Source organism: Thermobia domestica, chromosome 18, assembly GCF_964235325.1.
Source record: "Thermobia domestica chromosome 18, izTheDome1.hap1.1, whole genome shotgun sequence".
Taxonomy (NCBI): Eukaryota; Metazoa; Arthropoda; class Insecta; order Zygentoma; family Lepismatidae; genus Thermobia; species Thermobia domestica.
In genome coordinates, this window is record NC_137471.1 from 171,484,495 (window position 1) to 171,556,583 (window position 72,089).

At 35.3% G+C, this 72,089-nt stretch overlaps 3 protein-coding genes across 4 annotated transcripts; 1 reads left to right on the forward strand and 2 right to left on the reverse strand.

Annotated features, from left to right (window-relative positions):
- Positions 1-11,111: 11,111 nt before the first annotated feature.
- Positions 11,112-17,168, reverse strand: LOC145674989 (uncharacterized). 2 transcript variants are annotated; one of them, XM_081745329.1, is made up of 2 exons: positions 16,088-17,168; positions 11,112-14,585 (listed from the first exon to the last, which is right to left on the reverse strand). In XM_081745329.1, exon 2 carries the CDS (start codon positions 13,551-13,553, stop codon positions 13,017-13,019), a length of 537 nt encoding a protein of 178 aa, XP_081601455.1. In that variant the 5' UTR covers positions 13,554-14,585; positions 16,088-17,168; the 3' UTR covers positions 11,112-13,016. Both variants share the same exon structure in this region, with proteins under 2 accessions (XP_081601455.1, XP_081601456.1).
- A 92-nt stretch (positions 17,169-17,260) lies between these two features.
- On the reverse strand, positions 17,261-38,237 carry LOC145676045 (uncharacterized). The gene is made up of 2 exons (XM_081746897.1): positions 37,501-38,237; positions 17,261-28,705 (listed from the first exon to the last, which is right to left on the reverse strand). Exons 1-2 carry the CDS (start codon positions 37,863-37,865, stop codon positions 27,241-27,243), a joined length of 1,830 nt encoding a protein of 609 aa, XP_081603023.1. The 5' UTR covers positions 37,866-38,237; the 3' UTR covers positions 17,261-27,240.
- Positions 38,238-41,626: 3,389 nt separating this feature from the next.
- LOC145675386 (uncharacterized) lies at positions 41,627-42,043 on the forward strand. The gene has a single exon (XM_081745787.1). It carries the CDS (start codon positions 41,627-41,629, stop codon positions 42,041-42,043), a length of 417 nt encoding a protein of 138 aa, XP_081601913.1.
- The last annotated feature ends 30,046 nt before the right edge of the window (positions 42,044-72,089 follow it).

Here is a 72,089-nt window from a genome sequence, read left to right on the forward strand (position 1 = left end):
AACTTAAAATAGTTTTTGAAAGATAAAAATATCTAGCAATATGAAAAGTACTCAAATGAGTACAGGGGAATAATATGTATACATAAGACCCGAAGTACTCATCTGAGTACATGATAATTTTTACTAAGTTCTGAAATGTACAGAACGTCCAAATCACGAGTAATGTTTTTATATCAAGAAGTTTCTATTAAACTACAAGAAAATATTTTTTTGTACTATACCGAAGGTAAATCAAATACTATACTCACGTTTTTTCCTCAGGACTTTCAATCCCTTCCTCTCCTCCTGCAGCCATACTTTTGAATCTAACACTGTATGCTCAATGCTGCTATCTGATGGACCCAGAGTGCACTAAATTTGTTCTCGAATGAGTACTTGAGAAGCAAAACGTGTAAGGGTGCAATTGAAATGAAGTGACATATATTTACGTAATATTAAAATGAATGTACTCAAATTAGTACTGGGGGACCGTAGAGGTTAAAGGCCCATAGCTCCTAAACTATAGCCCGTCCTGTAGTCGGGTCAAGACTTCACTTAGGAACTAATATGTGGCCTATCCAAATATCCATGTTTCAGAATCCTGGGGCATTTCCGCAACAATTTTTATAGAGGTAATTGGTGAGTACTTGAACTTATATGCCTGTAGCCAAACTCTCTCTATAAAAATTATTGGTTGAGTACCTTAGGATTTTGAAACATGCATTTTTGCATAGGGCACATATTAGTGCCTAAGTAAAGTCTTGACCCGACAACCGTACGTCCCATAGTTTAGGAACTATGGACCTTTAAAGTTCATTTTTTCATGTTTTCGGTAGCCTATAACTCCGAAAGGAAGCATCTGTGCACCCAGGTTGATCTATACTTTTCGTCTCATCTTTGTGTCAGGAATCACCTCCCAAATGTTATCGATGTTGTTTTGAAACACCAAAAAAGTATTTCACCAAAGATGACATTTTCTAGTAGCTAGTAGGCAGGAAACTTAATTATATTCGCTTTGCAGATGCTATGGCAAATAAAGTAGTGATGCTACCGAGACCAAGACTTTTATATACCGAGACGAGACAGAGACCGAGATAAACCTCTATAAATCGAGACGAGACTTAGGTCAGTCTCGGAAAATCGGTATCGTCTCGAATATTGATAGCTATTAAAATTGCTTTTACTCAAAATTTGTTTCGTTGCTGCTAGATAATATGGGAACAGTTGACTCATGTACAGTAGCGTATTTAGGAGTGGTTATCGGATTCAACCCCCTCCCGAAAAAAAGTTTGTGATAATTTTTTCGCATTAAACTTACAACACAAATATTTTTACCCGTTCCTCAAGCCTCTCTCGAAACAAAATTCACTGCTGATGTAAATAGACTTCTCTCTCTCTCTCTCTCTCTCTCTCTCTCTCTATATATATATATATATATATATATATATATATATATATATATATATATATATATATATATATACCTCCATACCATGACCACCCACTTTACTTGTTTCCGCACATTCTTTGCATTGGTTGCATTGTTTGTCATCAACATTTCTACTGGAATGAGATGTTTCATTTTGGCAAGTACATCGATTTTCCTGGGAAATTTGTTGCCGAAGACTGACGCATGGTTGAGTGCTGGGAGAGGGATGAATTCTTGCCTTCCGCTGTTGTTCTATCAACACTACGAGGAGATTTCACTCACAGGGCTTATGAATAAATGGAGGGAGAGGAGGGAAAGTCACCTATGAGATGATCACTAATACTAGAGTTTTGGGACTGTGTTTGTTGTTCGTCTGGCAAGTCGGAAGCTGTACATACAGAAAAGTTCGCTTTCTCCTAAGGAGACCCCTATTTCTTGAATTCTGCCCCAGGCGACACATTTGCGCTTGTTCGTTGCACACCACTATCTGGAAGGCTGATTTGAGGGGGGAGGGGTTGTTTCGTTATTTCCCAGTTCTTCCAAAGTGATCTTTTATAATTAACATATGGATATTTGAAATTAAGTTAGCAAGTTTTCCATCCTTATGTTCTTCTTGCATGTAGTGGCGGGTCGCGGACATAACCTCACCGAGCATAAGTTCACCTATATTAATGCAAAAGCGGACAAAAGTTAACCGGATATAAGCTCACTGTAAATATTCCGGTACATCATTTCTATATTGATTTTAGAAAGACTTACGACCCGGTTAGAAGAGAAGCATTGTAGGACATTCTTACATAATTTGAAATACCGAAGAAGCTAATTAGATTAATTAAGATATGTTTAAATGAATAACAAAGTAAAGTCCGGGTAGGAAAATTTATAGCCACGAGCTTTCACGTCGAGAATGGCCTGAAACAAGGAGATGCGTTGTCGCCATTATTATTCAACTTTGCAAGATAGCAACCAGGGCCTAGAGTTAAATGGGATTCACCAGGTTATGGCGTATGATGATGTAAATTTAATTGGGGATGATAAAAACAGTAGAAGGAAATGGAGAGGTCTTATTAAACGCTTACAGGGTCATAGGTTTAGAAGTAAATGCAGAGAAAACTAAATACATGGAAGTTCGTCAGGATCGTAATACTGCAACTTATGGATGCGTAAAAATATGGAATAATACTTTTGATAAAGTGAATACTTTCAAATATCTGGGATCAATATTAACAGACGAAAACCATATTCACGAATAAATTAAATGTCGATTAAAAGCAGGGAATACGTGTTATTATTCAGATCAAAATCTCTTGTCGTCGCGAATTCTGTATATATTACTATGGGTAATGGGCAAATAGAGGCGCGAAAACTGAATTTGGAATAAACATTATCTTCTACGGGAAAAGTACGAAAATATGCAAAAATTTACTTTTTTTTTTTAAAAAAACACGATGTTTGAGTTTTTATTATATTTTTCCATAGTATTTACTAAGACCTTAAGAAGGATCCTGTACTCGCCTTGTGGAAATATACCATTAGCGAACTACGGATAATCAAATTTGGACCAAGTTGATATTTTAAATATAAAAGCCTAATAAGAGGCTGCTTATCACACAAGAGAGATGATCGAGTGGTAAACGCAGTTGTACTGCATGCCAAAGGTCTTGGGATCGAACTCTATTCCCCCCTTTCGAATTGCTTGTAAAGATAAATAAACCCAATCGTTTAGATGTTCTAGTAAAAGCCGAAAACTTGACTAGACAATCACGACAAACTGAACGAAACGCAGTCTTGAGAATTTGTAGTGTTAAGTCCAAACGATGTGAAGCGCTTAGATGGGAATTACAAGCTAGTACTAGCAAAATCCTACTACGTAGAACATCGGTTCAATGGAAAATACAAATTCTTCATTGCTCAAGAAACCAGCGATGCAAATTATGGTGATTATAACCAGAAAATAAAACAGATGTAGGTTTATTTGCAAACAAAAACATAAAATATTGTATTGTGCAAGCTCCGTCAACAATCCACTTAAACCTCACCAAAAAATAAATAAATAAAATTATAAAAAATACGGTGAGTATCGCTAAATGTGAGGTAAACTTTTGAGGTTACACACATGTAAATTGAACCTCTCATTTAAAACAAACAAATACGTTATAACCGCTACCAGGTTATAGAAGGATTTTTTGTGGACGCCCTGTATATTTCGTGAAGACAGTGATTATCATTTTCGATTTATGCTTTATTCTGCAACGCATATAAGTTCTTTCTTGGTGGGAATTGCTTCTTTCCCACACAATTGGACAAATAAGTCTTTCATCGTTTTTTCATATATATATTTAAAACATTGCTTTTGCTGAGAACATTTCAGTTAGTGACTAACCATTTCAGTGTTTCTCCTTGACTTATTATATGCACAGTATTTATTCTATAGTTATTGGGAACTGAATTAAGTGCTTTCTTTAATCGCTTATGGAAACATTATAATAGATTGGAGAAATACGGGCTGACCAGATGTTTCAGTAACCAAAGTGGCGCCAACTGCGTTGTTCTGCAGTCCGTTATCTGTACTTTCTCACGCCAGTGTTATCGCCGTGTCTAGTGCATTATAGGCAGTTGACTAAAATTAACATAAATTGTTTTCTATATTCTGTTTGTATGTGCATACAGGTGAGTAACTTGAGTGATTTTTGAAATGAACTGCCAACACTTTTCTGTTGATTATTGCAACCCGTAGCTTGAGCTTGGAGGCTCAAGGAGTTCCACTACAGGTCTGGAAGATGCAACCACGCATCTCGCGTTGAACTTCAAACATAAGTTGTGTTAAGGGGCACAAGCTATTTAGCCGGTGAAGGACGATTTCTTACGGCTAGCCCCAACTAGTGAAATCCCAGGTCCGCAGACCTTGTGCGTTTAAAAAGTTATATACGCGCCCTCCAATATCTGTATTCCATTGTGGAGATCTTCTTTTGTGTGTTTGCTGAAGATTCACCTTTACGCTGCAGGACTGTTCAGAGTAACAACTGGATTCATCGTGGGACGATCCAGACAACTTTTCCCCAGTGCGAATCCCCCAAGTGTGTTAATGGTGTGAGCAAAGTATTTATAGTGATACCTGAATTATAATCATATATATAGAAAGGGCTCTATTTCCCGAAAAGGGCAAAACGTAATTTCAGCGGCAAAATTTATTAGTGTCCAGTGTTGTGTTCATTTCTCTTCGTTATTTTTTTTTTCAAAATAGTGTTCTAATAAATAAGTATAGTGTCATTTAATTCAGTGTGTTTTCGTTGTTTGCATGAGTGATGTTTGTGTGCGTTATGGTCTGGATGACCGTCTGATCGTCCGTGAGGTTTTCGAGACGAGACACCCGAACCTCTCGGCGCCTAATGCTCATCTCATTATTGAGACCGACGAGCTTTTTGGGAAACAGTTTGTAACCTTTCTTAGAGAGGTCTTCGTCGTCCTGTCCAGGTAAGTTAAAGTATCAGGAGTATACTTATTGGTAGTACCACGAGCTAAGAACAGCGACTTGACACCCAGCCGGTTACAAATAAATAGCTGCCCGAACATGGACCACGACCTCTAGATGGTTACAAATAAATGACGCCCGAACTACCGACCCGAATCGAGACTATTGGTGCTCGAATATACATATAAGATTAATATTTTAATATATCACTTCTTTCCAGCTTAGAACCAGTAATCTGAAAAAAAAACTTTCCTTTCAGGTGATTCTAATCATATCGTTTTGTGATAGTATATTTTATCATAATCATATGTTTTAAGTTTTATTTTGTTCAAGATGGCACACCAGAGTCTTAATGCGATAACTAGAATGAGTTAACTTCTCGAAGAATCGATGAGAGACAATAAAAAGAATTTTGCTCAATTTAAAGAGAATTTTGCTAGGTTAGAACGAAAACTAGATAAAAATAATGAAAAAATTGAGAGATACATAAAGGAAAGTAAAGTTGATTTTAAAGACACTTTTGCTGAGGTAAAGAGCAATTTAGGGCAAAAGATAGACGCTTTACGGGATGTGTTTCGTGAAAATAGCCAAGAAACAGAAAGCACCGAAAGCAAAACACCGGAATGTGAACCCCAGTTACAGTCAGATGCTCCTACTGGATACGAAACACCGGAATTTGAACCTCAGTTAGTGACTGATATTCCTAGTGTAAACAAAACATTAGAATTGGAACCTGAGCTAAACACTAACACTCCTAATGAAAAGGAAACGCAGAAATCTGAATTCCAACCAGAGACAGGTATTCTCAACCAACCTCGCAACAAATCCGATAATGATTTTATTCGTTCAGAATCTAGTAACACCACTTGTAGTAACAGTAGTAGTGAAAATCACGAACATATGATTGTAGACGACAGAGGTCGTAAGCGCTCAAGAGTAACTACCACTAACCACAGAGTGAAAAGGCGTAAACGAGATTACCGTTATAGCAATAGGCAAAGATACGCAGACCGGAGCGTAAACAATACGAAATTTAAAGGGAATCAGAATCTAGACCGCACTGGAAAAGGTAGTAACAGAAACAGGAGTCGTAAATTACGGCCACGTAATCTGAGTTATCACAAACGAGATAGGAAACGCAACTTGTGTGAGAACATTAAGAGTATTTTTGTACGTAGTAGTAATCACTGTAGGAATAGACGAACAAACCCTAACTATCAAAGTAGAAACAGTAATCATAGGAAAAGAAAAAAAAAGTAACCAAACCTTTCTGCACTGATACGAATTTTCTTTCAGGAAAGCAACGCATTTCTTTTAATCTTTCAACTTTTAAGCGATAGATATTCATTCATTTTTCTTCCTTTTTGCTTTTAGTTTTTGATAGAACACCTGGATCCGAAAAGAAGAACTACGCATTTCTCTCAAACTTATTTTTGCTTCTAGCTTTTAACTGTTCGGCAATGAGCAGATAACACGTTTTTCTTTCTTTATTTTGATAAGATAGTCGCTGCATTCTCGACCACCTGTGCTTATGGTTACGAATGACGAACGACACACAGCTGATTCTTTTCCGCTTTTGGTCTTTACTCCGTGTTGCGCCTCACAATTGAATACTAATGTTGCAAACCTTATCACTGACTTACTATTAGTTTAATGCCATTAATTTTTTCTTGTTTTCATTTCAGATGTTTGAATTTAGATCTTTTAGTAAATAATTAACGTATCACATACGTAGGGGAATTGCATTTTAAAAGCAATTTGAAATCTTGGCGCGATTTCCGTACCCCCAGCTAGTGGGAAGATATTTTGGCGTTATAATATATATATTTTTTATTGTGTTTTATTTTTAAAAAAAATCTTTTTAGAATCCCTTCCCACTTTCCAAATTCTTAAACATGTTATCATACATATGACTCACAATTAATGTTTGATTTTCCTTTTCAGAATTAAAAAAAAAAATATCGAGATGCTTAGAATGAGAAAATTTTTAGTTGTTAGTTATGTATATATTTCTGTATTTGTAACTGAAACTTAGTATGTAATCTCATGCGTAGAATATGAAACTTTATACTTACAATCAATATTAAATTTCTTTTTAAGTGTTAATCTTAGATTTTCGTTTTCATTTTTGTAGCAACCCGTAATTAAGCATGCGTATTCTTAGGTTAGATTTTTTTTAGTATATTTTGATGTCTAGTAACATTTCAGCGAATATTTTAACGTTTATGAATCGTAACTATATTATGTACTTGTATGCTAATGAGTTGTAATGTTTATTTTTCATGTTAATTTTGAGAAAGTTATATTTTAGTCACAGTATGTCCCAAAACTATTTGGAATTTTTTTAGTAAAATTGTTTTTGTTATGGAGGATTTCCTTCAGAAATCAACATGGCCAAAGGTTTTGAAATATAAATCTTTAGGTTTCAGCCATAACAAACAGTATGGAGGATTTTAGAAATCAACATGGCCAAAGGTTTTGGAATATAAATCTTTAACTTAGGTTTCAGCCATACTGCCAATGACGGATGATTTTCTTCAAAAATCGACATGGCCCATTATTTATGAGGTTTCAGCCGTCTTAGAGATATTGATATAGATCCCGAAAAATAAACTTATTTTCTTTCTTTCCAACAGCATGAAGCCATAACGATTTTTTGAAAATTACTTTGTTAATTATTTCATATGCTCGATGACTTTGAATTTTAATATGTCAATAAGACCATTTTAAATATTTTGTAGCGAAGATGCCTAAGGAAGTTTAACTGTCGTGGAGCGACATAACCGTTTTGTAGGGAATTTAATCTTGATGTTTTAGATTGACCAGAAAGTTGTAATGTCGTTGATTATATTTTTGTTTGTATCCCATATTTTTCCTTTTAATAGGTCTCATGTATTTTGTCTTGTAGAGACATTTTATTGTGTTACGAGAGCATTTGTATTTTGTGTGTTTACACATTTTTTCTAGGTGGAAGACGTATGTTATGTTCCAGGGAACATACGCGTAGTTTACTGAATATTAATGTTTATATTTCAGTTTTGTGCAGAAACATTTTGTAAGTGCCTATGGTTGCAGGCCTACGCTCGTTTCTAATCTTGCCTCGCAGGTGTCGATGGCATATTTTGTGTGTAAGTACGTGTAGTATTACACATTTTCCCACCTATGGTTTTGGTCAATTCATGGCGTAATGACCATTTATTTTCAGGAATGTTTGGACTAGTGAGTCAACTTCCTTGATTCAGACCTTCGAAAAACTTGGATCAATATTGAATAGTTTTCAACGCTTTATTAATATTATTTTTTGCAGATAATACCCACATGTTCTGGTAACCCTACAATGTTTACGTTTATGGAAGTGAACAACCATTATTCTAGGCCTACGCTAATAATAACTTTGTTTCAGAACGAAACCATTTGTTGTAATGAGCATTATTGAATTAAAGTCTCGATTTTCACGACGAGCAGATGGCATTTGATCTTATGGCGAGCCGAATTTTCTTCATACATGTCAACGAAATCACGATCTTTTCTTTGATATGCAGAATCATGCTTATTTCTTGGAATTACTATGAACGTCAATTTTGACACTTGTTTATTTTTTTTTATTTTGAAAAACGATTTTTCGTTCTTTTCTGCCAAACAACACGAGGCACAGTAAAGAAAAAGGACATACAGGTGATAATTTTATTTTGTTTATATATTATGAGTTTATCATGTGTTTATATTTCCATTCATTTTACTTTTTCAATGATTTTCATATTTTCCAAATATATTATAGTAATATCGAAACTTTAACAATAATTTTAATATTTTAGTACCTTTAACATGTTTTGCTATTTGCTTATTCATTCTCATTTTGATATTTTAAATACAGATATCAGTATATTTACTAATTTTTATTGAGATATTTGATAATTCTTCAAGTCGATGTTTTCATGAATAGTTATTGAGTGTGTATATTTATCTCATATTGCACAAAATAAAGTGATCGAAACGGAACACTTAAACATTTTACGAAAAGTATTTGCGTGTTAAAAAAAAAATTATTAGCCCTACAAACGCTTTCTGCGAAATTTAAAAAAAAAAAGTTATCATACAGATGTTTCAACCGTACCTCGTTTCTCACACCAGTGTTAAAAAAAAATCTCCCTTTCTCCCCTCATCAACTCATCGTTGGAGAATACTCACATGGAGGATACTCACACAGGAAGACAGTATGGTTTCAACATGGAAGAAACGGAAGATAAGGAAACCCAACTGCACCAATTGTTCAAGAGGATCTTATTACTTCATGGAACACTTGGATTGGACATTGCTCATGCAGGAACCTCATCATGTTGTAGTGAGTGGACAAGTTATTTAACTATTTTAAATAGCCCTTTTTTCAGGTGAAAAACCATTCATCGTTTATGCACGTAAGTCTCACACCATATGACAGTGTTGCCAACTAACTAATTTTAAATTTCAGGTGAAAAACCTAATTTTATTCATACTTCGTCATACGGCCAAGAGTTCTCAACCTGTCTACGTGTGCACTTAACAGGTCGTTCCACTTTCGGACACCATATATAACCGCTACCAGGTTATAGAAGGATTTTTTGTGGACGCCCTGTATATTTCGTGAAGACAGTGATTATCATTTTCGATTTATGCTTTATTCTGCAACGCATATAAGTTCTTTCTTGGTGGGAATTGCTTCTTTCCCACACAATTGGTCAAAGAAGTCTTTCATCGTTTTTTCATATATATATTTAAAACATTGCTTTTGCTGAGAACATTTCAGTTAGTGACTAACCATTTCAGTATTTCTCCTTGACTTATTATATGCACAGTATTTATTCTATAGTTATTGGGAACTGAATTAAGTGCTTTCTTTAATCGCTTATGGAAACATTATAATAGATTGGAGAAATACGGGCTGACCAGATGTTTCAGTAACCAAAGTGGCGCCAACTGCGTTGTTCTGCAGTCCGTTATCTGTACTTTCTCACGCCAGTGTTATCGCCGTGTCTAGTGCATTATAGGCAGTTGACTAAAATTAACATAAATTGTTTTCTATATTCTGTTTGTATGTGCATACAGGTGAGTAACTTGAGTGATTTTTGAAATGAACTGCCAACACTTTTCTGTTGATTATTGCAACCCGTAGCTTGAGCTTGGAGGCTCAAGGAGTTCCACTACAGGTCTGGAAGATGCAACCACGCATCTCGCGTTGAACTTCAAACATAAGTTGTGTTAAGGGGCACAAGCTATTTAGCCGGTGAAGGACGATTTCTTACGGCTAGCCCCAACTAGTGAAATCCCAGGTCCGCAGACCTTGTGCGTTTAAAAAGTTATATACGCGCCCTCCAATATCTGTATTCCATTGTGGAGATCTTCTTTTGTGTGTTTGCTGAAGATTCACCTTTACGCTGCAGGACTGTTCAGAGTAACAACTGGATTCATCGTGGGACGATCCAGACAACTTTTCCCCAGTGCGAATCCCCCAAGTGTGTTAATGGTGTGAGCAAAGTATTTATAGTGATACCTGAATTATAATCATATATATAGAAAGGGCTCTATTTCCCGAAAAGGGCAAAACGTAATTTCAGCGGCAAAATTTATTAGTGTCCAGTGTTGTGTTCATTTCTCTTCGTTATTTTTTTTTCAAAATAGTGTTCTAATAAATAAGTATAGTGTCATTTAATTCAGTGTGTTTTCGTTGTTTGCATGAGTGATGTTTGTGTGCGTTATGGTCTGGATGACCGTCTGATCGTCCGTGAGGTTTTCGAGACGAGACACCCGAACCTCTCGGCGCCTAATGCTCATCTCATTATTGAGACCGACGAGCTTTTTGGGAAACAGTTTGTAACCTTTCTTGGAGAGGTCTTCGTCGTCCTGTCCAGGTAAGTTAAAGTATCAGGAGTATACTTATTGGTAGTACCACGAGCTAAGAACAGCGACTTGACACCCAGCCGGTTACAAATAAATAGCTGCCCGAACATGGACCACGACCTCTAGATGGTTACAACGTATTTCAGTGTTCTTTGATTTTAGCTACGTAGAATGGATTAAAAAAAGTCAGAATGGTTCGCTAAGATATCCTCTATACGTGGTGTCGTGGAGCCATTTGCTAGTACCTTCATACTTCTTTATGCGTTTAAATTTGCTGCTCATATTATCTCTTAACCTACATGCTCTTAAACAAGTAGAAAGTAAGTACGAAATAAATTACAAAACTATTTAGAAGCTTCAAAACCGGTTTTATTTGTCTGCAAATTGTGGAGTTTTGTGTTGAAAGATACAGGAGTTGTATTATTTTGTTTTTAAATGTTTATATGTACTGTTGGTACACTTTAGAAGTTTATTAGGAAGATACATACGTAATAGATATATACTTCAATTCAAACTTTCTACATCTAGAATCAAAGCAAGATAAAAGAACACGCGTTGACATTGACAAAATTTGTGAACTCCAAATACATCAAGTTTCTAGAACTCGAAATACATCAAGTTTCTTCATTACAAAGAAATGAAGTTGTTATTTCATTTTATGAAAAAGTTTCTTACCAAATATTAATGCTGTGCTATGTAATTAGTTATTTTATTTTCAAAAATACTTCACACAGAAGAAAATACACTACAAGAAATTGATAATTATACACAACTAGTGTCCAGCAACCAGATTTCTTAATAAATTTTACAGTCACTCACGAAGATACAATATGAAGCTCTGAAAGTCATTTTTAGATCCATGATTTGCCATTTTGTCCTAAAAATGCACTGATAATGAAAACAAGAACTGCCTCTTTATATATACAAATGTTTTTGTTTGCATGCAAATTTATGATCACAAGCCTGGGAATGTCATTATTTGAAATAATGTATAAATTGCATAAACTTGCTAAAATTCCAAAAACCAAAAGAGAAAACTGAAATACATCTCACAGATTCATGGATATATCATACCTTTATTCTTCTTAACGACATTAGATCAAAAATAGCAAAAGCGCCTCTTCTCTGTTACAAGTTTCAATAACAATGTAACATTACTAATATTACTCTTATCTTACTTCATTATCCACTAACATACCGTATGTGCGGCGAAATAATAAAGCCCTATGCAAATATTTCACATGCATCACATACATCAATAGAACCAAGGACTACACTTCTGTTTACTTACGCAGCGAAAAAAAAAAGGTGCTGCAGTTCTCACCCTGAGCTTAAACCAAAGTTTGATATATAAGCTCCCTAAACTTATCTGCAGGTGAAGCATTTGCCATCCGCCAATACTAGTCAAACAAAAACAAATACAAACTGTATGTATATGCATTGATTCATTGAAATTGAAAGCGATAGAAACAGTTAATTGAAATAAGAAAACGTTATGAATGGATATTATTATTTATTATGGGTTTAATTTGTACTTTATGAAAATTACCGTATTCATTCTGTACTTTATACATACTTTTCCCATGTCAACTTAAAATTCAATGCAGAAATCGACGAAATTTCTCGATCTGCGACACTGCTTAAGTAGCATCAATCAAACTACATGCTTCAAATTTCCATATTTTGCGAAAGTTATAAGTTAACGGACAGTTGTAGTTTTCTTTTAATGAAGCAAGTTCAAAAATGTTCGGTAACATTCAATTGGAAAATAATAGAATGTTATCAAAAACTAAACAAAGATATCAAATAATTATATTCATTCACCTAAAATTGAATACTTTACTTACGCCAGTAACTAAACCTACATAAAATAAACCCTAAGTACAACGACTTTCATTAGATAAACACTAGTGAATTCTATCAATTCAAAACAAGAAAAGAAACATAAAAAAATATGCCGAAAGGAAACTTAAAATGGTATTGATTGATATAGCTTAAGAAAAACTATCACTTTCACTAAACATAAATTTTACGAGTTGAGTTTGATTGTGAAATCATGTTTGCATATTGCATTTTAAGCGTTTTTTATTTAAAATTTAATTCACCAGTGCAACTTGTGCCAACCTATTGCGGTTTGCAAGCGAGAGTTTTTAGATTTTTGTTCAAAAATATTAATATATCTGCATTTTCAGGGAGAAGTCTAGATCAACATGAATTTTTTTTAGCAAGACATGCTAATTTTTGAAGCCGATGTTCGTTAAGTTACCAACATTCAAGGCTGTTGCCACTTTGCGAAAGACACTGATCTGATTTATAAAGAGTAAGCTCATCTGTTACATTAGGACATTTTGAACACGATGGAAATATTCCAAGCAAATAGTCTAATGCTGATGACCCACCGGACGATTGCTGTGATAAATCATCTTCTGATCCTTCAGATTCTACGAGCACATCATGAACCAATCTATGAATCTTTGTTTGTATTTTAAAATTCAGAAATGGTAATTTGTACTTTGGGTCCAAGAATGTTGCTAAGAGGTAACATTTCAGAACACTATTTGACAAAAAATCTGATGATTCAGAATCGGATAATGCATCGAGCTGAAGACGCTTTCCTAAGTCAACTGATATTGAAGATTTCAAGTTCTTAACAATTTCAGAATCTGAAGGACATTCCTTCAGGTGGTTAGAAATAAGACCATAGCCTAATGGTAAAGCAAAAGAAATGGAACACTTTTGATCACACATAACTGTTGTAGCCATTTGCAGTGGCTTCAGTACTCGAACGATATCTTCCATGATTTGCCATTTGTCTTCAGTTCATTGTATATTCCTTGCATCCATAGGTTTAGTGACATTTCTATCAGAGAACACTGCATTTATTGCTTCTCTTTGTTCCAGCAACGGTTCGATCATCCAATATACACTGTTTCAGCGAGTCTTTGTATATTGAATAAGGCGATGCTTTGGTAACTTCAGAATTTCTTGTTTCTTTTCAAGCGCGACTGAAGCAGTGGTGCTATGTTTGAAGTGCCCTACCACTTTGCTACAGATTGAAATTATATTTGTTACCTCGCTTTTCTCTAAACTGGTCAGTATGGATCGGTGCAATGTATGTGCCAAACATGATACATTGTAAACCGGCAACAAACGTCCAGCATTAATCATATTCGATGCATTGTCGTGAACTAATGCAACTACTTTGTTTTTGATGCACCATTCCTCCATACACAGTTTAATAGCATTAGCTACATTTTCAGCTGTATGTCGTTCTTCTAGTTCAATTGTCGTGAGAACAAAATCTTCTGTACAGAAGTTCGTATACAGAGCATGACATGTCACTGTAATGTAAGAATCTGTTGCTCGAGACGTCCATATATCTGTCGTTAAAACAACTGCTTCTGCTTTTTGTAGCCTCTGTTGTACTTGCTCTTTCAGTTCAGAATAGAAAAGCTGCAAGCGTCTCCATAGTGTCCGCCTAGACGGTACGCTATAATTTGGTTCAAGAAAGGACATTAACTCCCTAAACCCTTTCCTGGGAGTAGATCTGTTACTATCGTGTTTGCAATCCTTTACGCAATCTGTTCTTCATGTTCTGGTGTGCACGGCCGGCTATTTTTAAGATAATTTACTATTGATCTTCGTTCATACGTTCGCTTTTAATTGTGTGTTTGAGGAACTCGAATTACATCATCACGCGTTTCGTCATTGGTGACAGTTTCACAGGAAACTTTCACAGTAGTATCTTCTGACATATTTGTGGCCTCAACACAGCCTGATGGTCCAGGAGAATCTTCAGAACTATCCAAATACGAAGCTTCCACAAAGATACTGTTGAAAAAGAAAATGACACAATATTATGTTTAAGCAAAATCACAATGTAATTCTATGAACAAATTAAATATAAACTTATTTTAAAGACAAAAGCAAAAAAAATTATGAATATAAGCATTGAAACTTGTTTTAGTGTATTACTATTTGACTCATCAAGCCACTAATTGGGTATGCATGCAACAGTTGTTTTGACAAATTTGCCTCAGGAGATTTGTTCGGACTTCCGCTGTCTTGAAATTAGGGTGGTTGGAAACTGGATGCCGTTCTGGTCACCAGCAACCTTGTAGTAAGTTATCAGAGAAGGAAAAATATCTTCCATAAAAAAGGAGATTCCATTCCATCTCGCCTAACGATTTATCAGTCACTGATATCTCCAAGAGAAGAATGTCAGCTATTTTAGGTGAGATGGGAATTCACATCTTGCCTAATCCCTTCTCGCCTAAAATGGCGGTAAGACACAAGGAGGGAATTTCTGCACTAAAGAGAGAATTCCTCTACTAGCATTTTAACCAGATATTTTAATCAATATTTTCAATTTCTGTCAACTTTAATATAAATATTTAATAAGTACTATACAACAAGAAAGCATAGGGGAGGGGGACGATGAAGTGGATGGAGTTCACTTTTGGTTTGTTTTGGAAAAACTGGAAGGTGCTTAGCAGACAGGAGCTAATCAGAAACAGGATAGAAATATACAGGATAGAAATATACAGTGTTTCAAAACAACATTGACAACGTTTGGGAGCAGATTGCTGACACCAAGATAAGACAAAAAGTATAGACCAACCTGGGTGTACAAATACTTCCTTTCGGTACTATGACCAGCCAAAAATCTGTCGGAAAATGAAAAAAAAAACATAACTTGATAACGAAATGTCGGATCGAAGTTGGGGGAAAGGGAATGTTTATTATTTTTAGCCGTAGTTTCCATTAATACACAACTCGATGTGGTACAGGGCGGGGGCAACGGTCACCCCAAAGAAATTGAAGAAATCCTGGGATAATTTATTAAACGTTGAGTATAATGACATACGATTAAACTAACTAAAACTAAAGACGATGTTTCTACTAACAAAAGTCTTAGAACGTGGTCCAAGTTACAAGAACCTCGTTAGAATTCGAAAAAGGAAATATTACGAATTTAAACATTGCCCTTACTGTACATAACATAATCCCTTAAAGCCCCTTTTAAGGTAAAATAAAATAACGAAAGTTTTGGTTTGTTTCAGTTTACCGCCCCACGGTTATGCCATGATGACTAAAGGAGACTTGGACTTACTGATTATAATGGAATCTGAACCACTTTTTCCGTTCAAGTGTATCCCACCGGGAACCGAATCCACGCGTGCCGTAGGCAAGCTTGTTAGCCACTAGACCAAGCGGATGTCCAAAATAACGAAAGTTAAATATTAAATGAAATATTACATGATAAAACATACGACGGTATCTATCCCTTGAATCAAATTACATAAGAAAGAAAAGTGTTTAAATCTTCCTACCTTAACGTGATGTGTTTTGTAGAACCAGAGATTCCAGGATCGTCATCATCTTCTGATTGAATGTTCCGTGCAATCACTTTGTTAATACAAGACATGTGTTTAGTCCTCAAGTGCGATAATAAAGCACTTGTCGATCCTCCTTTGCATCTAAGTACTTTTTTACACAAGAAGCATTAAGCTTCTTCTCTAGTCTTGGCACGTTCAGAGTATTTCAACACTTCACTTCGTGACATATTGTGATTTGCTTCACCTTAATTGCTGCTTTCACCCTTATCTTGCAGGTCACTGAAATGAATATTAAATGCTTGCTCAGTGCGTTTGCGCAGTTGACCTTGACAATCGTTGCACCATATGCACCTGCAAATGTTTACTATCAAAAGCTCGACACATTATAGGCTTAAGACTTTTAGGTTCCAAAACGTTCAAATTAGAATAAAGTACATTTGAGGACGTTATACGTTATCAAAAACGTTGTTTAGCATTTTGTTTTATATAGTACAGAAAATGACATTTTCGTACATTTGATTACCAGTATATTTTAACAATGTTAGCTATTGTGCACATCGAAACATCTTTTAATACAACAATATTTTAGTTTTAAGCTAACATCTTTTAAACAAAATAAAATATTAATAGAACTTTCCTTACCTGGAGTTGTTAATCAAATCTGGTACAAGTAACATTGCCAAAGGGGGCCAAGGAGGCGGGCGCTACCCGTAGGCTATACCTGCACCCCAGACTGGTAGTATATATTAATATTGCGCAAATAATGTGAAATTAACCTTTTCAGTATAACCCTCCTCAAGTAAAATGGATCCAGCCTTCGATTGTGTCCCCAAGAAATTAAATCTGATACTGTAACTGGTGGTATAGCATATCATAGCCAGTTTAGAACTACAATGAACCTAATATTTTTATTTTACTTATTTATTATTTTTAATTTTCCTATTTTTAAAATCAAATGCACTTCACTTTCCTAGAATCACACTAAGGGAGAAAATAATACCTATATGAGGAAGAACATACCGCGTAGAGAGAGCCTTGTTATTCCATTGTTCAAAACTGTTTGACTATGAGAGGCTAAATCAATATTTCGTGCGTTGATATATATATATATATATATATATATATATATATATATATATATATATATATATATATATATATACGGCAACTTAGGGTATAGATTCTAAACGCGGGGGGACTCCGTCCCGACTTCGAGAAAATATGTAGGCGTCGCCCAGTTCCTAAAAAAAATACAATGGAGAAATATAGGAAGGGGGAACAAGCGTGACGTCATGCTGCTACCTACCGTCCTCCTACCTTTTCAGATCCACTTTTACCCCTTTTTATGACTCCCAAATTAGAACATTTTAGATGGTTTAAAATTCTTGTATTTTTGATCATAGCAACTTGACCTGTAAAGAAGACAAAATTTCTCCATTAACTCTACAGGAACGAAATAGGATCATCCTTAAGAATCTGAAGCTTCGACATAACACTCCATTTGTGATGTGTGTCACTGCATGAGACCACTGCGTGGTAGCGATTTGTGTTCATGCAAAGCAAAATGTGCGTACATCAGCACAATACAAAACTGAAAAAAGCTATTTATTAATGCTTATTTTCATTACCGCAAACTAAACGCAAATATTACGTTGTGTCGAGCTCGAAAACCGCTAGTGAATGAGGGCTCAGAGCGCTTGAAAAGATTGATTTACACAATAATTTTGTACTCTGAGTCCAGGAAATGAACACCAATAGGGCTACATACATTTCAATTTCTTACTGGTAAATAGTTATCCGGACTTTTGGTATCCAGTTCTCAAACAAGCCAAAAAGTTCGCTATAGTAGATTAATTCAACGACGGTACTAAGAAAGAGCTGTTTCAAAGAAACAATACACAGTAATTTTTGAAAAGGCGGTTGATGAGCCTCCAAAGGAATGCCTCCGTCTGTCTTTATTCGTGAAGACATTAATCAAGCAATTTTTGTACTAGTATTACCATTTCTTCTATCTACTACATAATATTACGCAACTCTATCATACAGGGCATAGTGTTTCATTTCAGTATTCTCCCCATTAAATTGATCACTTGTGACTATAAATATCTATATATTAAAATGCTAGGTTTATATGTTTATGTGCAAAGAAAAGTTTATATGTTTGTCTCCAATCCTTTTGACAATGAGATCTCGAAAACCACAAGTGCTAGAATCGAGCCAGTTTTGCTGGTCGATTCCAAATTTTGTGTAGATTGGCCCAGTTCCAATTGAATATTTAAAAAGCATGGCCATTATTTCTTTAATACATTTTTTAGGGTACACTGGAAGTGTTGACATTTTAAAAAATAACACATTCTATAAGTTATACACTCCAACACAACATGTTTGTATACAGTGGTTGTATATTTCTCAGGCGTTTGTTTCATGACCAGGGGAGCGCGGTGGCTCAGTGGTAGAGCGTTCACCTCTGGTGCTTGGGGTGCCGGGTTCGATCCCAGCCCTCGCCAAGTGAACTTTGTGGTGGACAAACACCGTGCTCGTGGGTTTTCTCGGGGTTCTCCCGTTTCCTCCCACTTTCTTCATTCCACCATTTCACTCATCTCTCATTATCACCGTCTCCTTTAGCCTAACCAGCATAACCGTGGGACGTAAAACTTAAAGATTTCATTTCATTTCATTTCATGACCAATTGATAATGAAAATCGAAGAAAACTATTTCTCGAGTGATGGAGAATCTTTAATATTTAGAATGTTTTGCTAATGAACACCATATATCAGTGGCATTGTAATAAATTGTGTAGGTAATATATTTGCTTATTACATACTGCATGCAAGAAGAAAGAAAGCACTGATCATATATGAATTAGAAATTCCAACCAGAAGTAGGCTCAATCTTGCAAACGGTGCGAGATATTGAAAAAATCTCTCCTTTGTGGTACCCCTTGGCGATTTTTATCAAGACGTCTTTCATTTGTGTATATAAGGGGACATGTGCAGATGTTGTAAGGAATGACAAGGAGATTCATGCTCATATGTGAATGATGCGCTGTGTAGAGAGTGCAGGTTAAGCTAGTCTAATTAAAATAAATCCAGGTTCTGAAAATCTATTGATAATAAGGAAGGTAATTGTATTCGAAACAACTAGAGATTTACAGAAGAGTGAATATTGAATCGAAGGAAAAACATGTTTTTAAGCGTAACTAATAATAATAATAATAATAATAATAATAATAATAATAATAATAATAATAATAATAATAATAATAATAAATTACCCTTATAACAAAAATCCCAACTGGGTTTTGATGAAAGTTCAAACTGGATTAAGGTAGAAGCTCAAAGGTAGTTCTTGATGAAAACGGAAGCCAATTTTGATTGAAAACTAAGCCGATTTAAAGATCTAAGACATATGTAGATTCTCAAGGAACCAATACTGGATTCGGTAAACATCGCAATGGTTTTAGTAAAAACTAAAACTCAAAACTGTTCTGGAAAACACATAAAATTGTCTGTGGAAAGGAAATGGGCTCCGGAGAACAACGAAAAATATTCTGGTCAGAAATGGAACCAGTTTTGAAAAAACTGATACAGGTTTTGAAGAAAAACTGAACCGGCTTTGAAGAAAACCGAAATCGGTTTCAGTAGAAAAACCGTACCGGTTTTTGAAGAATACAAGAACCGGTTTTGGAGAAAACCAAGCCGGAAATGGAGAAAACCGATACCGTTTTTTTTGGAAACCGAAACCGGTTTTTTGAAAATTTTTAAAACCGGTTTAGGTTTTCTTTGGGAACCGGAAACCGAAAAAACAGGTTTCTGTGCCTACCACTAGTATATACTGTATGTGTGTGTCGCCTTTTTAAGCGTATGAGTAATTGTATGTTTATCTGTTTATTTATATATTTATTTATTTATGTGTATTTATATATATTTATAATATTATTTAATTATTTATGCCAATTAATTGTTAGTTTAGATTATTTGTGCTAAGATCGTCCTTTTGATGTGTGTGTGTAATTTACAACAGATAGGAAGCCTCGGTATAGGTAAATACGAATTAGAATACTTGAAGTGGATTGGCTGCTGCCAGGAGCCAATCAGAAGCAAGATATCTCAGCTCTTGTGTGTATATAAGACTGCACGTTTCTCATGTATCTCATAGTGTCTGATGAAGCCAAAATGTTAGTTGGCGAAACTGTAACACGTATGTAATATTTTTATGTGAATATACTGTTTTGCTCAGCAAATATTTTGTTTGTGCTTAAGTATATATAAAGCAAAGATTCTACTTATGGAAAATATTACATGTGTAAGAATAAAATAGTATTGTAACGCCGCTAGTGGCGCATCGAGCCGGAAGCTTCATATCGTGTGGAATGAGTTGATAGCCGGTAAATTTGCAATTAAGTTTGGGAGTGAGATGCGTTTTACTGATAAGTAATGTGTCAAATTGTTCCTCGTGTAATAGTTGTTAAAATATGAGTTTATGAGGTAAGTACAAGAGAATGTTGAGAAATAGAAATAAAAGTCATAGTCAAATAACTAGATACATGATCACTATGAAGTTAAATAATTGTTTCGGGTGGAGATACATGAAAGTGCACGCACGTCTCACCTTTTCGATTTTGAACATAATGAGTTAATAGTGGTACTACAAGTTTCGGCCTGAATTCTTCTGGAGCAAGCCGAGACTTGCAATTGTAGCTCTATCTCGGAGGCGGGAATTGATACCAAGTTTTGCAGATTGGAACTTGTTGCAGATTCGGACAGTTTTCATAGAAAAAGGAAAAGTGTGCACCTCTTTGTAGGATAACAGGTTCATAGGATGCTTCTGTTAGTAGGATGTACTTTGTTTTCTTGACAGCGTTTACCTGAGAGCAGTGTTGCCACACTTGGTACAATTGCATCAAATTCAACCCCTTTTCATTCATCGGCCTGTTGGTACCACGCTGGCATTTTCAGCCCTTTTTGTGAAAAAGTTGGTACAATTCTACTCAATTCAGCACCATTTAACAAGTACTTGTCACATTTTCAAAAGTGTCAGTAAGACTTTTCCTACAGCTCACGTTACTCATACCATTGTGACTTAAAATGATTAATAATGTGTTGTGATGTCTTTCAGGGAAGGTTCTAGGACCCTGAACCGGTTTTACATTATGTCAGTTTACTTACCTTATATTCTCCTTACAGTCTATTATCCTCCTTCGGTCTTAACATAAGCGAGAATACGGTGGATAAATATACTTTATTATTTTATATTAACGTACTGTTTACACACGAACTCGGAGATGATTAATTTGTTCCTCGTTTTATATATATATTTTTCATATATGACCAGAATGCCGCTTTGGTTTATTTCACTTTGAAATAAAGGCGGGTTTGATTTTCTTACAATACATACCGAAGATAACCGTTTTACCAGTGGCGGATCTAGCCTGATGCCGGGGGCCTAGCCTCCACTTTTTTAGGTGACAAAAATAATTTAATCTATTACATATATATTTTTGAAAGTTTATAGTAAACTCATCATATAACTACTTATCATAGCCTGAGTTCTGCCTGGCCCCCGTTTTTACCTTCTACCTAGGTAGATCCGACACTGCGTTTTCCCTTTTAATTTGCGGCCTCTGTTATATTTCCTACATGTGAGAAAAGTTTCATTTACTTCCACGGTTTTTCGGGGCCCTACTTTTTGGATGTCTTTGAGTTGACTTTGAGTTTAACGTCCCGTTCAGCAGCGAGGCTATATGAGACATGGACCTACTGATTAACGTGGAATTCGAACCATATGAGCTCCCGCCGGGAATCGAACCCAGGTCTCCCACGTAAAAGGCGCGTACGCTAACCGCTTAACCACGAAGGAGCTCCTTGGATGCCTTTGAAAAGTAATTTTTAAAAAGAGGTGTATTGATTTGTACTCTTGGAAGAGGGGGGTCTTCTAGAACTTTACCTCATTTAGTTTCGTGTTATAGAGCCATGTATCACACTGGTATAAAGTAATTAATTCAGCCCTTTTTGTTCCAATTTGGTACTACTTTTCAGCCCGTTCCAGAGCTAGGACTGTGTCAACACTGCCTGGGAGAGGAATTGGTCGTAATGAGCAGGATTGTTCAAATCGGCGTCTCTTCTTGAAAATTAAGATTTGTTTATGCAAAAGGTCGTTGATAGTATCCTGTGATGTTCTCAGAATTCGAATTATGTACGTTGGTCCCTGATTGTTCCGAATACGGATGCATTATTAAAGGTGTATCCCACTTCAGGAAGTTCAGCCTATATATCAAGTGTTATAGATAGAGGGACCCCTCGTAATACTATTGACATGGTATGTGGCTGAGGTTGCTGGTGTCGGATGTTGTTGAGAGAAGTTAAAGTTTCAGTTTTCCTGAACATTTCGAAACTGGATTGTCACGAATTATTTTGCGAAGTTAGCCGACTGTGATTTAATGATGAATCCATTGTTTTGTTTCTACCATTTGCGAAATATCTTTGCGTTGCCGATACTGGAGAAGTTAGAGAAGTAAAACCTTCGAACTAAAGTACATTGGATTGTAGTTTTGCTGTAGCAAGCTGTAAACAGGCTGTAGAGGAGGATAAGCTGGTTGAAGTCAGAGTCGGAGCTCAAGATGCTATGTGCATTTGTATGCTTCTTAAATGGTGGTGAACTCGTTGATGATGCTTGGTGGTTGCCACTGATCGGAGAACGGGAACTTGGTTCAGTGTATGCTGAGCATGAATGAAATTGTGTAATGAAGAAAGAGGGAGGAAACTGGAGAACTCCGAGGAAACCCAAGCACACGGTGTTTGTCCACCACAAAGTTAACTTGGCGGGAGCAGGGTTTGGACCCGAGACCCCATGCATCAGAGGTGAACGCTTTACAACTGAGCCACCCCGGCAATTTTATCTTCAAAGGATGTATGAAAGACTTTCCATCGTCAATTATCATATGCGGTCTAATAACCGAACTGAAACAGTATCCAAAACTATGAGATGAGAACAGGATAAGAGTGAAAATGATGATAATGATGATCAAAAATTATACTACTTGTGTACTCCAGCCAGTACGCTCGTGAAAACTCTCAATTTCTTGCAACCTGTCGCCTGTTAATGAATTAGCATCACTGTGCGCCCACATGAGTGCAATAAATAGAGTCTAGACTTGGCAGCTACGCCTCACTACATGCGCGCCAGCTGAGAAAGTATGTGAATGCACTACGGTTTACCGGCAAACCAAAGTGGCTAGCAACTTATGAGAAGGTTGCGCCCTCTGTAACGTGAGTGATGGAAAAGAATTAATTTACAAAGCATAAGTGGAGATCTGTGCTCTATCGAAATTTTACAATTATACGGTATAAAAACTAACAAAAAATCAAAAAGAAAAAGAAAAATGGGCGTATGGAACTTTGATCCTTAGCATTATAATGAAAGTAAAAATATATAACACAACTTAATATAGACAGATTGATTCAATATAAATACAATACAATTAGAGAAAATAAAAAATGAGTAAAGGGGTAACGAGGACGGAGAATGAGGGGAGGTGCGAAGCACAAGTTAAAACATGTGTATTGTTAATCAGAAAAATGAATGTGTCTTTTGCGTAGGGTCATCTCTATGTGATGATGGGAAACGGATAAGCCAAACTGAGCAGAAAGTGATTACTTTGCAGGATATGATGGATGAAAAAGTGGAAGATGCTAATGAATAACATAATCAGATATAACCTTCAGCCCCAGATTAGCCCCAATTCGTGACTTTTTTTGAATTATTTGTAAACAACTGCAACATCAGTTTACTTATTTGGTATGTTAGCAACTTTGGGTGAGACACTTGTCGGTTTCCGGGGAAGATGTGGATTTCGTATTTATATGCCTAAAAGACCTCCAAAATGTGGAATTAAAATTTTTATTCTTGTTGCTGAAACATTATACTACACAACAAATATAGAAGTGTATGTGAGAACACAACCAGAAGGCCCGTTCCAGATAGATAACAAACCTGAAGAAGTAGTGAAGAGATTGTGTCAACAGATTCATGGTTCATCTTGCAAAGAAACTTTTTACAATAATCGGTTTACAAGCTGCAATTTGGTTAAATAAATGGAATGGGACAGTAAGTTAACTATTATAGGTACAATTCGTAAAAGCAAGAGAGTTGCCCCCGCGTTTGTGAATGCCAAACGGAGGAAAGAATACAGTAGTGTATTTGGTTTTCATTAGTACTGCACCATTGGTTCGTATGCATCTAAGAAAAATCTGTGTTTAGTGCTGATCTCAAGTATGCACAATGACGTCAAATTAGATGAGAGTACCAGAGATAACAGAAAGCCAGATATCGTCACATTTTACAACGATACTAAAGGTGGGGTGTACATAGTAGACCAGATACCTACTGAATATGACGAAGAAAGAAATACTACACGATGGGAAATAACGTGATTTTATCACTTCTAAAATGTAGAACCGACTAATAGTAATGTTATACATTCAGCGAACACAGCAAGTTTTTCGGATTGACTCTAGAAGATGTTTCTGTAGCTCCTCATGTAGGAAAGCGAGGACGATGTTACATGTATAAACACAGTAAGGCCAGATATCTTGCCAAAAGTGCTGTAAGTGGTTTTGCCTAAGTCACGCAAAAATGATGTGTGGAGACTGCTGCAGAATTGAAACGTGAATATACCGCTATTACGAGAAATCCTGGTGTACTTCTTTCTAGTTAATAAATATTTTATTTTCAGTACCGGTATTTAAGCAATAAAATAGTCACATAATTATCGAACTTAATTTTAACAAGAAAGGTATTGCCTCAATAAAAATGTACAGTTTCGCTTAAAGCGCATCCACTGTCTGGTGTTTGTATATAATATTGTAAATATAATACATATTTAAATCCTAGTTCACATCTTATCAGACAAAAATGTTCCTGGGTTTATGAGGCAAAATGTTACCATTCATAAAAATTTTTTTCACCTTACCACTATACGGTTAGAAACAATGAATCTCACGAGGGTAAAGTGTACTGGCAGAGCGTAAATATTAGGGAAAAGGAGTATGCTGATAGCGATTTGGTGTGGGGTCTAAAGTGAGGTAGTATATATTGCATGAATAAAGGGTGCTGAGTTTGGAAGCGTTTGTTGACATACGTGAGATTTACTTTTTCGATATATTACTGTAATATGGACAAGTTATGCATTGGTATAGCTCCAGAGTGGGACTAGGTAATCGGACAATGAAAGGTATGTGGAAAACTTTTGGTTAGAAGGTCAACAGGTTTTTTATAGATTTTGAATAATGAAGCTATCCACACTGTAAATCTGTATGTTAAGTTTGGCAGTAAGAAATCTTTGTATATACTTAGGATCGTCTATGCATAAAATACAAAAAGACGGCATCAAACCGCAGAAAAGTTAAAGTTCGAGCTACTGCTTCGCGAAAAATATTTGAGCTATCTCTATGCTTTATCATTTCCATTGTGAACCCAGTAGTAAGGCAACGGCTAGAGTCTGCGTTTGACAGTTGGAGATGCAGTGAAATATCGTTATCATTTATTGGTAGAGAACACTCAATTAAAATAATTTACAATGTTCAACTCAGATGGCAAGAAAAGAGTGAGAGTGACTTGGACAACGTGATCCCACGCTAGAGAAGTGTGCCAAATCAGATATTTTATATTCTGCGTTTAATGTGGTGATGTACAGTAGAATGCTGCTCAAAAGTGCAGTGAACGGAAAACCATCTTTAAACTATACTACAGAAATGTACAAAGTGTTACAAAGAATTTTACAGATTCTGCCGTAAATATATCTGTTTAATATTGAGCGAAACATGTCTGAAAATATCGATAAAGAACAGTGGAGAAATAAGAACGCAAGACCATAAAGGCGGATTGTTTGTAGTATTAAAATTAATGGGACAGCAGACCACAGAATGATGTCGTATGTGAGTGTGAAACTATTTGAGCAGAGGTGTGTCCAAAAACAATCTTCGTCGGGTGTTTCTGCAGACCATATAGGAACAGTGCTCAAAGTTTATTTGAAAGATGCCACGAATCATTTCCAGATGTTGTCAGAAGGTGACAAAGTTGCTCATTTTGGTGACTACAACTTGAGCTTAGATAGGGATCTACAATAAACATGGGATAACGTCAGACACAAATGACATCCGTTTGTCGACCATTCTACTCAAGCACTCAATTTTGAATAGTACAATTTTCATAGCACGAGTAAAAATAACAGCTTAGATTATACCATCTCTATTCCTCCAACAGAATGCGACAACTCATAAACTCTCCGCACGTGTGAGATTTTTGTCTTTTGTGGATTATCATTTAATTTGCAATATGTGAACCTTGAGTAAATGCCTTGCTAAGCTCTTTGCATGTCTTTGGTGACTGACTTGTGTTCAACTGCATCTCAAGTTTTGAGCGTAGACTATATCGTCTTCCACACCTCCCACGTGTGACGTTTTGATCCTGTCTGGTTCAGCACGTATGAACGTAGAATAAATTATAATCCAGGATTTTTGCAAGGTGAGATTTTGCTACTGTCTATTCACATATGTGTAGCCAATTTTGAACGTAGATTAAATGCCTACCACACTCTTTTCATGTATGATGTTTTACTCCTGAGTGCATTAACAACGTTCTGGCCAAACTTCAACGTATATCAAATGACATACCACACTCAGGGCATATTAATGCATATTCTAATGGCTATTAACACGTGTAGCCAGAGTTGAACTTCGATTCAACTTCTAACCAAACTCTTAGCATACGTGACCTTTTTTCCTGTATGGATTAGCATGTGTGTAACGAAACTTAAACGATATTTAAATTCGCCATCACACTCGTAGATTGTGTGATATTCTGTTCCTCTGAGAATTAACATGTGTGTAGCCAAACTTGAAGGTTGAATTAATTTTTCACCACACTGTTGGCACGTGTTTGGATTAACATGTTTGCAGCCAAACTGGAACCTCGATTAAATGCCCAACAACACTCTTGGCATGTATAATTTTTTTCCTGTGTAAATTAAATAAATGTAGCCACACTTGAACGTAGTATAAATCCTTTACCACACGCTCGGCACGTGTAAGTATATTCTGTGTTAACTAACATGTGTGCACCTAAACTTGAACAAAGACAAAGTGCCTTACCTCACTCTTGGAAGGTGTGATGTTTTTCTCGCGTCAGGTTGTTCTCCTGTGTGGATTAACATGTGTTTAGACAAATGTGAACGTTGAGTAAATGCCTTACCACACTCCTGGCACATGTGACTTCTTTCTCCTGTGTGGATTAACATGTGTCTAGCCAAATGCGAACGACGAGTAAATGCCTTACCACACTCCTGGCACATGTGACTTCTTTCTCCTGTGTGCATTAACATGTGTGTAGCCAAATGTGAACGATACCTAAATGCTTTACCACACTCTTGGCACGTGTGAGATTTTTCTCCTGTGTGGATTAACATGTGTCTAGCCAAATTTGAACTTTGAGTAAATGCCTTACCACACTCTTGGCACGTGTGAGGTTTTTCTCCTGTGTGGATTAACATGTGTTCAGCCATTTGTGAACGTTGAATAAATGCCTTACCACACTCTTGGCAAGCGTGAGGTTTTTCTCCTGTGTGGATTAACATGTGTGTAGCCAAATGTGAACGACGTGTAAATGCCTTACCACACTCTTGGCAAGTGTGAGGTTTTTCTCCTGTGTGGATTAACATGTGTTCAGCCAATTGTGAACGTTGAATAAATGCCTTACCACACTCTTGGCAAGCGTGAGGTTTTTCTCCTGTGTGGATTAACATGTGTGTAGCTAAATGTGAACGACGAGTAAATGCCTTACCACACTCTTGGCACGTGTAAGGCTTTTCTCCTGTGTGCATTAACATGTGTGTAGCCAAATGTGAACGATACCTAAATGCTTTACCACACTCTTGGCACGTGTGAGATTTTTCTCCTGTGTGGATTAACATGTGTCTAGCCAAATTTGAACTTTGAGTAAATGCCTTACCACACTCTTGGCACGTGTGAGGTTTTTCTCCTGTGTGGATTAACATGTGTTCAGCCATTTGTGAACGTTGAATAAATGCCTTACCACACTCTTGGCAAGCGTGAGGTTTTTCTCCTGTGTGGATTAACATGTGTGTAGCCAAATCTGAACGTCGATTAAATGCATTACCACACTCTTGGCATGTGTAAACTTTTTTTCCTGTGTGGATTAACATGTGTGTAGCCGAAGTTGAACGTTGATTAAATGTAATGCCACACTCTTGGCACGTGTGTAGTTTTCCTCCTGTATGAATCACCATGTGCGTAGCCAAACTTGAACATACTCTAAATTCCCCGCCACATACTCCACATATGTGAGATTTTTCACCTGAATGCACAAACTCACCACTTGACATAGTTGAACGTTGATTAAAGCGTTTATCACTATTATGGTACGTACGACGCTTTTCACTTTCCTGCGTCACCATATTTGTTGTCAAACGTGATCGATGAAATCCTTTGCCAAACTGCGTCGAAGTATCAGATTCCTCATAAGAATGAGAGATGGGTTTATTCAATGTAGTAAACATATTCCCTTCTCCGTGGAAATCAAAGATGTTATCGCGCCTGTAACAAATTCAACAAACAATGAAATGTAAATGGAGATAATGATTAAGTAGCAAGTAAACATGTAATCATTCGCTATATTACATGATAAAGTTACGCTATATTACATGTTTTATTACATTAAATATTGTAGAAATATGAAATGGAGTACCATATCACTATTGTCTCAAAATAAGTTGCTGTAGTTTGTTTCACTATATCAAATTAAACTATAATTTATATCGTGGCGGACATAAGTCTATGACCAGGTATTGTCGGCTGCCTTGACACAAATGCACAGCATGAGAATTAAATCTGTCTTATCTCTAGTTTCGTGTGGAGAAAAAAAAACAACTTGCGATCCAAAGGTTTAAGAACAACTCAACGTATTAATAGAAACTGTACGGAAGATCATTCACTTATGTCATCATAAAAGGAACACGAAAGGCGTTTTGAAACCAATTAAATAATTACATACAACTTTCCAAGCTGAGGCAGAGAAATTTAAAGTAACAAGACTAAAGACGAATCATTTACAGCGTTGTAATCGTGGTTCAGTGGTCTAGTAGCTTGACCAGTTATCTCGACGATCTTCGATCGAATACAAGTCAAGCATTTTTTTTTTTTTTTACTTTAAGAATTTTGATGGAAATAGATCGGCGATAACACACGCTACATTACATTCAAATATTTGAATACTCGTTTGTTTCAGCACTTGAAATATCAAGTTTTCAGGAGTAATACTAATAATAATAACATTTATCTCGAAGAATATTTAAAAATTAAAAACTTATTATCGCTCAGGTCGTACCATTACAAGCAGAAACGTGATTTTAGGCAAAAAAAAAAAATTAGTTTTGTGTAATGTTGCCCATGAAAAGACGAATTTCTCATCTCGATTCTAAATCAAACCAAACAAGATCGGGATGAAACATTTTCATTCGAGACGGGACATGGTTAACTCACACTATAGTCATGCTTTGGAGATGAGAATCGAGACGAGTCCAAAACTATCGTAAACATTTCTGAAACTTATCTCGATTCTAGAAATAGTGTAAGCAACAATTGCTCTGTAGACAGAATCTTATTCATCATTTTGTTAGTTTGTATTTCAGAGCTCACTGAATTTTGATCTGTGTATATATTTTTGTAGCAAAGCTTTTTTAATTACATCTGCAAACTTCACAAGTTAGTTTATTAGAAGCTTTAGTTTTCAATTATATTCAGTTTTTTTTTTTTTTTTTTTTTTTGCAGTTTTTTTCCTGAAAACGTACAGTAGAATATATTCTACACGAAATATTAGCGGAAATCTTTCGTTTAAATTTGAGTAGCTGTAGAGGTGTCTCATGATGGTACATAACCCCTTTCCCGAAACCCCTTCGATATCTTCTGTAGCTTAGCCAGCATAACCATTACTTAAAAACAATTGTAATTACGGCTCTTGTGAGTTCAGAATCCCTACTTTCTACACGAAAATTATCTCGAAACTTTCCATTATAACATGTAACTTTCCTTTATAACATTTAGGTCGTTGTAGGGAAACTTACCGTTTTAACATGTAGCTAGTTGTAGGAACGTATCGAGAGGGTATGTGCTGTTGCTCCTGACACTTCTCTCCAATCCCGACTATTTTGTAACTTATGCCTTACGCTACGGGGTATTTTACAGGCTTTAATACAATGTGTCCTCATACGGAATTTGCTACCTATACTATTATTATTATTATGACTATTACTGAATACTTGAGATCTCAATATTACGTCCCCCTTCCGTAGCAAAGCTGGGATAAATGCAATAAACAAGTGACAAATCTTGGGAAATAGACGAAAATCAATGTGAAGGTTACGATTATATTTAAAAGAATCTAACAACTACCAAAAAACACGATTTCAAGCACATGGCGACCGTTTTCCGGATTAAATTATAGCAATCTTCCCACAACTGCTTTTACAATACCATTAGTTATACAGATAACGTGTTGAGTTTTGAATCTGATTAGCCTAGTGTCGACAGTCAATTTCCATCAGATCTTCGGCGAACACAATTAATTAAAAATAAAGCAGAGTGACAGATAAAAACAAGAAATGAGTAATGTAGATTTTTCATGTAAGTTAAGGAAATATGTTTTGACCTTGAGGGCAACAGAGAGATTAATGTAGCTCATAAAAATTTTTCTTGTTGATTTTTAATTCTATGTAGATGTGAGTGGATAGCAAACAGCTGATTGGGTATACACACACACATACATGTTTTACACTATGCACCTTTATGTGCATTTATGAATAACAGTAAATGTTTAAATACTAATACACACTGAGCAAGGCTATTTGATAATATGTAAAAAGAAAACAGTATCACGTGACAGTTTCAACACATTAACTGTGCAAACAAACAGAGAACATACAGAGAATGTTTCGGAAAGCAGGAATTAGGACGTACAGGAAAAGAAGAAGCAGAATAATTGAACTAGTCAGAAGAAAAAAGAGAAAAGCAATAGCGAACAAAGATCAAGGGGGAGTAATATATAAAGTAGGATGCGAGGAGTGTAACAAAATTTACAAAAGAGAAACAAAAAAAATGCAAAAAAAGGATTAAACAGCACCAGGATGATGTAAGATTGAAAATGGGCAACAATGCGATATACAAGCATCAGAAAGAAACAAACAACAGGATAGGGTGGGAAGGAGCAGAGGTCATAAAAGTAGAGAACAGGACTTTGGTGAGAAAATAGAAGGAAGCCAGAGAGATTATGAAAGCAGGAGGCAAGGTGATGAACTGGAATGCAGGATTCTCGATAAATAAGGACTGAGAGAAGATTCTGCATAAAGAAGAAGGAATAAAAAGGAAGAAGAAAGAAAAAGAAACAAAATAACAAGGAAAATAAGGATAACTAGAGGACAGGACGCATCCAGCGGCAAAAAGTAAAACTTTAATTAGACACGTGTGCAGCTAAAAAGTGAAAGTGAAAACCAGACAAGTGTTACTTTTTAAAGAAGGGGCGGAACCTAATAAAAATTGATCTCCGTACAGTATATATAAGTGATGACCAACTCCTAGCAGCCGGAAGGAGTGGAAGTCTGATGAAGACACAGTTATTGTGTACAAACTGTCACGTGATACTGTTTTTCAAATATTATCACATGGCCTTGCTGAGTGTGGTATTGTGTATTAGTACAAAATGGAATCAAGGCCTGATAGAATAGTTATAGAAAATATTTTATATATGGTACTAGTTTATATCTGTGTTAATTTTATATTGAAGCACTTCGCAAAGTGAAACCTGAGTTGTGAAAAGAAGGATTGGTTGGTAATGGTCGTAATATCAAAATTCATAGTGTTTCATGTTTTAAGTGCATGTTTCTTATTTTCGTATTAAACTCAGACATTTATATTTTTGTACTTTGAATTAGTTGCTCGCAATTCAAATCAATATGGAGGATAGTGTTTTAGAACAATTTCAAGCAATGTTGACAGAGGAATTAGAGAAACAATTAGAAACCATTGCTCAAAAATGGTAATGAATATTGGATGTCTAGGACAAAAAATACATGAATCAGTAGATGAACTTCAAACCCTGTAACAAAACGATTTGGGAGCATAGGAAAGAGCGAATTGAATGCCAAAGCAGACAGCTTACGTAATGATATCAAAGTAGCCAATAACTCCTTAACTGAAGTACGCTATGAATTGGTTAACGCGGCCAATCATGTTGATTCAGTAACTGCTGAGTTTAAAAATAGTGTAGCGGAATGAAAGAAAGGTCTCACTGTGTTCTATGAATACATGCGAACGGCACAGTTTGAGTGTAGGCAAACCAACAAATTAAAAGAGTGCAAGGCGAAAAGAAACCGTAAATACTCTTGAATTCAAGGCGGCCCAAGTTGGGAAAGATATGTGCCAAATAAACCAGAAAGTCGATTACAGTCAGGAAAAGGAAATATGCAGTGTATAGATAGCTAAAAGGAAGAATCGTTACGCGTACCTCTGGACAATTGTTTCTAATGTAATTGTTTTGCCGGCAAGGAATACCGATGTTTCACACATGATAAGCGGTAGCGTTCAGGTTGCGCGTATCCGCCCTCTCGAAAAAGCCGGGGAAAACTAGAGTTAAATTGATGATTTTGTGTGATAACGAAGTTACAGTGTTGTCGGTTTTGTGTCGCAGGCAAATGGTTTTGCGCGAGTTAACAAATTCAAATTTGTCTTTGTAACAGTGTATGTCTAAGGTAAGTTGCATTTTAGTGCTGCAAATCTATTCCGACTTTATCAGCTTTGAGTATTGTAGAAGGAAACGACTTCAAATTCACAATAGACCCGCCAAGCGAATTGTGTTTTACGTAGTGAAGGTCTCGTATATAAAATATCGGTCGGAAATGTTTACCGTAAAGAAGCGTAAAAGTATCACTTCCAATAAAGCACACGTAGTCGAAAGTATATTTCGGTTATAGAACCGAAATGTAACAGCAAGGTTAAGAAGAAAATAAGATGGCCAATGATACCCAGTTGAGTTTTCGTAATACATTATTAACGTAAACTCGATTTCGAGGAGCATAATCAGTAGAATTAAAATGAGCAGACGTGATCATATCAGTACACCAGATGCAACATTTATTAATTTTCAGTTGCCGAAATGTTTGAATTTTCAAGCTAGTACTTCACTTTTGCGAAATTGTAAAGAGCGAAAATTTAAGTGTAGTGCTACTCAAAATGTAGACAAGTTGATTGCTCATGATGAAAACAATGTTCGTCGACCTCCGCGTACAGCGTATTCTGAGCACGCACAACCACACATTAGGTGTGCAGTAAGAAATAAGTTGAGAATAAAAGGAAAGAGTCTTGGTAAGCGTAATTCGGAACGCACTAAACTGGGTCAAAGACGAACTACATGCAAATTAAAGTCGAGTTGTAGGCGAGGTTATTTCGTGTCAAACATGCGGAAGAAGTATATATGGACTCCGAAGAGCACTAAAAAGCTTAAGCGAAAACACGTACGAACATTGTATAGTAAACTACATGGCAAAATATAGTAATAGTAAGCGCAAACCTAAAAAGAAATTTATGACAGGTATCGCAATGCAGCGTAAATCCAAACGTCGTAAAGGAAGGTGTGTTATTACGTGGAAGTTTAGCAAATACGCTGTAAAAAGGAGAAAAGTACCAAAATTAAACAAACTAACTGGAAAAGTACACGTAACCGTGCTAAATTACAGCTCACAAGCGTAACCGGCACAGATGGAAAATTAAAATCTTGGTACAAAAAAAAGCGTGAACTTCACCCGAACTCGGGATAAACCCCGGAAGAGATGAGAAATCAGAAATACAGAATTTGAACTTTAACTTTTAGATTGAAGTTGAAGTTTAACTTTTAGATTATGAAAAAAGGATTATTGTTTATTTCCCCGAATTTCGAAGGTTACTTTTCAGAATCAAAGTGTGTGCCCACCGCCACTGACGCACCAGTCCAAGAAACCATCAAAATCGCTCTACAGTCAGGTACGTTTACTTAGATGTCATGTTTTATGGTTTCCTTACAGCGTTTGGAGATGAAAGATGAATGTGGAAAGGAGAGGAAAGACAGCATTGGAAATTTTAAACAGGTAATTGATTTAGAACGCCATTTCGGACTTTGAAATTGTAATAATACCGCACCAGTTTTGCAAAGTATGGCTGTCCCGTTTTGGATTTGGACCTTCAGTATCGAATTCTTATTAGGATGTTTAAGTTTTGTATTTTTTTTTCAGGTCTTTCCAGTTTTGGGAACCATACTTCATCATAAAATTTTATTATCAAATTTTGCTTGAGTTTTTAATCATTCTCCTTTATGCTTATATTAACATTAACTGTCCCCATACAATCAAGCATTTAGAGACATGTTAGGCAATTAGAGATAAATACGAACATAATTAGAGAAGTACTAGTAATAACTACAATTAATCATAAAGTTAAAATTTTGGATAATTAAAAAAATGTGCTCTTCAGATAGTGAATTTTTTCATCTGATGTTGTGATTGTATAATGAGAAAATATGCGAAATTTGTAATGTAAGATTAAGTGGCCGTCAAAATACTGTAAGTTAAACACAATTTAGTATAATATTGAAAGTAATTGACAATAACCTTGAATTTGATAAAGTTGCTCGTTGAGTTGTTCGTCGTTCGATATATATATGCAGTTTACTATGAAAAGTCAATGTCCATTCAATGTGACTAATGATAACTGAAGTTAATTGACTTCAGAGAAAGCGATATTATAAGTTAAGAAGAGTTGAAGGTTAAAATATAGTTCATCCCCTAGGGACATCCTTACTTTCGTTATAAAATTAAAGTGATGAAACCAGTGCGACGCCTGGTTGGGTCCCAGCTAATATGCAGATTCGGCAATTGGCTAAAATTTCAAAATTTTGTTCTAACTTTTAATGTTTGGCATAATTAGAGAAAAGTATAATAGTAATAAAATTGACGTTCGAATTTTAGATTTTGATATAATAATTAATTTTGATTTGGATTTATAGAAAATAATTAGGGTTTTGATTTGGATTTAGAGAAAGTAAATTAAATGCTATTCTTTTTGATGTTTGAAAAAAAGTCTTGTATTCTTGTGCCGGGAATCATAAACCGATCTAAAGAAAAAGAAAAAGGGAAGCCCGTTTACGATTCCACGGTACCCTTTACTACGATAAACACCGGATACTATGATGTATTGATAGTACGGAGTGCCTACGTCAGTTAGACAGTATATGGTAAAATTAAGGTTTATGTTATGAGAACAAATTAAGATTACTACGTACGAGTAGGCCCTGGACAACAAAAATGTTTAATGAACAAGTTAATATTACTGTTATCTTGTGTTTCACTATTGTGACAAATGCTCTCGGATGTGACTTTATTCTCGATAAAGATAAGTGCAATTGCTAGTAAGTCACACATAAGTATTAGCTAGCGCTCTTTAAAAGGTTACATTTGTAAACCTACCAATTTTGTAGGTACGAGCGGGCCTGAAGTAATAAAATTGATTAAAAAATTGATGAATTGAAATGCGGGGCTGTAGCATTAAATCTCCTCCCAGGGTGTGTTTCTTGTCGTCCTCTTCATTATATTTATTTTCTTAAAATGCCTCCTCAAGGCCTGAATGTTGACAGCCCAATTGGGGTTCGGAAATTAACCCTGATTTGTCATGACTTGAATGCCGAAGGCATGCAACTAGGGTGGCATGTAAGGTCTTAGGGTAGAAGCGATTCATTCGAATCGTCAGGGACCCTGCAGGTCTCAACTGTAAGAGATTGTCAGCACGGTTGGTTTTAGGATCCAACTCATTAATCTGTATTTTTTATGAATGACTTACAACCTGTGTTGCCAACTAATTACGCACAGAATGGCGCTTCATAAAGCCTAACCGCCGTTTAACTAATTTATTTGTATTAAAATGTACAAACGGTTATTAGTTACGTTGTATAATGCAAGTTACGTTGTATAATATAACGAAACTGACTTAACATTAACGAATATTCTTTTAAAATCTGGCGGTCCTTACAGTGACTGCTTTCCATACCACTACAACAACAAACTCTCCCTGTAACTAGAACTGATGCTGACCCCCAACATTAACACCAAAATAAAGTTACATGTTCTATCGTAGGTGGTAGTTGAAACTTCGTGTATACAGTTCATGGTTTTACTGACGGAGGACTGTGAAACTCTCTTAATATTTTGTACGAAGTAATGACCGATGTGCAAAGTAACCCCTTGTCAAGGTAGCTAGTAACCACTGTAAGCGAAATGAAGTATCAAAATTTAGTGTGGCAAATCATAACATGGAACTATGAAAATGTTTGGGAATGAAGGGATCCATATAATTAAGAAGTTACGTCCCTAATGTATTGTGTTACTTTGGAACACAAATATACAAGCAAAGAAAGCATTTCAGCATGTTACCTATAAAATACTTAGGAACGTACAAGAACACATTCAACACGTAAGACATCCTAAATACAGAATTTTGCGCTATCCTTGTTTACCCACATTCTGCGTAATGTCCTAATCTGCATAGCAATCTTATTTTTACCGGCCATCTAGCACATGCTGGTTAGCGTTGTTTTTACAATAATTCATATATTATGTACGTTCACCAAGCCTTTAAAGTGATCCCATATTGAGAAATGCAGGTCCATACCCTAAAAAAGATTCCTGGGAATGTAAAAAGTCGACTTCCTTGAAAAAAAGAGTGCAGCTATGAATTGGACTGATGTACGGACCTCTACAAATAATGAACATTCATTGTTGGTTAAAATATTCTTTATCTTGTATTTTACTTATGTCTTTCGAAGCCCACCGGAAAAATGAGGCTAGACCCATTTGGGCTAAATTCTAAATAAAATCACAAACGTCCATAGTTTATGTTCGAATACATTACAGGTTTACATTTGTAAAATTTTAGGATAATTACCATTCTCATTATTTGTTATTTTACATAAGTCTCTATATAAATAAAACAATATCGTCGACCACCCATATTTTAAATATGTGAAACAATTAGTGAGAAATGTGTAACCAATAATAAAGAAATAATTATTTTATCAAGATATGAACTACATAAGAATTGTATGGATGGTATCTATCTTGTTATTATTTTTATTTGGTATGCAGCTTGTCTATGTGTCTCATGTCATTTCCAAATTGTAGGCTACTATCTTACGTTCATGATATCTCCCATACCTAAATATTTGTCGTGAAGTATTGCATTTAACCAACAAAATTTCCGAAACCATGTAACCGTATTATCAATCTGAGCCAATTAGTTAATGAAAAATTGAACATTACCTTTCTGGCCGAACTGAATTTAAACTTTTTGTTGTTAATTGTTGGGAGTCATTAGAATACGACGCGCAAGTCTCCTGAACCACAATTTTTCTTAGCGTTTCTATATTAGTTTCAAATGCAGGATCTTCTTCTAGTGCTAATTCTGGTTTCACCCTATCAACGTTTAGTTTCACATCCAAAGAGCACATAGCACTATCCTTGTCCACTGACACCTCTCCTTCCGTTGTAGATAATATTAACTCTTTGTTGTCATTCTTTAGTTCGTATGTCCACCCTCTCCCTTCGAGCGGATCATCATGAGGTAAGTCATAAGCAATTTCTTCTTTGCACATCAATTCCAACTTAACAGAGGCCTTACCAGCCATTGTGAATTGAAATATAATAAGAATTTAACACTGTTCTTATACTCCCCTTATATTTTACTTTGCCAGTGATAATGAAATCATTTACAAGTACGTTCACAAAAGCAACTTTATATTTCCAATCTTCTTCTTCTTCCTCTTATTCTTATTCATCGGCCACAATTGCTCTCTCGGCAATTGATTGTTTATTTGTAGTAAGCATCACAAAAGTTTTGAATAGTATCATTATCACTGTATTGAACAAGAATATCGGCAATTTAGAATGGTAATTAAACGTGTAAAATGTAAAGATTAGAATAGTTGAAAAATGATTTTAAAAAAAAGTAACAATATGTGTACAAAGTCATAAAACAGATAGAAAGTAGTAAGTATGATAAAGCGAAAATACGTGAAAAAAAAGTGTCGCAACTGGGAAAAAGTCAAATTTCAGGTTCAGGTTCAGGTTCAAGGTATTTTCCTTCCTTCTCTTCGGAAGTTTGGTTCCGGAAAAAAATAAAAAAAGAGAAAGTAAGTACTGCTCCTTTTTCATTTAGAGTTTTCCATTTTCTTTTTCCACCAAAATTCAAGAAGTTCTTTGTTTTTTTTATTTCTTTCTCACTTAGTTCCCTTGCATTTACATTAAAGCCTAGCCTCCAAGCAAATTTAACCAAATTTCCTTCCTTTTTCATTTCATCGATCCATTTCCATTTTCCCCTGATTTTTAGGGTTTCTTCACATTTTAACAATAAGTGTTCTAATGTTTCATCTTCTTTAAAACATAATTGACATTTTTCGTTCACTTCTTTAAATTTTTTCAATCTTACCCCTGTTTCAAGGCTCCCTGACCTGGCTTTGAAAAGTAAAATGCTTCGCAAATCATTCTTCATATAACTTATTTTCTCATAACGCCTTTTATATGTGTATATTCCTTTCAAACTGCTCTTCTTGACACCTTCTTCATACCACTTTTCCTGCGCTTTCTCTTTAATTGTTTCTTCTGTGATTTTTTGGAGAGAAGTATGGTACAATAGGAAAAGGTCAGAATAAGGAGAGAATTTATAACAGACAAAGAGGGCTGAAGGCCAAGTTCAACAGAACAAGAAGTAGAGAAAAGTGAGGAGTGTAAAGTGACTGGGAAAAAGTGTAGAAAAAAGAAGGGAATGTATGAACGTGTAAAGGAAAGAAAAAGTGTGTAAGTTTAGTAAATATGTATAGAAAACCCCACACAACTCTCGTCATCACAGGACACACTAAGCACGATGCACTAGCCATAACGGCCACTCTACTCGATACTCTCCCGGCAATTATAGACGGTACTTGCAATCAAATATACGATCAGGTTTTAATATGATACAGAATAATTGCTTATTAAAAAAATAGTTCTTCTTCTTCTTCTTCACAAATATAAAGCCCGACCTGACATAGACCATTGGAAATTTATAATGTGTTTAAAGCCACTGTTGTATACTTGTTGAAGGCAAGAGCTACCACTGACTTTATATATTATTATTATTATTATTATTATTATTATTATTATTATTATTATTATTATTAATAATAATAATAATAATAATAATAATAATATGCGTAACAATGAACGAAAAGTGGTTGGTGTTTTCTTTGCACTTTTGTTTTGATATCATTATTGTTTTCCACCGTAAATTAAATTGCACTAGTTATTTTTTTCGTTTATTGTATTTGTAAAATGTTAACTTTTACCAATGTCAACTTATTCAAGAGTAGTGATAGGCAGTGGGAATATTTCCGGTGGAAAGGAAAATAAAAAACGGGAATATTCCCGTTTTGTTCTCTTGCATTACAATTTCCAGGAAGGAATTTATTTCCATTTCTTTATTTTATTTTCCAAATTATAAGAAAAGTATGACAAATTACTTTATTTTCATTTATTATGATATACTTCTAGGATTTAAACAATTTGTAGGTTTAAAAAATTAATATTCGTTGACTATTTTATATAACTAGTCATATGATTTTTTCTAACAAGGGACATGCTTCGGTTAGAACGCGATGATCGGCATAAAACTTGGTATACATATACAGGACTAAGTACTGAACACTGTATGATAAGTCATTCCCGTGTAAAACTCCTTCCCCGCCGACAACGCCAGCTATCCTTCGAAACACTGGCAGTTAAATTCCCCGTTATAGGTGCTGAGTGATGGATCAGTCTGGCGGGTCAGTGTGTCGTTGTAAGCTCGAATTAGTGTTAGGTCAGTGTGGAAAAAATGGGGCGGGCTGCTGGCATTAACCTCCTTCATGTAAGTAAATTGTTAAAAGACAAACTAAGGCGCAGATTTAAGAATCAAATATCAGTTGGAGCAGAAGATGAGTGATTTGCAACACTTTGATGCAATTTAATTATCAATGAGTACGAAAATGAATTAGAAATGATAATACCCGTCAGAGATGATAAAGAAAACTGGGCCATATGCAGAGTCCTTCTGGCTTGTGATTAGTACCATACTAAAGCGTTCGTCTTACATATGTTTCCTGCAGATGTCGGGCGTTTAGCATGACGCTAATCATTTGTCAAAACGACTTTGCATAAGGCGGATTAAATTTCTAAATGTTATAAACATGGTCGCTTACTCTGAGGGAAGAACATAGACTGAAAGTATTTGAGAACAGGATCCTGAGAAGAATATTCGGGCCCAAGATGAACGAGAATGGGGAATGGCGGAAGCTTCATAACGAGAAACTACATAGTTTATACGGTTTACCCAACATTGTGAGGGTCATCAAGTCTAGGAGGCTTAGGTGGGCAGGTCATGTAGCTAGAATGGAAGAAAGTAGAAACGCTTTCAAAGTCTTGACTGGTAGACCCATAGGAAAACGACCATTAGGAAGACCTAGGCGCAGATGGGAGGATAATATTAAGATGGATCTCACAGAGATAGGAATACAAAGTAGAAACTGGATGCAATTAGCTAAGGATAGAAGTCAGTGGAGAGCTTTTGTGAACGCGGCACTGAACCTCCGGGTTCCATAGGTCATAGAGGTAGTTAGTTAGTTAGTTAGTTATAAACAATTTAGGTTGGGTAACTGCCAGAACGCAGATACCCCACCATTTTGTCAACATTTGCGCTTAAATATGTATGTTCACAATATTTGCATGTCTTTCCTTTTTTATAAATTTTGCATGTAACATTGCCACACACGACTTTTCTTCCTGCCTATTTCTCGAAATTCCATGCGTGAATTCACATGTAAGTTCGAGTACCTCTTCAGAAATTCGAGTCAGAGAGAGGAGACAGACTGACGTCTATTAAAAACGGCAAAATTTGATGCAAATATCTTAGAACTGTTATATATATATATATATATATATATATATATATATATATATATATATATATATATATATATATATATATACTACCCCCGAAAAGTTTCCGGACAAAAGCGAAAGAAAGAAATTTTCAAAATGTAACATAAGAATGCATTACAATTTGCTCACAAATGAAAGGTGAAACAATTTAGAACCCGACTCGAGAAAAGGGCTTGGCCTGTTGTGGATGAACTAAGAAAAATAAACTTAAATATCGCGCCGTTGAGATGGCGCATTACGCACGCGTGCGGCACAAAACGGCCATTACACTGCAAATTGAAGGTCGATCACACAATAAATACCTCATAGATGTCTCTGAAGCTGCTCTGTCTACTTCTCTCTCAGATCTCACTGTTGGGAGTTGTCTATTGCACGCTAGTTGTTGTGTGTGTGTGTGTTGAAGTGAGGTGTAAAGTATTTCCTATTATTCAGCATAATGCCCCGTACGAAAAAGGAATTGGGCATTGAAACGAGAGCAAAAATAGTTACTTTACGTGAAGAAGGCTATGCAATATGGGAAATAGCCGCAAAAGTGAAAATACCCCATTCTACAGTGCATGATACCTTAAAACGATTTGCTGAAACAGGGGAAAATCGCTCTCGAGCAAGATCTGGAAGGCCTAGAGCTACTAGTGCAAGGGAGGACAAGTACATTATAGTGACAAGCATACGCGACAGGTTGAAAATAGTGCTCCAAATACAAGCTGAAGTGAACGAAACTCGCGAAAAGCCGATCGGCTATGAAACTGTCCGGACGCGGTTAGTTAATGCGGGACTAAACGGTCGTGTGGCAACTAGAAAACCGCTCTTGCGCACTCAAAACAAAAAGAAGAGATTGCTTTGGGCAAGATAATTTGCAAGCTGGGGGCCAGAGCACTGGAACAAGTAATTTTTTACTGATGAATCAAAGTTTGAACTCTTCAATCATAGAAGAAAAGTTTTCGTGCGTCTCTCCAAGGGCGAAAGACTGTTTCCATCGTGTATTTTGCCAACGGTAAAGCACGGGGGTGGTTCTGTGATGGTGTGGGGTTGCTTTGGTAACAATCAGGTGGGGGATTTATTATAAATACAGAGTACAATGCAGAAAGAGCAGTACCACCAGATTTTGATCAGACACGCAGTGCCATCTGGGAAGTGGCTCATTGGTCGTGTGTTCAACATGCAGCAAGACAATGACCCAAAACACACATCCCAAATTTGTAGAGGGTATTTGTCAACAAAATAGCAACAGGGAGATCTCAAGAATATGGTGTGGCCCCCACAATCACCGGATTGTAATGCAATTGACCTACTGTGGGATGAGCTTGATAGGGCAGTTCGAAAGATGCGTCCCTCTAGCGAGAAACACTTATTTGAGGCCTTCGCAAACCCTGGACAGCAATCAAGCCCGAAACTCTACAGAAACTAATACGTCGAATGCCCAAAGTCTGTAAAGCTGTTATCACAGCACGTGGAGGCTACTTTGATGAATCAAAGATTTTAAGTTTTTTGACAAAACAATGGTCCATTTCTGTTAAATTTCTGTATTTTCCTCTCAAATACATATTGTAGGTTCCAGATAAAAATTAATTCCATTGATAAGTCTTTGCTTTTTCTCGAATACACGTAAAGTATACATAAACCTACTTTGTACGGAAACTTTTCGGGGGTAGTGTATATATATATATATATATATATATATATAGGGTGCTATTCTCCAACTCGTGTGTGTCCATAGAGAAGAGGCACGTTAGCTGTGGTGTGTATACGCGTGCAAGATGTCGAAAAATACTAATTTGTTAAAGGTGTCCACTACAAGCTAGTTTTGATTACAATTAGAAGCAGTGAACCGTTTCTATGGTTACAAGTGACCTATATAATTTCTCTTAATATTGCTGTTCCTTTCTAGCTTGACACGTTTCAGGTTGTAAGCCTGTAACAGCACCTCCGAAAAGAATGAAAAGCACTTCATCCTTGACAGTCCACAATTGCTCCTTCTGTGAAGATTACTTTGTACATAGTGTTCGTATTTGCTGTGTCAGTTCTTCACTATTACTTTTCAGCTGTTTCGCCTGAGTGAAGTAACTATTCTGCATACTCTTTTGTTGTGACGTGACTGATTTTACTTGGAAATTTCAAAATACTGGACCCCTTCTTCATTTTAAGCATGTGTCATCTGATATCGTAAAAACGGTTTTATGCAGTGCGATCCATTCCTACGCGATTGTGACTCAAAGCTACTTGTTGAGACCGCCTACCATAGGGTATGGGTGTGTTTCTCAAACTCTTGTTATTTTCCACATAAACCTATCATTTTCATCTCGCCTACTCCTAGTATTACACCCGAGCTCAGTTCCTCAAATTCCCTTTGCTTTAAATTGAACTAGATATAATAATAATAATAATAAAAAAGAACCACTTCTGGGCATCTTGCAGTCGTGTGCGTGATTTTCGGTCTTGAAGTCTTCATGCTATATAGCTAAGTGTATATGCATGCATATTATAAATTTGCACACAATAGATGCACAATACTCAAAAAAGTAAGAGAGCAGAATATATCAGAAGATAATCAGTGATCTTTCTGTTGCCATCATTTACCTTTGTTATGGACATGCGCTAACCAAAACAAATCATTATGACAATAATTCGTGAACAAATAAATTTACTGCTTTTTGGTGATCTTTTACGAATATCATGAGACTTTCATAGCATAACGGAATCAAGTCTTCAGAAAGCTGAGAAAGTGAGAAACCTGTTTGTAGGTACTTTTATGTACATGGTTAGAACCAAAACTTTTTTATTCAAAAGGTATTTACAATATCTTCATATGAAACTATAAACAATGAAAGGAACTTCAATTAAATATCTCAAACATGAATTGCATCTAAAAGGAACAAAAACCAAAGTACTTGATTCTTTTGTACTCTCAATGCACCATATATGACATACAACAAAAACTCAAAATATTTATATGAAAAAAACTATATTGATATCTATATGGACAATTCCAGAGAGTTCTGTATGTAGTTAATAATAGCCTGTGATATATATTTAGAATTTCACTCTCCTAAGAGTAGTGTGAATAAAATAAAGCCGTCTAACATGTTAAAGCTAGCTAAAGCAACTGCAGGATAGAATATGCATATCATGTAATGCCTCTGAACATTTATTTCACATTATATCCCATCGTCTTACTTAGCCGACGGGATAGAAGAATAGAATGAGAATACTAAAAATGCAATACAATCAAATAAAATAATGCCATTTAAAAAGGTCAAACTTCGAAGATTCAAAATAACATTTACATACATTTCAATAGACTAATTTTTTATTTCTTTTTTATTTTACAATCCAAACATATTTCACATAAAACGTTCAATTTCCATGGCCTCATCATTATAATCACCACTACCAAGTTGTAATTAATGTACAATAATATATTTTGCTATGAAGCCAAGAGTGCAAATCTGTTACACGTTAATATTCTTTCAATAAGCGTATTGGTTTACTCTGCGACTAGTTTAAATCAATTTCAGTCTATAAAGTTAGTACAATGTAAAACTTTACAATTACTGTTTCTACTAATACAGACAACTCCTTCTTAAAACACGAAGATTTACTTTTCACATTCCAAATAATCTCACGGCTACATTTGTTGTCCTCTTGTGAATAATTGTTTATATCTCCACTAAGCCTCTCTCTCTCGGACTTAACGATTGGCGTCAGTGTTCTACACGGTACCCATAGTCACAGAGTAGAGGACACCGCATTCAATCTTCTTCCAAATTTCTTTTAAAGTACTCTTTTGGAAAACTGCTGTCACGCATGTTATTGAGATACATGCAATACTGTCCATGGTATCCATTCCGAAATTCCCCACTGCCTGAAAGGAATGAAAAAGATATAATACACATTTTGAGTACAAAAGTAATATGATACATAGAATTTCATATTTTCAAAAAATTAAGTATTAGAAAATTGAATCTACTTTGCATTACATCACTTGAGATTTATTAAGGAATGTACTTCAGGCACTCCTGGAGCCACATATTTTATCCACCAGTACATTGATAAAATATTCTACCACTATTCTTCCACTACATTGATCATTAGGACATGGCTATGAAAGACAGGAAAACACAGCGGTAGAGCACATACCTCTGGTGCATAGGGTCGTTGGTTCCATCCCCGACCAAGTAACCTTGTCGTGGAGAACATCGTGTCCGTGGATTTTCTCGGGGTACTCCCATTTCCTCCTTTAAAAAACGTTTTATTGAGCGGTATAGTAGTAGAAAATGCATTGATAAAGGGCCAAGAGAAGACGTAAAATAATTTGCTGTTATGAATCTCAAGTCCTAAGATGCAACAGAGGCATTTTTTCACTATCAGGTAGTTCAAAAGTAGTGAGCCTTTTGCACAAAAGATGGTGTGAATATCCCAAATCTCATGGTATATAAGTCTCAGCGAGTAAGGCTTAACATCATTCGTTAGCCGACGGTTGAAGCAGGTATATGGAAAATGTATCGACATTCTCGCATTCAGACGTAAGATATGTCGTGAAAGTATGTGTGCTTTCGGCAAAGCTGCATTACATCTTACGATTTTATTGCGATAAAGATGTAAATGCTGCGAAGGCCTGCAAAGAAATTAATGTTGTTTATGAACAAAATACGTTAAAAAAAAATAAACACATACTTCAGTCGCTTTCGTTTCAGAAATTTTGATGTTCAGAATGCAACTCGCTGTGAGCGCCCAACCACAGAAAAAGTGGATGATATTCTGGGAAAAGTCCAGAAATGTGATCGGCACTAATGACATTACCAATGACCTAATATCCATCATCAAATAGTAATAAGTCATTTGGATAAAGCTAGGTAGAAAAAAGAGCACGACACTTTAGTGGTATATGAGCTGACTCAAAGAATTATACACGATTAAATTTTATCTGAAAATCTTACTGAAACGTAACGAATTCGAACCATTTCTGATACAGTTTATCACAAGTGATGAGAAGCTGATAACCTACAACATCAATATACGGGAAAGATTGAAGTCAAAGAGACCAGAAGTTCTACAATCTCTGGCAAAGCTTACACATCACCACGGTAGATTAAGCTGTGCGTTTTGTGGAATTGAAAGAGTATCTTGCACCACGAACTGATGATGTCGGGCAGAACGACAGACTCGGACATTGTCGACACTTAATACGAGTGTGCCTAGGAATTCAAATTAAACGGCTGGAACTTATCAACAGCAAGAGTGTAGTAAACCAGGCTAACATCATTAGTGCGCTTACATACTTGACCTGTCAGAAACTGAGAGAACTCGGTTCAGAATAGATGACCATACGAGAAAAGACAACTTGCAATCTGCATACTGTAAACTTGCATTGGAAATCGGTAAGCTTGCATCCGGTTTGGCTGGAAAGCCTGCAAGCATACCACAAACTGGTTTCCAGTAACAAAGTTACATGGGTGACACCTTGCATTCAGTGTTCCATTGAAGCTTGAGTCAAGAGTTTTACGCTGGCAGCAAGCCAATAAACTAATGAACTGCCAGTGATCCTATGACGCTCTGCGTATCATCTAAAATATTGCATGCAAGTACAACAAATGGCAAATTGTATGAAAGCACGTGTTAATACAGCAAGCGTAGAAATCCTAAACCACACACGCACCACCTTGCCGAAAGCCGTCTTGCTACCGTATAGCACGGACATGGCACTGTTAGACTATTGTTTGTTTCTATATCTGGAAAACTCCTAGTGCAGTGTAACTTAAGATTTAAAAAGAAATCTGTTGAAAATTGTGTGTCACAATTTTTGACCAGAAACTACAGAAGGTTTTAGCAACGGGATTACGGTGTTGCCGAAGAAATGACAAAAAGTCATTGACTAAACTGGTGCAAATATGGTTTATATTTTCTAATCACAACTAACATACTCTCAATTCTACCCTACAAAGCCTCGATATTTTTAGACTACGTGAAACTTGCAAGCAACTTCCTTTAGCTGTATACTTACTAACATGTTTTGAGTTCGGTGTCTACAGCTGCTGCGTACACATTTTGCTCAGTAATGCATACCAACTGGATTACGTTATAACCCGACTGGGTTCGATTCTCGTCCGTTTCTGTTCGGCAAGCCATTCTTATGACCGGCCAGGTTCGGTTTACCATTTTACATCTTGAAGGGGTCTTAGTGGTTAGAACAAATAAGTACTTCACTCTGCAGGTGGTAGTTCTTAAAGTAAAAATCATGCAAGCCTCCTAATTAAATCACAAACCAAAATAAATTCAAGCTGAGGTTGCGCTCGCGCGTACCCACCATCCTTGGCACGCCAATCTTTATACTTATAGAGTGTACACAAATACCTGTACATAATACCAACAATTCCTGTAATGATTCATGCAAGAGACTCGGAAAAGATAACTGGAAACAAAACATATAGATAAGATAAATTTTATTTGATCAAAAGTAATTCACATACTATATTTACTAACGTGCACCCTTTTTAAATATATTTCTATTGATAAACTTGTTTCGATTTATTTTTAAAACCTTTTACCCCATATTGAGTAAAAAAAATATAAAAATGATGTAAGATTAATTGAAAATGCTGTAATATATTATTGCTGGCTTATTTTAAGTTTGGTGATACACTACCACTTAGTACACGTTGGTTCAGTGAACAGATCACTGCACTAAACTTCAATTACAGGACATTCAAAGGGTGAACTTGGAGTAATTCTGTTTAGAAGGAAATCTTGCAGCTTTGTCTTCTTAATGCGGCGATTACGAATTCATCCCTACATGCGGATTATGTTGTCTCACGCTTCCTCTTTGCAGGATTTACTGTCAAATTACTTATAATCCAATAAATTCAGATAAACTCCACCGCTTGTGTTTCTGCGAATATTTTACTATACTTTCATTAATATTAGGATTATTTACTAAAGAGATTAGTTATGTTAATCGACCGTATTGGTACATCATGAACATTCAGAATGTATAATCACATATATTGTTCACACTCGATTTTTTCGTTGACTCATTCATTATACGCTGCCATTACGATTGATATTCACGATAATCGTTCTTGTGGTTTCGAACTAAATTGTATTATTTCCGATACATACGTTAGTTCTCACTAAAATTTTAATTCGATGAGCAACACTAACTCGAAAAATTACTTATTCAATACATTTTGCCACAACGTCAAGGATTATCAATCTTTTTACGGATTTTCTTCAGTATCGTCCCAAACGCTTCCTAATTTTCTTCATGGCGCCGCGTGAATGCTAATCTTCGCGCTTTTAGGACAAAGCGTCTGTCTTCATACGCCTATTAATCACGAAGAACAACACCAAAATATTGAGGGAAAATATTCCTTTATATGTAATATACACACTAATGAGTTTTATATGTGTTTTCCATTAAAATAAAGCAATTAAAATATCAAAAACAATAGAAACGAACGTCGATGACGTTTAGTATTACTGAATTAGTTTTTCAAATATTCACGGCAACTTCACAGCCCATTGTCTCCTGAGCACGTGATGGAAGTCACCACGGCAAAGCGTTGGCAATAGGTTGAAAAAGACAGCACCATATTATAAGGTTCCCGTTAACGTATTGTGCAAAGAGCCTTATTCCACTTCAGATGGGGCTGACTGGGGAATTTAAACAAATGGAATGGGGTTGAGGGAGGACACACGCTCACAAATGGCGCGGGAAGGGACGATGATCTTGTTCGAAGATTATCAGAATCCTGGAATCTTGAGATATTCCTCTTCCTAAAACATTTTTCTGATGATTATTCCTGTGTTTTTTTGCAATATGAATTATTGGTATATTATGGTTCATTAACACTTTACACAAACGTAGATGGGCTATTTATTTTTATGCGCTATTCATTTTAAATGGGCTTTTTACACAAGATAATATCTTTGTTCATAACAATATTTTGACACAAATTGAATAACATATTTATTATATATTATATTTTTATTTTATATAACCTATATATGATTTTCATGTTATATTTATTCATATTAAATGACTTATATAGCTCGTACACGATTATATAAATCATAAAATTTTACCCTTCCTTCATTGTATATGGAAGTGTCTGACTCGTGTTATTATATCATAAACTAAATATTTTTATTATATTACACTAAATATTTTTAATTTTCAACATTTTAAAGAAAATGAAATACAACATACAAATTAAGTATTTTTATGTGCCTATGCACTTACCCGTAGCTAACTTTCAAAATAACCTTCAATCAAATATTATTTTCATTATTCGAAAATTTAAAATACATCATTGAAACGAATTAATATCAACTTATTATTTAACTTCAAATATAATGCAATAATACAGTAACATGAAAATACGAAATAAATTTTCTTATTAGTAAATAAATTTTCAAAACACATTACATACTTTATTTTCAACATAGCATTGAGTATTATACTTTTATCGAGATTTAATAAAGTTTATCGGCGCATTCAATATTCACAGCTAATTTTTTACACTACAATAATTCAGTTGTGCTTCTCTCTGACTACTCGACAGGGCCTGCCTTACTAAATTTTGAAGATACCTACCTACAATAAATCATTCGTTTTCCTCTCCCGAGATGAGGCCGGAAGATAAAACATAAGGTTAAAACCTAAAATAATAAAGAATGGGACTTTCCAAAATTGCTTACTCAGAGCTTTAAAGAAGTATTGTATTTCCCAAAATACATGGGGGGAACCTCATCTCAATGACTTGGCATATATCTTTACTGGTTTTTCCATTACTATGGAAAAGAAAATATCAACGGCCATCTGGAAGTCGCATCGCTGGTCACAGATGCCTGCTTACATCATATCAAACAACTTCTTTTTTACATTCCTTGAGCTCGCTCATTCAATAACACATAAGGATTTTGTAAATTTACGAACGCAAATTCCAATACATCGGATGAACATAGATTTTTACAGTACAGAAAATTCAAATATTTATCAACATTTAATAATTTTTCTAGAATTTTGTTTATCCGTTTTTTATTACTTCTTGACTGAACCTTTTGAGACAAACATACAGGTATTGTGGTTAATGCATTGCAAAAAACAGCTTCAACACTACTTTCTAAATCTGTATTTTTAAACTAACTTGAAATTACTTCATGATACTTTTCATAACTATGTTTTACAGCTAAATCTAACCAAATCTTTCGAGTTTGTTTCGTAGGTTTTCACACCTTAAGTCGGTCCGCAGAATGCGAGCCATTCGATTTACCAGTTAAAGGATCTAACAATTTAAAAACTTTCTCAAATTCTTATACGGTTCTAAAGATAAACTTTAAGTTCTTTTTTTTTGTAATTTTTGGAAATTTTAGATATTGCTAAGGGTAAATTTCCAAAATGTACACAGTACGGTTTTGTTGCAAACATATATTTTTATCCTACTCCAATTCTTAGTTTCTCGAGCGCAATAAGAATTTTGAATTTTGTTCCCAAACATTTAATAAACATGTCTTCGCAATTAACTGTGTGATTTCTGCAACAAATATTTACAACAAGTCCTAAGATGCAACAGAGGCATTTTTTCACTATCAGGTAGTTCAAAAGTAGTGAGCCTTTTGCACAAAAGATGGTGTGAATATCCCAAATCTCATGGTATATAAGTCTCAGCGAGTAAGGCTTAACATCATTCGTTAGCCGACGGTTGAAGCAGGTATATGGAAAATGTATCTAAATTCTCGCATTCAGACGTAAGATATGTCGTGAAAGTATGTGTGCTTTCGGCAAAGCTGCATTACATCTTACGATTTTATTGCGATAAAGATGTAAATGCTGCGAAGGCCTGCAAAGAAATTAATGTTGTTTATGAACAAGATATGTTAAAAAAAATAAACACATACTTCAGTCGCTTTCGTTTCAGAAATTTTGATGTTCAGAATGCAACTCGCTGTGAGCGCCCAACCACAGAAAAAGTGGATGATATTCTGGGAAAAGTTCAGAAATGTGATCGGCACTAATGACATTACCAATGACCTAATATCCATCATCAAATAGTAATAAGTCATTTGGATAAAGCTAGGTAGAAAAAAGAGCACGACACTTTAGTGGTATATGAGCTGACTCAAAGAATTATACACGATTAAATTTTATGTGTGAGGAAGGCTGATATCTTCGATTTGTCAAGGTCACTTGAGTTCCGGCGGCTCTTAAAGCATGAACATCTAATTCCATCTTAATTTTTATTTTTTTTATTTTATCACGGCACCTTGCCACGTCTTCTGCTTTCACGCAAAACAAAATTTATTTCTCTCGTAGCGCTCAATTCCTCTACCAGCGTTGCCAGACTCACAGCTCGGAATTATTCCAAAACCTGATCGAAATTGTGCTAGATTTTGGCAGGATGCTAAAAGCAAGATGCTAGATGCTAAATACATATAAATTATGCTAGATCTAGCATCATTATGCTAGATCTGGCAACGCTGTCCTCTACAGACAACTCTCCTTCGCTAGTGATGGGTAAATTCCCGGGAAGATATTTTTCGGGAAGATTCCCAAAATGGGAATTTATCCGGGAATTTATGTTTAACCGGAAATAAAATTGACTTCTATTACTATATTATGATTTCAAAGTTGAATTAATTTTTATATCATAGCATATTATTTCTGTTGTCCGCAGAGGATTCTTTAAAATGTACATTCTGAACGATACTATGTTACTTTATTAACACCTTATTATATTTAGAGAGTACGCATAAATGTATATGTATTTACAATATGTTCTTTCAATTAAATATGTGTGAAAAATTATATAGTAAATTATATAGTAACAGTTTAAATTTATATGAAGTGGATTTGCTCATCTTGACTATTACTGATATTATAAACACATTGAGCTTTATGCAGAGTCATTTTGACGCGTGATTAGAACCATATTAAAGAGTTCGACTAACATATATTTCCTGTAGTAGTCAGGCCTTTAGTATGACGCTAATCAAACTTCAAAACGACTCTGCATAAGGCTAATTAAATTTATAAATGTTATAAACCAATTAGATTGTTTAAATGCTAGAAGATACATGTCTCACCAATTTATCAACATTTGCGCTTACATATTTATGTTCACAAAATTTTCAAGATACTTACTTATCTTTATATTTTAGCACGTGACGTTGCCATACACGATCTTTCATTCTACCTATTTGTCGAAATTTCATACGTTAATTCACATGTGAAAGAAGTCCGAGTACTTCTTCAGAAATTCGAGTCAGAGAGAGGAGACAGACCGACGTCTATTACTAATGGTGGTTCAGGGTTTATTAACAGTACTTCATCTCTATTTCTACATAATAATAATACATAATATTTCTAAATTACTTTACAAAATGGTTCCTTTTCATCATTTGTAAATTAGTACTTTGCTAATTTTGGATGTTCTTTAGCATTGCGGGCCAGCTTTTGCACCTACTTTTTTGCGATATTTTATTCCGATGCAGATGTTTTATGGTTTCATACGTTAAATTACGTTACCAACATTAAATTTAGAGAGCGTTGGAGAGCGAGCGTCAGCAAAAGAAGGCGGGTTAGAGCCCCGCATGGCACGTTGTTTTCTATCTTCGTTGCCAACAATTCACTTTCTTTTCTCACATAAAACACTTCCATTTATCTTTCCGTTTTGTAAATACCCTACTGCCCTAAAAAAATGTTTCTTTCTTGACTACTTGAAGATCACTATCAACTCATCCGTAAATCATCGTACCTTTTTGCTAGCTTTGGTCCCCCAATTCTAAACAATTACCGTCAAATAATTTTAATTTTTTTAACCTCCAAATTCTTTAAAACCTAGAAGTAAATCATAATATATTAAAATAAAGTAATTAGTCATAAGGTTCTTATAATTTGGAAGATAAAGTAAAGAAATGGAAATAAATTCCTTCCCGGGAATTTATAGGCCAGGGAAAAAAACCGGGAATATTCCCATTTTTAAATTCCTTCCCACCGGGAATATTCCCACTGCCCATCACTATCCTTCGCACGTATTTGGACGAACAATCCCAAGGTTGGGATCATTCGAATCTTTTCGTCGGTTTTCGCAATTTGCTGGTCGGAACTAGTCGAGGCCTCTCTAATTTATTTACATGTGCTGGGAAATTCGCATTCACAATCGAATTCGGAAGTAATAGAGGCGCGGCCTAAAGGACGTCCACATGTCGTATCTCCGTTATATTTGTTACCATTATTTAACGTAACAAATGACGCCATAATTCTTCGCTTGATGTCTTTTGGAATTTAAGGACCAACATTTGACGTTGTTATGACACAAGTGTGCTAGTGATTGGGCCGGGTTCGAATCCCAGCGGGAGCTCATTTAGTTCGGATTCTACGTTAATCAGTAGGTCCACGCCTCGCTGCTAAAAGGGACGATAAACTCAATATCAACTCAACAATATATATATATATATATATATATATATATATATATATATATATATATATATATATATATATGTGTGTGTGTGTGTGTGTGTGGGTGTGGGTGTGGGTGGGTGGGTGGGTGTTTTTGTGGATTTGTTCACGTTTGTATGGTTAGCATATACGCCTTAGGCACGGGAGACAATGGTTCGATTTCCGCTGGGAGCTTATGTAGTTGTTATACAACTTTAAACTGTAGACCCATGTCTCAAATGCGCACACATATAAAGGCTTTTCAGGCTATGCCTTTGTTACACTTATGTTCTTACTTGGCAGCCGTCGAAAATTTCGGAATACAGAGTCCCGTAGACCGAAAAGTAAGAAGCATGGGTACAGTATAAAACTGCTATGGAGAAAGCTTTTTAGGTTATGTTAATCCTTATATATATTGTACCTAGCTTGGCCAAGTTAGAATGGAGGAAATGCAATCACCTTCAATACTCTGATAATAGAAAATATTCTCCAGGTATCATCACCCTCCTCTCCTGCAGAATGAAAGCCCTGACGGAAACGCAATATCATTTACATATCACCACAACCATATTTTGTGTAATATAACAAACAGTGGCAGTTAGAATCCAGTGGTTTTTTTTTCAGAAATCCTTCCGAGGGTTAGATTCCATCTCCCCCTCCCCCCAAGGACTAAAATAAATAAACATTGGGATTACTTGTTATTTTTGTACAAGGGACGCAATTAAAGTCCCAGTTCAGCACATTGACACTTAGACTTTGATCCTGGAAGAAAACCTGTTAGTATTGTCTCTTGGTTTCTCATGTGGTCACACATACATAAAGTACAATAGTGTAGAACTTCATATGACATCGTTAACGGATTTTTTTCTGAAATCAGGAATTGTTATACGGACAAAATAAAAGGATGGAACATGTTTAGAGAATTTGCACGTGACATCCAACTATAGTTCTCAACAAATGTGTTACAGATGAAAATATCTGTATTGACTCTATTTTCTGGTACTTACGTTTTATTTATTTATGTTCCTCAAATTCATTGGGAAACAAGTAAAAACTGTGCCTGTGTGCGTGATAAAACGCAAATGTACCGTATAATCAAGGGATTTTTTTTTTTACTTTCTTAAAATAAAAACTACAATTTTAGTCCATCTCATATCTGCTAACAAAAGTAGGTAGCGGACCAAAGATAGATACTGTTTATTAAAGGTCGTTAACAGCAGGGATTAGGGTTTCAGCACATGGCGGAAACAAACGTAATAGTTTCGCAATTCAAGCTTATAATGCAATACTAAACACGTATTTACTTACTTTGTAGTTCCTTAATTAGCTACTATAATGAAAATTTTGCCTACTCATACTCATTTATCGTGAAACTTCAGATTTCTCTGACACTACCAAAACTTGCAAGTCACTCAAATCACAATGCCTACTGATTCTCAGCCCCCAAAATGTGTAGGATTATTTCTAATATCAGCGCCTTTTCTTAATCGGAATAAGTAATGTGCCCAGCACAACACTTGGCTGTTTACGCTTCACAGAGACTGGGGCGCCGGATTAGGGATAGGGGGTATTTTATTTTAACTGAATCATATATTATGAGAATAATGTAAAAGTATTTCTTTGATACATAATAAAATACTATCAGCTAAAAGCACAAACTATATTTCATAAACATGATAGTAAACAGTTTCTATTCATTTTTAATATCTGTTTTAACTTTTTTCATTAAACATTAGATAAAACATTCTGAAAATAATTCTAAAATACTGTATGAAAATATTTTATTTAACCCTAGGAAGTCCAAGGGAGGGGGCTTCTCGAACCCACTCGTTTGTATTTCTTGAGAAAACCCCGCCGTTGTCTTGGTGAAAATATTGAGAATTTTATTTATTGTGTATTATTACTTCTTTGATAAATCCACATCATTAATGTGCATTTTTATTTAGTAACTTGTAAGTTAAAAATTATTTCTAAGTAGTGGGCTCATCGAACCCCCTGCTTGGACTTCCATGTGACATAATTTCTACAAGTATATTTCCTGAAAAACTCCGTCGTAAATCTTGATTAAAATATTGAGAATTTTATTTGTTGTCTATTATTACTTCTTTGATAAATCCACATCATTAGTGTGCGTTATTATTTAGTAACTTGTAAATTAAAAATTATTTCTAAGTAGTGGGCTCATCGAACCCCCTCCTTGGACTTCCATGTGACATATTTTCTACAAGTATATTTCTTGAATTTAGATTTTTTCGTTTGTGTTTAACAAGGATTGTGTTCTTATGTTGGGAAACAACATATCAGCCACGAGTAAGTTCTGAATGCTTATTCTATATTCATTTGTTTTTAGATGGCATTATGTGAATGATAGTATGTTATACTATGGGCTCGAGGAGCCTCCCCTTTGACCTACTTGAGACAAAAAACATTCTTGGACTTCCTAGGCTTAAGTTACAGGAGAAGGTAACAAAAACATTTCCATACAAAATTAATAGGTGTTTTAAAAATATTTCTGGAAAATATTTCTCATATTACGAACGAATTATTTTTAAAATATTCGATACATTTTTAAAATTATATTTCATACGTTTCCCGTAACAATAGAAAAGACTGCAAGTAACACGTTGGACAACATTTGTAAAATCTATGGAATATATTTCCTATTTTTTTATATCATGTATGTAAAACATTTTCAGTATTACTTTGAAAACATTTTCTCTCTCAACATTGAAAACATATTACAATACATTCAACACAATAGTAGAATTTGTGAAAATTTTCCCTAGATTATTTTCCTTCTAACGTTCTAAAAAATGTACTTATTGTACTTCATAAAATGTTTTCCAAACATTTTAAAAAAAATATTTCCGGTAAATATTTGGGATATTTCTCAGATGTAACAAGGAATATATTTTCTCCAGTAACGGAAGAGTATATTCTGAAAACAATGAAAAATATTTCTATAATATATAAGATAATGTTGTTAACTAAAAACACAAAATATTTTCTAAAACATAACGGAAAACATTTTCTATTCATTTTTAATAGGTTTTCTTTTCCCTGTTTTAAAGTTTTATATTCAAAATTCGATAAAATATTCTGGAAATAAGACTAAAATATTGTACGAAAATATTCCGTTTAAGTTATAACAGAAGGTTACCAAAATACCTTTGTTAAAATTAAGTAAACCTTTTTAAAACATTTCTGAAAAATATTTCTTATATTACGAAAGAATTTATTTTTAGAACATTCTAAACGTTTTAAAAATATATGTTCAATATATTTTCTTGTAAAAATAGAAAATATTTCAAATAACCTATTAGAAAACATTTTTCAAATATATGGAATATATTTCCTTTCATTGTTTCCCATATCATATATTGAAAACATTTTTATTATCATTTCGAAAATATTTTCCTTCTCAACAGTGAAAACATATTCGATTATATCCAATAAAATATTTTTAATACGTTTTGTGAATATTTTCCTGGATATACTTTCCGGCTAACATTCTCAAACTGTACTTTCGGTAATTTCTAAAATGTTTTCTAAACATTTTGGGGAAAATATTTTCCGGAAATATTCGGTATACATTAGGGAAATCAGCATGGAAATCTCCAGAGAAGGAAAACCTTTTGGAAACCAAGGAAAATATTTTCTTTTGGTTGAGAAAATATTCCTTGCTGTGTGGGTGCCGTAGCGTTGGCTACCATGGTTATGGTACGACTTTTTTCGAATGAATAGGAACGAAGTTACCAGGGCTTGAAAATTTGATTGTTTTTAAAAGGCTTATTTCGAAAAAATCCTAGATAAGTATCATGTCTAGTTACATGTATGATTTGCAATAAACGTACAAATTATTTTACCGTTTACAGCATTTCGATATCTCAAACCGTACCGGCGACATGATAAACATTGATGAAGTTCGCAACATTGTTCAAAGTGGCGTATTTATGAAAAATATTTAAAATGATTGTTGCTTTCTTTCCGTTTTACAGCATTATAGCAAAAGCTTTTAGTAGTTGTAATTACAACAAATTCTCGCAAAGTGATGCAAACTTCAACTTTGCAAGTTTGGATGTTTGGGATACTATAACATCCTTAGTTTGCAACACTCAGTAATAAATATATTTCGACAGTACTTTGTAGCTATCTCAAAAACAAAACACAACTTTTTGAAACGATTTTTTTAATTCTCCTGTAAAGTTGTATTTTTCTGAGATACGATGTAGCTGTAAAGTACTCGATTTTAAGTTTTCGTTTGACATGTTGAAATACGTAATATGTAATAATCTGACGTAGTGCCATTTGGAAAAAACATAACTGTATATTGAGTTGGCAACACTGTTAAGTGTTTGTGTTTAATATTTGCGAAGATGTCAACCTGCTTATAGTGGCTTCGTACAAAGTTTCGCTTTTTCTCTCTTTTGGTTTCTGCGTTATAGCGGGTGATCAAGATAAATTGTTCACCTTATATATATTGTAGTAGTTTATAAATACTAAAAAATTAGTTCTTAAATTTAATTTTATTTTTCTTTTCATTTTATTTGTTTTTTAAAAGTGGAAATATGATGAATGGAAATATGGAATTCAACCATAAATTTTTATTATAAACATTGAATATAATATTAGAGCACAAATGTGTATAATAATGGTTAGAATTGAATTCAGTGTTATACTTTTGCTAATGTTCTTTTTTCCATTTTTTTCTTTCTTTCTTTTTTTTCTTTTTTTTTTTTTTTTTTGCTTGCGAAAGAAGAACATTAGTAATGGTTGTGTTAATTTTATCCCTCTCAGCATAAAGTTTATTTTACTATTCATGTTGTATTTCGCCCAACTTATTTATATAAATGTAAAGTTCTCACAATTACCAAAATTCTGCGTTTTTATGTCTTATTAATGATTTATGTTGTCTTAGAAAGTATTATTATTGTATTAACTATTGTTGTTGTTAAGTTTCTTGATGCAATGAGTTTATGTTTTATAATAAATGGTTGTTGGTCTCTGCACACCAGTTTCTGTTTCAGAATCCCCAAAACAAATTTTATTCCTGAATAACTAACGAAATATTAAACTTAAGGGCGCGGAATTTTTTATGTGAATTTAAATTAAAAATGCAAATCACTGAGGAAGGCAATGTTTATTTTAAAAATAATAAATGTGTGTCAGTTTCGGTAAACAACTGACAATATTGGCTTCATCAGACACTGTAAAAACGAGACAGAGTTGCATCTAAATATAACAGGATTCCAGAACATTGTTCTGAACGCTGATCGGCTGATTAAATCAGATTCAGCCAATCATAAAAGTTGACAAAAATGAAGCTAAACACCTGACGAACAGTGGAGCAAGTTAATGGAAAGACTTGATATGTAGCTTAGTTTTCCACTAGACCAGGGAGGGAAATGGATTTGCGGTGTTTAGTTTCATTTTTGTCAACTTTTGTTATGATTGACTGAATCTATTTTGACCAGCCAATCAGCGTTCAGAACCATTTTCTGGGATCCTGGGGCAAGTTAATGGAAAGACTTGATTTGTAGCTTAGTTTTCCACTAGACCAGGGATGGAAATGGATTTGCGGTGTTTAGTTTCATTTTTGTCAACTTTTGTTATGATTGGCTGAATCTACTTTGACCAGCCAATCAGCGTTCAGAACCATTTTCTGGGATCCTGTTATATTTAGATGCAACTCTCTCTCTCTCTTGTGTTTACAATGTCTGATGAAGCCAATATATTCACTTAGTTGGCGAAACTGTCACACAGTTATTAGTTTTAAAAAAAATGTTGCTTTGCTCAGAGATTTGTATTTTTAGTGTAAGTTATTTAAGATAGCAAAGCTAGTATGTATCAGTTATTTATGTGAATACACAATAAAGTAAATGATTATTTCAATTTTATACTTTATGTATTATACACTGCTATTGTTTTGGCACAAAACTGATGATACAGGAAGAAATCGAATATGACATCTTGAAAACCTCATGAAAACCAAGCAGTGACACCCACCAAAGAGCCACATTTTGACAAGAAAGACATAGTCAAGACATTTTGACTATTTTGTGCTTGTAGTTCTGTACTACAAACATGGCATACTTTCCCATAATATTATTAATTCCTTTTTCTGTTAAAAAAAAAAAAAAGAAAAGAAAATCGTACGCGATGGCTCTCAATATTAGTTCCAAATGTATATTGCGAATGCATGGGGCGATATTTCATTAGTCAGTACTACTATAAAGTGAATTATAATAATACTAAATAAGTAGTACAAACTCTAATTTTCGAAAGCAAACTAAAGAAACGACCATACAAATTTCAGAACACTAGTCCCTGAACACTGGCAAAATCACAATTACACATTAATTAGAGCAGTGCTCATCTTGCCTAATGGACATAGAGATTCCTTACCAAACTACTTCACATTGGACTGATTCTCTGGATGGAATTGTGGCTCGTTCTGACTTCTACAACTATTACAACAGTTTAATCCAAATTTGACACATACAATTCTAGAGAAATGACCAAACTTAATTATGAAACTAGCCACCACGCTGATTATAATACAAGAACGAAATAGAGAAATAGAATTTACTTCGCCTAATAGACGTATCACCGAACTGGCAATTATACTTTTAGCCAAATCATCCACTTTCATATACCAATTTCTTATAAATTTCGGTTACTTGCTTAATATTTCACTTTAAATATAATGTCTGACTTAACTCTACTTTCTTACCTTTATTCGCTTGCATAACAAATTACATTAATCACACTACTACTTTCTTCTCTTTTTAATTATTATAGACAGAATTACACTCGCAAACCTGTCTTTTTTTTAACACACGGAAATAAAAGGCAACACGAGGCATTCAATGAATCGCGAACAGACAAGCTCGTCCGGCGAAAGAGGAGCAACATTTTACTCCGTTGCACTAGTATTCAGCAACCAACCTCACATGTGGCTATTCAACACGCGAGTGATCCATCTTTCGGAGAACCCGAAAGGAGGAAAGAGGAAAACATTGTTGCCTGTTGGAAATTCTTAATAGCGAAAGTCCACAAGTTCGTACTACCTTTAATTACAAACTTGTTTTGTTTATTAAATAATAATTATTTTTCTTATTTCCTTTAATTTAGGATGTGCCTCTTACATGCGTTTTTAATATATATTTCTTTTTTGTTTTGAATGAAAGACGACCAGTGATCTTCGTCCGATTTAGCGATTCAGGGCCGGCTTTTGTAACACCTACCATCTCTTCTTGGGTTTTCCCCTCTTCCTTTGCATGTACTTCCAGTTTTTCAATCCTATTTCCCATATAGTCTTCGTTTATTAGTTGTGCATATCCAACCTATCTCTGCTTGCATTCTTAATTTTTCTTTATTATTTTTTTTAATACAGTACACTTCCATTATAACATTTTAATCTCTGCCCTTTCCATCTTCTCTTCCTGGTATTTGGATTCTCCAGGTTTCACTTCTTTACATCATGACCTGTCTTATTACCGATTTATATATGAGACTTCTTAAACTGCAACTTGCGTTTTTGTTATACAGCATCCCACTATCTTTATCCAGTTTAACGAACCAAATAGTATTATGTGTTGGGTTTCTGCACAGACTTCTCTATCTTCCTAGAGGCACATTCAAGTTAAAGAAGTTTCGAGGTTTTATGTAGTCTTCCCTTTTGTAGTTATTGGGAGCTTCCGTCTACTTTGTTGAATGCTACGACCAGTATCTATATCAATCTTTTGAAATAGATCTACTATCAGATAGAGAGAGCTCATGATGTGGCGAGGATCACTGTACACCCGAGTCGAATTACTACCTTTGAGAACAAAACGTTAAATACAGTAGAAATTAACAACAGGCTGACCTAAAGGAATATACAAGAGTGAATCACATTCTTGTAATATTTCCACAACCCAAATAAGAGACATATGCATACGCAATGATCAATTGTGAGTACCAGGTCAAACTGGCCCAAGGGAAACTGTAGGAAACGGACTATTTAACAGGGAGGCCGCTACTCGGTCAATATTTTCAGTTCGTTTTAGCGGCGGTAATGATGAGTGCTCATCATGATCTGATACCTGAACTGTTACTATATAAATTTTGTCTTGGGGCTTAACATGGAGGCAGCAACCACAAAAATTGTCTTGTGAAAGGGGGAAGATGTACTGAGCCACAACATTCTGTTAGTTTCAGAAATTTTGTGCAGGTTGTAAAAATGTCAAAGATCAGCCAAGGTCAGATCGACTCAAGGTAACAGATTCTGAGGCCATTGTGAAAATCCATCCACTAGTACACGACAATTGCCAATTGAACTTTGCATGTGCTAGTCTACTGTAGTGTATCACATTCGTAAACTAGGGAGAACCTACCGCATTGTATTACATAACTTGACTCCAGTCAGTACTGTTTTCACCCCGTGCTGGTTGGGGAAGCATCCTTTATTTCAGAGGAGAGAAAATGTGTGGCGACAACTGATGCGAGATGCTCGATGCGAGTTGTTTGAAACAGCATGTCACAAGCGACGAAGTTTCCAAAATCCGAATATGCAAACACAGTGGTTAAACGAGGTCGAATTTCCAGAGCCGGTTGTTAAACGGATCATTCACAGTATAAATTCATGCTCTATGTGTAATGGAACTGCGAGGGGTCAATTCACTTTGAGTTCATTTGTAACGATCACGTCATTAATACCGATATTTATTTCGAATGTTACAGTAGAGGACACTGCACTACGCCAAAAAATTCTGCTTGGCTAACGAAAGCGCGTTGCGCTACAAGAGGATACAACTAAATAAACTCGACTCAATAAACGAAAAAAAAAACTTGATAGCATTACAAGATTCCACACGTGTCTTTGACCTTTCTCATCGTTACTATCTGCCTCAGTCAATGGCGCACTTCCTGAAATCACAATACTTCATCAATTATCAGGAAGTGGAAACATTAGTGACTGACCTTTTTGCTCTCAGGACAAAACGTGGTATTGACTTGAAATCGAGGAGCTATCAGGAAGGAGGCTCCAGTCCAACATACGGGGTTACACTCTGAATGCTAGCCTGCTTTCATTGAACCGTGATAAATACAGGTATGTTGCGTACCAGAATATGGCGAGACATGGCTCATTTTTCCAAAAAAAAAAAAAAATCACTATCAGAAAGATCCGGATGTACACTCTGTAGGTATAATCTGATTATCATAGACGGCAGAAGGCATTAGTAGTAGTGCCAGAAGCAGAAAGTTAAAGAAACAGTTGATATATGGGTTAGGTTCAGTAAAATATACAGTAAATTGCGATAATATATGTGTTAGGGAATGCTAAAAAATAATGTCATAATGTTGTTTATTAATATAACAAGTGGTAAGAATTGTTAAACGGAGACGAATGGAAAAATCAATGAAATTAAAGATAACTATAATTTTATTGTTATATGATTATATGTGGTAAGTTTTACACCAACATGATAAGTGTTGTGCGAAGTGTTTGGATACAGTAATGAAGGTACAGTGTCGTATAGCATTGAGGTGCTTCAGAAAAAAATAAGACGTGCATTTATATATTAACGTTATTGGTGTTAATATATATTGATTACTTTTTATTAAATATTAGTAGATGCTATTCTGGGGAACGTATGAAACAAAATTTTGAGACATTAATATACCACACGTTGCAAGCGAACGAAAGTTGCATATGAGTGTTTTCCACGGTCAGTATCAAATTAAGTTGGACTGTTGTAGTCAAGAACGAGCATCGTATTGTCTTCAAAGATTTCATTTACCTTAGAGTCACAATCGTACTTGCAAATGGAATCTTACTGAATGAGTTACGGATGTACGAGGGAGGATCAAATGAAAACCTTAAAAGTACAATAAATGTTAGAATTTAACAGTGAAAAGGAAATCTTACCTCTTATTTTTCAACGTAGTCCCCTTGATGTTCAATGCAAGTATTCCACCGTTTGGGAAGTGCATCGATACCTCGGTGGAAGAATTCACTTGATCGAGATTGTAGCCACTCGTGCACCGCATTTTTCACCTCTTCATCAATATTGAAATGTTTGCCGCCCATCGCTTCTTTGAGTGGTCCAAACAAATAAAAGTCACTGAGGACAAGATCTGGTGAATAAGGTGGATGAATGAGACACTCAAATTTGATGTCATTGATAGTCTCAACGGTCTAATGGGCAGTATGCTGTCGGTCGTTCTCATGCTGTAGGAGTACTAAGGATCAAAGTCCTCGCCGTTTATGCCTGATTGCAGGGCGAAGTTGATTTTTCAGTATGTTTGAATACGAGGCACTGGTTACTGTCACTTCTTTTTCCATGTACTGTTCCAAAATTATTCCATGAGAATCCCAGAAGAGAGTGAGCATGACCTTTCGTGCTCATGGTTGAGTGCGGAGTTTTTTTGGTTTCGGCGAAGAGCTATGCCACCATTTTTTGCGCGCTTTCTTGGTTTCTGGTTGATGATAGTGAACCCAGGTCTCATCGCCTGTAACAATCCTGTCCAGAAAAGCATCACCCTCGGCGTTGACACGACGCAAATGTTCTTCACAGGCGTCGACGCGACGATCTTTCAATTCAGCAGTCAACTGACGTGGGACCCATCTTGCTGATACCTTATTGAAATGCAGAATATTACGAACAACGTGTTGAGCTGAACCAAAGCTATTCTTCATTTTTGTTGCGATTTCTTTCGGAGTAATACGCCTGTTGTCCTTTACAAGCTGTTCCACTAGCGCAACTATGCTGTGAGCCTGTCCCGGTCGAGGAGCATCCTCCACAGATGTTAAGCCACTTTTAAACCTCCTACACCACTCGTATACTTGCTGCAGGGACAAACACGAATCACCATACTTTGCTGCCATCCTGCGATGAATTTCAATTGGTTTCACACCTTCACTATTCAAAAACCGGATCATCAAACGCTGTTCTAATGCGGTGCATGTGGACAGTGGGGCAGTCATCTTGAAACTGTTCCTGTGATAGCGCTTGTTTGACAAGACTCTTCTGCCATCTACTGAAGAAAGAGAATACTGTTAGAAACAATATTGCCAACCTTCAAAGCAATAGCACATTTTAAATTTATAATAAACTTTTAAGGTTTTCATTTGATCCTCCCTTGTAGATATGTCTGTGACGATCTGAATTACTTGATCAAATTGACTTTCAACCTTCACCTGCCGTAAAGGTTTCAGAACGAGAATTATACATACAGCAAATCTGGGTGGAGCGAGAGTAACTGAATTCCGCCGCAGCTCCTTGCAAAACCTCAAATGAGAATAATAAATAGACTGACGGCGATACCACTAGCAACTAATATATGTGCTTATTTACCTAATGAGAATAAGAAAAGAAACGATCGATTTCGTCGTCTTATTCGGTTATAAAAATAACTGTTCCTATATCTTCATTTCAGTTCTTTAAGGTGGCTAATGAAGCCATTATGTTTAATGGGAGAAGCATCGTATTTCAAAATATTCGCATTTTAAGACATAGGTAGCCTCATGAACGAATTACCGTCGACTTAGGCTCCATCAGTTCGCCTTCCACCTATCAAATTTCACTGAGATCGAATGTAGCCTCCGAACTGATAAGAATTTCGGTTTCCTTAGAAATACGACATGACGTTTGGAATGACAATGTTAATCCGCGATTGCTTAGTGGTAGAGCGTTCATCTCTAGTGCACGGGGTCGTTGGTTATCCCAGCTCGCGTTAAGTGAGTTTTGTGATGGAAAAACACCTTAAGCGTTGGTTTTCTCCTGGTCTTCCCGTTTTCTCCTACTTTCTTGATTCCACCATTTCACTCATTTCTCATCCTCACCGTCTCCTTTAACCTAGCCAGCATTACAAAGGGACGTAAAACTTAAAGGTTTCATTTCATTTCAATTGTTAATCCGGACCCAAAACATGAATATAAAATTTTTAGAAGCTTAGAATATATCATTAAATACAGCTTTTAGTAACTAATTTTCACAGGTGCAGCATCAATATTACCATACCTTATATCGTCTCCTTATGTTTCCTTTCTAATGTTTGTATGCCTCAATTCTTCTGATCGCTTTCCCTACCTAAATGCCTTCGAAAATCATTAATCTAAAATAACTTCTTTATCGTCTGTCGACATTGTATCATTGTAATAATAGGCGTAAAGGTACGCTTGCTTAGCGCCAATGTCACTACTATATTGTATACAGGGTTATGTGGTTTTATGGAAGCAAAGAAATACATAGAGAATAAAAACTACGCTATATTACTTTGCAATTATGGTTCTCTGGTCTGTGCATCCTTACTCTAACGCGAAGTGATCCAATAGTCTCTACGTTCTTTGCATCGGTTCTTTCCTCATACAGGGTAATAGTTTTTGATGGGCTTGCATTTTCCCGTTCCGTTAGTGTAAGTAAATACTTCATAAATTGCAAAACAAAACTATCTCTTAATTGCATTTGTTTCATGCTCGTATCTAATTGTTTGATTTGACTCGTTAGTTAGGAAGTAGCCAACCAGTAAATTCCCAACATTTGTCATTTCCACTGTATATTTATGTATAAATACATTGTGGTAGTCTTGTTTTTAAGTGCTTTTCAGTGAAAGTTTCTGGGAGAAAACTAAAAATTTGGACATCGATCTCAATTTCATGCTCTGTTTAATTGATCTCTACTGTCCGTATAATTTCTATTGCTACCTAGGATTAAATATTGTCTTGAAATAATCTATGAAGAGATGCTTCTGCACTTACAATTTTACTGTGGCTGATAACACATACTAAACTTCAAAATCCAATATTAAATGTAGAATTCGTTTGCTATTCTCGTTGATATAAGCTGAGTATGCAAAATGTACGCATTGCTGCTTTGAAAATACTTAAAATTGTCATTCCATTGTAATTTGTCAATATTCCTTAAATTACTTGTAGTTTGTGTTGAACTTTACATATCAGTTTATTGATTTCGTTACATATTTTGAAACCGAAACTAATAATAATATGTAAACAACTATCAATTCCTTTTTTATATTAAATTAATCTGGTAGTTGTCCAAAGATGTACAGTGGACTCTTCTTAATTCGAAGTCCAAGGGGACACGAAAAAACTTCCAATTATCCAAAATTCGAAAACAAAGAAACCAAAGTATTGTGCATTAAAAACATTCATATGGTGTAGATTTTACCTTTAAAGCAGCTTATTATTTGCGTGATCGAATACCGCAAACTAACAAACGACATTGACTCCACATAATTCAAAGTACGTGTACAATGGAAAATATATTTACGTACAACACTACAACATACATTGAATAGCCCAAACAATTAAACACCAGTAACAATTTGAATGTTCTGTTCTCACTTTTAAGAAGTCGTAAACCTCATTTGCTTGAATTTGATTGTTTTTGTACGGTCAGTAAATCTTGAATTTCATGTATTGCGAGGAATACGATATTAATAACATTTGGCTGACTTTATCACTAATTCATCTTAAATTTTCAACCAATCTGAAACAAGATGAGATTGGCACACGTTCTCTATCTTTACTTCTTCCCCAAGTCACATTCATCTTTAGCATTACATAGATTGTCTATTTATCTTTTGTATTACTCTTCCCTATGGCTGCATCTGGATAACTGAAAACACGTTAAAACTGTATTTCTTTGTTTACATCTGTCCAACATTAGTAGTAGAAAAGGGATCGATCTGGGCCAACCTGGAACATAAGAGGACAACCTAGGCCAACTCACAAGCCCCTGAGAAATTGAACACCGTACACCGTGAGCCCACGGTCTTTTACGACCTCCATTTTAGGGGTGAATTTATTCCCTTTTATGAGCACGTTTTAGGGGGTGTATTCGTTCTCTTTTATGACCACTTTTTAGGGGTGAACTCGTTCCCTTTTATGAGCATATTTTCCAACCCCTATTAACACATAGCATAACAAGGGTATACTCGTTCTCTTTGTGAGCATTTTTCAACATAGCAGACAATGAACATAGCAAAGGGGTACGAACACACAACTATTTAACAAAGCAAGGGTGTATTCGTTTTCAACCCCTATTTGAACATTTTATCATAGCAGAGAATACATGGAGACTATGAACACACAGCAGAACAGATATACACAGCACAGCTAATAAAAGAGCATGGCTTATTTTCCAACCCTTATTTTAACATAGCAGAAATTACACTGAGACTATGAACACACAGCAGAACATAAGACTACGTAACACACAAGGGTGTATTCGTTCTCTTTTATGACCACTTTTTAAGTTACGACCTCCATTTTAGGGGTGAATTTATTTCCTTTTTTTGAGCACTTTTTAGGGGGTGTATTCGTTCTCTTTTATGACTACTTTTTAGGGGGTGAACTCGTTCCCTTTTATGAGCATATTTTCCAACCCCTATTAACACATAGCACAACAAGGGTATACTCGTTCTCTTTGTGAGCATTTTTCAACATAGCAGACAATGAACATAGCAAAGGGGTACGAACACACAACTATTTAACATAGAAGGGGTGTATTCATTCCCTTTTATGAGCATATTTTCCAACCCCTACGAACACACAGCAGAACAGATATACATAGCACAGCTAATAAAAGAACATGGCTTATTTTCCAACCCTTATTTTAACATAGCAGAAATTACACTGAGACTATGAACACATAGCAGAGCATAAGACTACGTAACACACAACAACCTCCATTTTAGGGGTGTACTCGTTCTCTTTTATGATCACTTTTCCAACTCCTATTTGAACATAGCAGAAATTACATAAGACATTGTATTCTACCCCTATTTGAACATAGCACTGATTTCGTTTAGCGCATCAGACAGAGACTACGAAACATAGCAGGGGTGAGCTCGTTTTTACGAACACACAGCAGAGCATTCCATGAACATAGCAGAGATTATTTTCTTTTACGGGGGTAGCAACACCCCCAACCCTCCTCCTTTCTCATCCAGGGCTTGGGACCGGCAATGGCGGAGTTTTAAAAAATAACATCATCATACTCTCATAAATGAATAAAGCATAATGTCATTAGCATCAATAGTAGTAAGTGAGAATTTGTTTAAAAAATCGTGCATCAAATAATCAGATGCACGACATGCTAGATATAGAAAACAGTAATGTCCACAAAATTGAGATAAATCACCTTGAATACGTCTATTATTCCATGTATAATACAGACAGTTTCGTTTTAAAAACCTTATATGATGTTGTATATAGGGAGGTATACCATAGCTATCGAAATACTCTCCCACACACATATTAGATATATAAACAGCAACCCAATGTTCACCAAGCTTATCACTAGAATCAGTATTTATAATTATAGCGGCTGGAAATGTATGAATAAACGAAGGTAACTCATCAGCAGCATATACACCAATAAAATGATCATTACGCAAATTTTGTTGTAATGCTTCATAAAGCTCAATTGTATTTAACATTTTTTCTTTAATTAATATATATTTTTCTCTGGAAATCAATTTCTAATTCTGAAGAGAATTCACCATAAATAATTGTTGTTACAGGAGATGGCAGTGCTTCTTTAAAATGAATCTCTAAACGTACACTTCCTTGTCGTTGTGGACTAGTATGAAATGCAGCACTTGCGCTTGAATCAGGAGTTAAATCAAACACCAGTAAGGTACAACCATTAGGATATTCGGCGAGTGAAATATTATTACCTTGATTAGAATAATAAATATCTGAACCTGTAAATAACATAGAATATGCTTGTACATATAGATTATTATTAAAATCCGGTTGTAAAGGTTTGAAGGGCATTGGAGTTCCATCAACATACAATGTAAAAAATGACATACTAAAATGTTGAAAATTGAATGGATTTGTTTGATAAGTACCATTGAAAGCAGTATTAGTAACAAAACCAATAATAATACGTTTAGGCACTATGCCGGAAAACAGATCTGGAAGTGTACTATCCATAATTCCTTGTGGCAGAGTTTCTGTCTTCACCTGCACTTTTGTTATAGGATATTTTATTCTAAATTTAGGATTTTGTAATACTTTATTTTGTGCTATTTTAACTGCTGGTGATACATCAACCTTTTTCACAAGCAATGTTGCATCTGTAATTACAACTTTTCCATCAGCATCTGCGTCACCCATTAGACAAAATGCAGGTTTAGCAGGAATTAGTTTAATACGCAATTGTACACCATTCAGTAAAAATTTCTCCTGATTGAAAATATCAGCATAAATATAACCCAATAATTCAAATGACTGACTTAAAGCAGTGAAAAGAAAACGTTGTTTAAATCCTACATTAGCATCGGCCACACTGTCCATATGCCCTGCAGTATCTTTAAACCACATTGATGTTTGAAGATGCGTTGTTTTAGCTTCAGCATTATAATTTAGTAGTTTTTCAATATACGATCGATATGGATATGTATGTGAAGAGTAGGAAATAAGTTGATTATTTAAATATAATTGCACTTCACTGAACATTGCATTGAAAAAATCATTTACAGGGCCGATTTTCTTATCGCAGAAGTTAAATTAGGACCATCTGATTTAGTAATTTTACCTTTAACTTATAACATTGTGTGCGATAAGTCAATATAGTCATCCCCATGACCGGGGACTACAAATTCTATTGGTGCATTATCAGCTATTGAAGCCACAGGCTTATATGGAACTATTTTATTACCTATAATACTGGTTTGAGTGGGTAAACCAGCAAATAAATCTAATTCTGATTTCATACACTCACACTGCATTTTTCTCTTTTCTTACTATTAATATTCACACATGGTAAAATTTACAATACCGTATTACGTCTACGAAAATGTAATTTTACACATACACTGCCATATTGGAAAGGAAGTGGATTACCTGTACTATCTCTTAAATCAATAATAATTTGATCAAATTGTTTACGTTGCACTGGCACATAATGAGGAATATAAAAAATATGTACACTATTAATACCATGCTCTGTAATATTTGTATTTATAATACGTAATAATGGAGCTACGGTGTCACCCACCATTTGTGGTTCTACAATATCACTGTAAATATACATAAGTGTAGGTAGCGCTTTTTGTAAATCAGGTGGATAACGAGCATGATGAACAACTGCAATATCTTCTTGTTGAATATGATCAAAACCTAGTATTCTGGCTAGTTCAGGAGATAGGCGTACTTGTATATGCTTCTCTTGATCTTTTATTACTCTATTAACCTCAATTCGTTTCACTGATGCTTTGACTTTTAATTGTAAATTTAATATATCACTTTTATGATTAATTTGAAATAGAATATCATCCACATGATAATAGATTTGAGTTATGTTCCAGTTTTTTGTATTCATGAGACGGTAATAAATATTGTTTGTATATTTGGAAACATTCTGAAATGAACTTGTATAATGTACTTCAACAACAGCTGTTTCCCACACTCCCTTCTCCAGTACAATAGCTTGATATAATTTAGTATTATAACAAGCAAGAGTATTTTGAGGAAAATATTTCATAGAACTATTGCTAGGAAGTGTGAGATAAAAACTATCACTTTGCTCCATAGTCAATCAATCAATCAAAAATATCTTTGGATCTTTTTATCCGTTTCACACCACCACCACTAAAATGAACTTTCTTTCTTTTTCTTCTTCCAGATCCTTCCAACACCTTATTTAATTTATTTTGAGCTTTATTTTTTAAATTTGTTTTAGCTTCTTGCCATCGATCATGCAAAGACTCTTCAATAGGTCTATTATTATCTAGTACATGTCCTGCTACATTAATTCCTGTACGTATCAATTCTTAACCAACAGTTTTTGCACCTTGTTTTAATAAAGGAAATACAGTACGAAATAAACCTCCTAGAAAACTACCAATGCCATAACCTTCTTGATATGCTGTACCTCTATACACGTTATAATCACCTCCTGCTTGATGTGTGTAATAATTAAGGTATGGCTCATTCATCTTTCTTTCTTTCTATATACTTAGAAATATCAATAGATTAAAATAGAATATTAGTATTATTGCTTATAAGTACATCATTTGCGTTTACGGGGTGGAGGACCATCCTCTTCGTCCTCTTAGTCTTCTGTTAGTTTTCTAATATAATCTATTCGTTGAGGATTACCAATGTATTCTAAGGGTATATTGGCTTTTGCTAATAGTGCAGCAAAAGGTTTCCAGCCAGCAACTGAAATATTTTTCTTACGACATCTAACAAAATCGGATATCAAATCCACTATATTTGTACCTGGAATTAATTTATTATTAATATTCACATTTCCATTATCGTCCCATTGAATATTTGGATTTTGTTTCAATTTATGTAATAAAGGTCTTGCTTTACGTTCAGGGAGAGTAGATAATATTTCATCCTCCTCCTCCTCATCCTCTTCTTCTTCTTCCTCCGTAGTAGTAGTATTAGTAGTAGTTGCTGTTGTTGTAACTGCTGCCGGTTTTTTAATTA

Excerpts from the sequence above, each read along its gene's own strand:
- LOC145674989 (XM_081745329.1), bottom strand. The coding sequence starts at position 13,553 with ATGGAAGATATCGTTCGAGTACTGAAGCCACTGCAAATGGCTACAACA.
- LOC145676045 (XM_081746897.1), bottom strand. The coding sequence starts at position 37,865 with ATGGCTGGTAAGGCCTCTGTTAAGTTGGAATTGATGTGCAAAGAAGAA. Across the intron at positions 28,706-37,500 it reads AATTCAGTTCGGCCAGAAAG|GCGCGATAACATCTTTGATT; the intron begins GTAATGTTCAAT and ends AATTTGTTACAG.
- LOC145675386 (XM_081745787.1), top strand. The coding sequence starts at position 41,627 with ATGCCCCGTACGAAAAAGGAATTGGGCATTGAAACGAGAGCAAAAATA.